General features: G+C 40.8%; 1 long non-coding RNA gene across 1 annotated transcript; it reads right to left on the bottom strand.

The window, feature by feature from the left end:
• Nucleotides 1–31259: 31259 nt before the first annotated feature.
• LOC113643155 lies at nt 31260–32536 on the bottom strand. Its single transcript, XR_003440714.2, has 2 exons — nt 32311–32536; nt 31260–31660 (listed from the first exon to the last, which is right to left on the bottom strand). It is a non-coding gene; the product is annotated as an uncharacterized LOC113643155 (long non-coding RNA).
• Nucleotides 32537–70424: the final 37888 nt, after the last annotated feature.

Below are 70424 nucleotides of genomic sequence, written 5' to 3' on the forward strand. Positions count from 1 at the left end.
GGATCTCGGGGTTCAGGTAAGTTTGCTTCACTTCTCTACACTTAGCACTTCTCCGAACCGGAGGATATCCAGCCGTGAGATCATTCAGGGGTCTAACAATTTTTGAAAAATCCTTCATGAATCTACGGTAATAACCGGCAAATCCTAGAAAGAATTTCAACTCTTTAAGAGTCTGCGGTTTCGGCCAGGTCTTTACGGCTTCTATTTTGTTTGGATCTGTACTAACACCGTGTTGAGACACAATATGACCCAGGTAACGTACGGATGTCTGAAAGAAACTACACTTTTTGGGAGAGAGTTTCAGCCTGTACTCTTTCAAAAGGTTTAGAACTTTTATCAGACGGCGCTCATGTTCTTCAAGAGTATCTGAAAACACAATTAAGTCATCAATGAAAACTAAGACCTCGCTCCTGTTTAGGCTACCCATACAGCGCTCCATAAGCCGCTGAAAAGTACTTGGGGCATTCCTTATGCCCTGAGGCATCCTATTAAATTCCCAAAATCCAATTGGGCATACAAATGCTGTCTTGGCTTTATCCTGCTCATTCATCTCTATCTGATAGTATCCTGACTTCAGATCTAACACAGAGAACCACTTGGAGCCCGTGAGTACCGAAAATGCCTCCTCGAGATTTGGAAGAGCATAGGCATCCTTAATGGTCTGCGCATTCAACTTTCTGAAGTCAATACAAAGACGAACAGAGTTATCTTTCTTTCTCACCACTACAATGGGAGATGCAAAGGGTGATTCAGATTCCCTAATTATTCCGGCATCCAACAACTTCTGTAAATGTTTCCTGACTGCACTAACATCTTGTGGATGTATGGGTCGGGGTCGCTGCTTAAAAGGAGTCTCATTGCTAAGCTTAATATGATTCTTAACTCTGTCTGTATGACCATAATCCATATCATGCAATGAGAAAACTTCAGGCATCGTATTCAGCAAAGCAGTTATTCGACATTTCCATTCTGCCATCAAGGGTGAATCACCATAGTCAATGTTTATCTGTGGTTCATTTGATTGCTCTAGAGCTTTTGAGAAGTCACTTTTCTGAGGAATTTCTGTCACTTTCTGAACCGAGCAAACATTAGCTAGCACAGTTTTAGGAGATATACTAATGTCAGCTTGAGTTTCATTTTTTACCAACAGTGGCACACAAAAGGAGTGTTTGCTAGGTAAAGCATGCAAACTACTGGCTACAACTAACCCACCCGGTAATTTGGACATTTCAGCAGAGTCAATGACCGCTAAATCTTCAATCAGACAATGGTTCAGTTGAACAACCCCATCAAAAACTACAGTATGACCTGCAGGTACAATCTCAGGGTTATTCCCTCTCAGAGTTACATGCCCCAGGATTTCAGCACACCTCTGCTTATGCCTGGCACTCAAAATCTTAAGCACAGCTCGATACCCATTGAAAGCTGGGTTGAGCTCAAGATCTCCCTGGGCATGCACATCATACAATGCATCCAAGGAATTGGTACCTATCAATATCTGCTGCACTCCCTCCAAGTCTGGAACCACTAAAACTAGTGTGTCAATATTTGCTGTGACCCCTAGAAACTCCTTAGGAAATGTTAAGGTAAGTTCCACATACCCTAAACAAGGTACCAACTGCCCATTGGCCCCTTCAACCTCTAACAAGGCGTCTAAAGGCTTTACAGGGAAATCAGATAAGTGTGCAGTGTGAAATGACAAGGGGATTGTGGTTACCTGAGAGCCGGTGTCTAGTAAACAATTCACCCCTATTCCCTCAATGCACAACTGAGCAGTGCACTTTGTCCCAATTAACCCTTTTGGTAACCTCCCTGATACCCTGTCCTTAGAACGATAGTCAAAAGTTCTTCTGCACTGTTTAGGGCATTCAATTTGGGCTCCGATCTCTGTATACAGAGTCGGTTTGGAGTTTAACTGCTGAGGCACAACATGATTCTGTGAATCCCAATGAGCTCGTTTCTCCCTCAACAAACGATGCTTTCTATCAACTTCAAGAGTGTTTGGGTCGTTTTTGCAATGAGCAACGATGTGCCCATCCTCACCGCAATTAAAGCAGCATCCGGGACGAGGTCGAGCAGAGACTACACCACTCAAGTTAGACTGCCCGCGTTTGTTTAACTCTGTCTGCTTAGGCTGTGCCTTTTCAAAGTCTCCACGTGAACCTAACAGCTTTTGGCTTTGACTTTTCTGTGCTCCAGTTATGGCTAATTGAGCTTTTAGCTCAGCAACTTGCTTCCTTAGGCCTGCAAGTTCTGAAACATCTAAGTCACGGTGAGTGTCCTTTTTAGTTATAGCTGACCCTATAGCTTTGACCTGCGCTCTCAACTCAGTTATTTCATCTTTTAGCATAGAAATACCTGCGGTTTCCTGAACATCAGTCTGACCCTGTTTATGGACTCAAGACTTCAAAGGCACTAATTGAGCATGTATTTCCGATATTTGCTTTTTCACCGGATCAACATCAGCATCTGCTCCAGTGCCTACCTCAGTAGTATTAGTAGTCAGCTGGTGCACTGTAGCACATGACTTAAATGAGTGTAAGCCAGGTTTCATCATTCCCAGGCTTTGCATGCGTTCCTCTTTTGAGGCTTGTCTGTCCTCCTCAGTCCTAACAGCCACTACCAACTCAGCAAAGGAAGGCGGTTCGTTCTTTCTTCTCTCGAGATTCAAACTTACTAGTAAATTGCCATCCCAACACCCACGACAGTAAGTAGTAGTTGTGCTCAGCCTCTGAAATTCCTCCCCTCCGCACTGTCGCGCTCAACATGACTTGCAGTCGGTGCAGATAGCCAGAGAGTTTTTCACCTTACCTTCACCGATATGTTTTACAACATCTGCGGCTGGCGGCAAAAGGCTGTCTAGTATTTTTTGAGTGCGAGACAAGTCAGAAATAGATGGGTCATCGAGTAAAAAATCAACACTCACTCTCCAGGTTTCAAAATCAGGTTCGTTAGCTGGCCGAGGACTTTTTCCTGAAAATGACCTCAAACGCATCGGAACATACTGATTAGAAACAGCATCAGTAGCCCGCACAATATGTTCAACTACTACACGCTGAATACTAGGTGGACCTATTACATCCACTGGCAGGGTAGCATGCACTGGCACAGCACCCGGTTCATTGGTCTTGGTCAAATTTTGATATTTACTTTGTTCAGCACTGGACACAGAGGCCCTATCCATCAATGGAGTAGTTGCAGTATGTTCGACTGCTTTTTGGATCTGTGGTAATGACCTACGAGGTTGAGAATCTGCCACAACAAGGTGCACATCACTTTCAATTGGCTTAGATGACGGTTCATTACAAATGCTACCAACATTGAGCTTTCTTAATTCTTGAATCACATCATGAAAAGATCTCCCACTAGCTTTGGCAATTTCTTGAAGTTCATCCAAATACTCTTTTGTGACATCACTTCCAGCCACTTGTGGATAAACACTGCTCAAGGCTTGCACATTGAAAGTGGTGTCTGCTTTAGAAGCGCCCATGATTCGTAAAGGCAACAAAGGTCGCAGCTCGTCCATAGCTGAGCTGTATTGGAACTCAATGATAGCATGTCTATGAAACTCAGAAGTTGGGCTATCTATGAGCAAGGTACGTCGTATGCTACCATAATGCATTAGCCACTGCTCTAAATTATCATCATGTTCAGATAACGTTATACCACCCACTAGAACGGCATTGTTAACATTCACATTTTCTCTTTTCATAATGGTGATCAGTGCACTACGAAACACTAATTTCAGAGATGTCACTGTTGTTGATAAGCACCCAAAGGCTCCTGGCTGGCTCGCCAAGATTTCTTGTAACCCTTCTTCTAACTCCTACAGACACAATGGGTCTGAACTATGGACCATCTTTTTCAGAAGATTTGATTCGACTACTGAGCCCAGGAGCTACGATTATTTCAAAAGGTTAGACTTGAACCTTAGAATTGAACATATAACCCAAAACAAAACAACAAATTCACTGTAAGCTCTCACATGCAAATTTAAAATGTACATCACATTCATCAAATCAATAAACCAGTCTTTTACAAAACAGTTAATCAGTCTTTTACAAAACAGTATTGTATCCCAGTCTTTCCTTTAAGGTGAATTTCCTCCACAAGAAAAATAGGAAAAATGTAACTGTGTGTTTCACTTGCCTACAGTCCGTTTGGCAATGAAAGGGTTAAATCTCACGCATTTACGACTCAATAAAAACTCCTCGTGGCTCGCCAGTCCCAACTCCATCCATTAAAGGGAGAATTTAAACGATTCCAGAAAGCGCTATCGTTACCGTAGCACGCTAGCCTCGTGTACAAACCAGCACCCCAACACGCAGCATTCACAGCGCAGGAGCAATGGAGGCGAAGGATCATGCAACTTCCAATCACAATAACAACAAGAAAAACAAACAAACAAACAAACAAACAAAACAAAACAAAAAAAACCCTGACCTTGAATACACAAGGCCACAAAAGCACTATTAGTTTTCAAAGTCTCTTACATATAAAGCCGATAAGCTTCACATTTCACTCTCAAACCGTAAAGAAAATTAAATAAACTTCTTCACATTGCATATTTAACTTATATACATTTAAACACATTAAATGTAATGAATTTACAAACTTTAACTCACCAAAACCAATGATAAATTCCGTTTTAACTCGTTCAACCGTTACTCTGAAGAGGTTTTAATCTCTACTTCTCTCAACATTGAGTATTAAAGTAATTTATACTCCAAATTTCTCCGGAGTTCTATAATTACGTCTGCTCTCTATCTGTCGCACGTGCACACTACTCGACGCTCTCTCACATGGGCGAGAGAAACCAGGAAGTAAGCAATGCACTAACCAGCATTCAGACACATCATTAGTTGAACGCGACACTAAACTCTCTTCTCATTGGTTGATTCAATGACCATAAAATAACTGTATTTAGGGATTCAATAGGAAAAATAATTATATTTTAATAACTTTTGTAACTGGGGTTACAATTACAGTATAGAGGTCATAGATTGTGGGTAACCAACATTTTTCCACATTGAATTCACCTTATAAGGTGCATATTTCCATCTATATGCCACAGGCTGTTGGGCTAGGGTGTATGATACACCGTCTTGCCACAGTGCTGCTCCATCTCCTAGCAGTAGCTGCTGTGTTTACCTGAGCCAACATCTCTCTCAACATCCACACGTAACAAGGCTCTCATCATCTAAAGTAGTAATAATGTCAGTTATTAAAAAACACAATTGAATCTGTTATAGCAGATATAACAAAATGTACAATACAGTAAACGATCGATTCATATCCAGAATTTGGATGCAGGTTTTGGTCTTCTTACATGATGTTCAAGTTCTTAGTTTTCTATTGCAGAAAATCTGCTCCTCACTGGTATACCAAGCAACTCTTATATAAAAATGAGGACGAGCATCCCAAATGTTTTGCAATTCACTTAACTGTGTTGCTTTGCTTCAAAAGAAAATCAATTTGGTCCCATGATTTAAAAATCATGTTTTAAAGCACAATAAACTCACCTGAATGAATTCAAGAGGCTGAAAATCCTTGATTTACAGGTAACATAACTTCAGACATCAGTGTCCTGTGACCATCCAGACTCTGTTGTAGGTCCTCAAGTGTTTCTGGAGACAATAAATGTTCAATACGACGTAAATTTCTTAGACAACGCTCAAGTGAACAAAGCACTTGATGAATGAATGAATGAATGAGTTTATTTGTACTTAATCAGGGGCAATGCACAGAGAACATTAGTCTTAGAAAGAAGAGATGTCATGTGCCAGGTTATAGCAAATAAAAATGCTAATTTCCACCTGCAGTCCCTAGAGAGATGTTACATTTCAAAAGGTCATGAAATACATAGAGTATCATACATGGAAACATTATTTCACTCACATCAATAAAAACACTAAAAACACTCTCCACTCTCCATAATTTAACAGAAGTTATACAAAAAAAAAAAACTTACTTCACTCACATCATAAAAACACTCTCCATTCATGAAGCTAGCACTCACCCATTCACTTTGTGTACGCAGTCTATTTCATTTTCTAGTAACCGCCATTTCATTTTCTAGCAACCGCCATTTCTTCTGTTACTTGTAAACCGGCTCAAATAAATTACTTCCAAGTATGGAATACTTACTTACCAAGTATGGAATAAAAACACTGTCAATAATAATCGTACGTAATTCAAAGCATTTGTGTGTAAATTTTAATTTTGCGGAGTTGGATCCCAAAATTTACGGCCACGACAGTTTACAGATACGATATTTTGTGTGTTTGTTCAAATACAACTCCAAAATGTACGACTATGACAGTTTACACACACAACGCTTGTTTTCACAACACCTCTTTTTCACACACGAAAACGGTCTGCGAAACAACTGTCAAAAATACGTCATCACGTTTACAGGCATTACTATCCGAGGGAAGATGAATCGATTCCACGAAATGCGCATGCGCCCCGCCCTCTTTTAAACCACTGGCGCCGAACTGGCGGATCAGCAGCCAAGCGCTCACTCATCGTCTCGGGTAAGTTGTTTTTTCCTTCCAAATTCGGACATGTTTATCACTAATAACAGAGAGGAGTAATATTACAGATATAGGTTAACTATAGTAAGTAGGATTAGCTCTCAGAGTAAGGTTACATTAGGTGCTTAAAGAATACAGCTGTCTAGGAGGTCATCACTGCAGTCTGTAGCGTGATGAGATAGGCCTACATAAAAGACACACACACACACACCTCACACCTAGCCATTTCCTGCTGCTCTGGCTGCCCATTTGACTTGGACCTTCTTACTTGTGCTGACTGTCCACTGATATTGGACTGGTTCGCATTTTTTGTTGTCCAACACTTAAGGTGTCGGTCAACATCGACACCAGATTCAGGGCTGAGTGCAAGATGTCACCTAATGGAACCTGATAAACAATAAAATATGACTTTAACACTTAAGCAGTGAACACGTATTGCATGACCTGTGTATTCCAGTGCATGTACACAGCTGTTAGTAAGTTAACACTTAAAATTGCTAATTCTTTTATGTAGGCCTATCTCATCACGCTACAGACTGCAGTGATGACCTCCTAAACAGCTGTATTCTTTAAGCACCTAATGTAACCTTACTCTGAGAGCTAATCTTACTTACTATAGTTAACCTATCTCTGTAATATTACTCCTCTCTGTTATTAGTGATAACTAACCCTTAAACATGTCCGAATTTGGAAGGAAAAACCAACTTACCTGAGACGATGAGCAGTGTTGTAATGTAACGTAGTAAAAACACTTTGTTACTGTACTTAAGTAGAAATGTCACGTATCTGTACTTTATGTCGCTATTTAAATTTATGTCAACTTTCACTTTTACTCCATTCATTTCCTAGATAAAATGTATACTTTTACTCCGTTATATTTCCACTAAGCATCTTCGTTACTACAAAATAGAATCAGAAGAAATGTGTGTGACTGCAATAAGAGAGGTTTGGTGAATCACTACTCCTAGATTGTAAATATCAGATACTTTAAGACTTTTACTTGAGTAGTATTCTAAAAGGTGACTTTCACTTCTACCAATGTCTTTTTCTAGTATGATACTTGTACTTTTACTCAAGTATTGCTTTCTAATACTATAACAGCTTGGCTGCTGATCCGCCATTTCGACAGTGGTTTAAAAGAGGGCGGGGCGTATGCGCATTTCGTGGAATCGATTCATCTTCCCTCGGATAGTAATGTCTGTGAACGTGATGACGTATTTTTGACAGTTGTTTCGCAGACCGTTTTCATGTGTGAAAAAGAGGTGTTGTGAAAACAAGCGTTGTGTGTGTAAACTGTCATAGTCGTACATTTTGGAGTTGTATTTGAACAAACACACAAAATCTCGTATCTGTAAATTGTCGTGGCTGTAAATTTTATGATCCAACTCCGCAAAAATTAAAATTTACACACAAATTCTTTGAATTACGTACGATTATTATTGACAGTGTTTTTATTCCATACCAAGCACCTGAAAGTCATTGAGTCTTGCTCAACCCGTTAACTGTGTTAGCTGTGTAGACTACACAGAGTTATGGCACTTTGTGAACTGTATAGTGCTATTGTAACGAGTTATAAATGTAATAGATTATTTTCTTTTTTTTACACAAAAATCCTTATTATATTACCGTATTATTTTCATTTTCTTTCTTTGGGTATTAAGTATTCATTTTAGTGTTTGCTGTTGGGAGACTTTTGTTTTTACACTCTCGGTGTTACGCGGACGGCACTTTCCCTTTGAGCATGCGCACCTCTTCAGTCTGTATTGCATGTGCCGGAGAGAGGGATACATTGTCACGAGGTGCCCACGAGTGATTAATTTTCTTTATTGACATTAATCCACAGGAGTGTTAATGGGTGGCCAAGGCTGTTAATAAACCTTCTCTGGTGAACTGAGTGAAAGCGTCCTGAGTCTTCTTTGAACACAACGTGGATAAGGGTAGCAGCGGTTAGCCTGAGACCGGCTACACTATTAGTGAACTGCAGAACCTTGATACACTGTTTATTGTCACCAGAGATTTCAGCCATGCAAATCTCAATTTGGTGCACTCTATATTCCATCGGCATTTAGTCTTTGCAATGAGAAGGGCAAACATGCTGGACATTGTTTAGACAGGATCTAATCTGATCTCCAGGATATACTGGGCAAAGCCCTGCCCCCTCCTCATCTGTTCATACTAATTCCAGCAAACAAACCACTTCTCAGATGCTCTAAATTTGTGAAGACAATGAAGCTGGAAGTGTGCTTGCTATCCATGGTGCTGAAGTGGTGCTGCTTCTGGTGGAAGTTGATTTTGATAAAAGCAATTTCAGATTTTTGATATGAACATTTTACCCTTGTGTGGCGGCAGATCCCGCGCAGTCTCTAACCAAAAATCTGCTAGTGGTTCTTACTCAGTCACAGAGCGGTCCCCTGGAAAAGAGTTCAGATGGCATCCATTTTAGGTAGAGGCATCAAACTAGGAGCATATGGATGAATGACACTCACTCCCATTCAGCTGTAGCCCAGATCTTGGCCTTCCTGGACAGGAAGGAGATCCCACCTTGGACCGATCAGAAGGAAAATAGGAGGGTTGGAGCTTGAAAATAAGCTTATTGTTGGATCGTTTTTCTAGCCTGCACTTTTTGGAAAATGAATTGGACTTGTAAATATTATAGATTTTCATCCATAAACCAGTCTACACTACTGAAACATGGACTTTAAGAAAGGCATTGTCTGTAGACTGTTCCTTGTGTAACTTTTCTTAAAACTGTAATTATTAAGCAATACTTTTCTCATTTGGCAAAACATTTAAAAAACAATGAAACTGTAAATTATTCATTTAAATGCTGCAACTTTTTAAGCTGCAACTTTTAAAGCTGAATTACTGTCCAAAGCTTTTCAATTTGTTGACTTCAATCAACACCAGGTTCTCAGGAATGTACCTCTTCAAGTGTTGACAATAATTATGGGGAAAATTTAGAAGATTTATTGCAGCACACACTTGCATCACTCTTCCTTTAAAAGAACTCTGTTTTACATGTTTTCAAGACCACAATAGTTAATGGACTTGCAGAAGTGCAGTTGGTTCACTTGTTTCTGAGAACACCAAGGAATGAATCAAGGAAGTTCGGATGATGGATGATTATTTACATTTACAGCATTTATAAGACACCCTTATCCAGAGCGACTTACATTTTTATACATCTGAGCAATTGAGGGTTATGGACCTTGCTCAGGGGCCCAGAAGTGCCAGCTTGGTGGACGTAGGAATCGAACTCACAACCTTCCAATTGGTAGCCCAACACCTTAACCACTAGGCTACCACATCCCACACATGACATTATATAAGATATTGTAAATAAGACAATCCTCTTTCAGCCCTAACAGAGCATAGTAGACAAACCACAGAAGAGCTAGTGTTTACAGGGACAGTTTTTTTGTAACTGAATCTGTGGAGTATGTTCTTGATACAGCTTGCAAGAAAAAGTTTGTTACATACCCATTTTAAATGTCTTGAGTGACCTTTTGAGTCACAAGAATATATTAGAAAAGGTAATAGAGACACATGTGACTGAAACTGGTCAACAGTTGGGCCTGATTAAAATGTACAGAGAGTACAGGACATAGGAGTCTGGACAGTATTTCACTTCTGACACTGAAGAAAAATGAGCTTGTTCAATCAGTTGATAGGATAAGAAGTGACTGTGTACTAAACTAAATTTCACACTTCACTACTGTAGAAGGATTCACTCCAGACTTTCTTTATGATCTCTGTAAGGGGTTTATGCCAATTGAACTGAGTCTATGTCTGTGTGGGCTTCTAGGTAATATTTTACACTGAATGACCTTAATACTGTACATCTTTTTAGAATTTTCCTTATACATTTTCTGACTAAACTAATAGACCACAGCAAATTTTAAAGATATCCTATGTGGCAACTGTCATGAAAACTGGACTCTTGAGACACATACTGGTACACTGGCAAAGTTTGTGAGGTGTTAATGCACTTAAAAGACATTGGTGACATCCTTGCTTCCACACACTTTTCTGAAGAAGTAATGTCAAAAATAACTGACCACAGGAACCTGCTAAAAGAAGAAGGTAAAACCTAAGCATCCTTATTTAGAACATTACCCATCCTATGTGGATGGGTTCCCCTTTGAGTCGGTTCCTTTCAAGGTTTCTTCCTTGGGTGACACTGGGGGGTGTGATTATAAAAATACAGTCAAAAATTGTTGTATTAATGCAAAAGATCACATGGAGTTCACATCTCCTCTTTAGTCCAACTGGAGCTGGTAGATCTCTAGATGCCTCTAGATGCCCCAGGACTCATAGAGTCGGCCTCATCTCAGTGGAGGTCTAAAAACATCGCATGGAAGACGATCGGAGCTGGTGCAATTTCTGGGTGCCTCGGGATGGGTAGAAAGAGAGAAGCAGTGATTAGAGATGATAAAATTGGGGTTATACAGTATGATCATATTTTCTTGTCCTAGTGAGAACTCTGGCAGCTGCATTTTGGACTAACTGTAGCCTATTTATTAAAGATGTGGGACAACCTGCATTACAATAGTCCAGTCTAGAGGTCATGAATGCATGAACTAGCTTCTCAGCATCAGATACAGACAGGATCAAACTGGTGGCATGCGCGTAGAAGCTGGACTGGTTTGAATATTTCAAAAACTGCTGATCTGGGAATTTCACACACAACAGTCACTGGCGTCTACACAGAATGGTGTGATTCTTTTTGTTTGAGGGTCTGCAGGCTGAAATACAATGATGTTGAGAGCGAGAGCAGAGGGGAATGGTCAAACAATGAGGGTTACCTATGAACTTTTTTCTAGTAACTGCTCATTCCTTGTAAAGTGGATGTGAGTGTATATGAATTTATGGTATGTGAAGCGTTTTGTAAAATTAAATCTATGATTTAAAAACCAAAATGCAAAAAACAAACTTTTTCATTGAACAGGACTCCAGTCAGAACTTCTTTAAAACATGTCAGCTAATTAATAGTACAATTGTTATTATTGTTATGAAAATGCATGTGCCTTGTATTAATATGAAATAGCAACGGTATTTACTAATGACTAATCTTAGCTATTATAGTGCCTGTATAGTATAATTCCATTTGACATTGTGAATGTAGCTATCATTTTGGAGGGTCGGTTTACCTGCGTGACTGATTGTGGCAAAGACACAATATGCACTCAATATGGACTACCCAAAAGCATCAAAGTATATTTTTGAGATAATACAACGAATCATTATGAAGATTGGATAAGTTAATTGTTCAGCAAGGGTGTGTTGAATGAAAAATCGACTTTTGCTGTGAAATCTGGTGTAATATGAAACCTTGAGGCTAAATGTGTAAAGTAAAATCTTAAGATTTTATGTCCCTCAACTCAAGAGCAGGCAGCTACTGTAGGACTATTCAGATTATAAAATAGTCCTACTAAAAAAACTACTAGTCCTAAAATATTTTAGGAGAAAAAAAAATTTTTTTTTCAAGTAGAGTCTTATGGGAAAATACAGTTTGATTCTATTTTTTGCTATGTTCAGAATGTACTAATTTGCCTTTTTGGATGTTCTCAAATTCTGGGAAATTGAAATATTCCAAATTTCTAGTTAGAATACATGTCTAATCTCTGCATTTCTGGGAAGACTATGGGAAATATATATTGCACATGTATTATTTCCAGTAGCTTGCTGTCATGTGCACAAATATTAGAGGTGAGTAAATCAGCAATGAACTAGTAAATTAATAGCCTTGCTGTGGGTACAAAATTGGAAATAATAGTATATTCTGTGTATCATGTTGAATTGCATTAGATTCAACTTTATTGCCATTACATACAGTGTGTACAAGTACAAGGCAACAAAATGCAGTTTGGCATCTAACCAGAAGTGCAATAACCAGCAACTGAAAGATGTACAGTATTTACAATATGAGTAGTTTTTAATATAATAATATACAGGATAATATGCAGATGAATATGCAATGGATATACAGGTACAAACATACAAGATATACAGGATGCATGCAATAGACATGAAATATACACAGTGTTATATATTATATTGACAAATATACAGGTGCTACTGACATAATACACAGAGGTGTCTGGTCACCAGGAGGTGGAGTTCAGTAAGGTGACAGCCATAGGGAAAAAGCTGTTCCTGGATTTGGACTGTTTTTTGTCCAGAGGCTCCTAAAGTGCCTACCAGAGGGAAGAGGGACAATGATAGATTTATGGGCAGAGTGGTAGAAGTCTTTAAGATCTGCAAGCTCAACATAAACAGCGTTTCTTTTGGATGTCCTCAATGGCGGGAAGAAAAAGTTCCTGTGATGCACTGGGTGGTTTTCACCACCCGTTGCAGTGCCTTGAGGTTTGCAGCTGTGCAGTTCCCATTTGCAGCTGTGCAGTTCTGTGACATAGTTGGTCAGAATGCTCTCAATCACACAGTGATAAAAGTTCACCAGGATGGCTGAATACAGGTGATGTCTCTTCAATGTACTCAGGAAGAACAGGCACTGATGAGCTTTCTTGACTAGGCTGGAGGTGTTGGACAGGTCCTTTGAGATGTGGATCCCCAGGAACTCGAAGCTGGAGACACATTCCACAACATTCCTGGCAGGGTGCTCAGAGAATGTGCGGAACAGCTAGCGGATGTCTTTACGGACATCTTCAACATTTCCCTGAGCAGCGCCGTTGTTCCTACGTGCCTCAAAACTACCACCATCGTTCCTGTCCCAAAGAAGTCTACAGTGTCTTGCCTCAATGACTATCGTCCCGTTGCACTCACACCCATAGTTATGAAGTGCTTCGAGAAGCTCGTCATGAGGCACATCAAGACCCAGCTACCACCCTCACTTGACCCCCTACAGTTCGCGTATCGTCCAAACCGCTCCACAGACGATGCCATTACCACAGCCCTCCACTTAGCCCTCACCCATCTGGACAATAAGGACACTTATGTACGAATGCTGTTCATAGACTTTAGTTCAGCATTCAATACAATCATCCCTCAGCACCTGATTGGGAAGCTGAGCCTGCTGGGACTAAACACCTCCCTCTGCAACTGGATCCTGGACTTCCTGACTGGGAGACCTCAGTCAGTCCGGATCGGGAACAGCATCTCTAGCACCACCACACTGAACACTGGAGCTCCTCAAGGCTGCGTGCTCAGTCCACTGCTGTTCACTCTGCTGACTCACGACTGTGCAGCAATGCACAGATCGAATCATATTATTAAGTTCGCCGATGACACGACCGTGGTGGGTCTCATCAACAAGAACGACGAGTCAGCATACAGGGAGGAGGTGCAACAACTAACTGCCTGGTGTAGAGCCAACAACCTTTCTCTGAATGTGGACAAAACTAAAGAGATGGTTGTGGACTTCAGGAGAGCACAGAGCGACCACTCTCCGCTGAACATCGACGGATCATCTGTAGAGATCGTCAAGAGCACCAAATTTCTGGGTGTTCACCTAGCGGAGAACCTCACCTGGTCACTCAACACCAGCGCCATCACCAAGAAAGCCCAGCAGCGTCTCTACTTCCTCCGAAGGCTGAGAAAGGCACATCTCCCTCCCCCAACCCTGACCATGTTCTACAGAGGGACCATTGAGAGCATCCTGAGCAGCTGCATCACTGTCTGGTTTGGGAACTGTACGATCTCGGATCGCAAAACCCTGCAGCGGATAGTGAGGACAGCGGAGAAGATCATTGGGGTCTCTCTTCCCTCTATCATGGACACTTACACCACACGCTGCGTCCGCAAAGGCAACAGCATTGTGGATGACCCCACACACCCCTCACACACACTCTTCACCCTCCTGCCGTCTGGAAAAAAGGTACCGAAGCATTCGGGCCCTCACGACCAGACTGCGTAACAGTTTCTTCCCACATGCCATCAGACTTCTCAATAACCGAACTGTACTATACTGAGCACAACATACACACACATCATCTGTATGGACTGCACAGACCCTCACAAAACACACACACTGTTTTGCACACTTTTCTGCTGTTTTTGCACATATTGGACAATATCTCAGTCATCTGCTGTTTTTTGCACAACTCCATATATAATCCAAAGGACCTGCTGCTAAGAACCTGCTGCTGTTCATTCTTTTACTGCACAAAATACTGTTTGAACATTCAGTATTTACACTGGTCGGTCGGCGCTGTTTCTGTTACTGTGTATTGTCTTTTGTGTATTGCATTTTTTGTACTTTTTGTATTGTCTTGTAACTTAATGTCTGCACTGTTTTTTGTCCTGCACTGTCTTTTGTCCTGCACTGTCTTGCTTGTCTTGTCCTGCACTGTTTGCACCAGGTTGCACAGTTGCACTTTATGTGGCTAAGACTACTTACATGTCCTTAGCCCTGTCTTTGTTTTATGTAGCACCTTGATCCTGGAGAAACGTTGTCTCATTTCACTGTGTACTGCAACAGCTATATATGGTTGAAATGACAATAAAAAGCTTCTTGACTTGACTTGACTTGACTTGACATTCAACTGTCAGCTCTCTCCCTCCTGAAGTCCATGATGAGCTCTTTTGTTTTGCTGGTGTTAAGGAACTGGTTGTCGGCACACCATACGGCCAGATGCTGACTCATCGTTGTTGGTGATGATCAACAATCCATTTGGTGTCATCAGCAAACTTGATTATGGAATTAGATCCATGCGCAGGCATGCAGTCATGAGTAAAGATGGAATTAGAGGAGTAGGCTCAGCACACAGCCCTGTGGTACAGCTATGTTAAGGGTGAGGGTGGCAGAGCTGATGTGGCCTGACCATGATATACTGGAGTCAGAAAGTCCATAATCCATTGACTGAGGGAGGTTTTGATGCCTAGATCCCCAAGTTTGGTGATTAGCTCCGAAGGGATGATGGTATTAAATTCTGAGCTAAAGGCTACAAACAGAATTCATGCATGTGTTATTATTGTCCAGATGTGTGAGCACAGAGTGCAGAGCTGAGGAGACTGCATCCTCTGTGCTCCTACTGCTCCGATAGGCAAACTAATGTGGGTCCAATATGGGTGTAGGCAATTCTTAGGGTGTACCAGGACCAGTCTTCAAAGCACTTCATGATACTGGGCGGTAGTTGTTCAGGCACATCGGGTTGGAGTGTTACTGAACTGGTACAATAAAGGTGGATTTGAAGCATGATGCTAGGGCTTGGGACAGGTTGAAAATGTCTGTAAAAACCACTGCAAGCTGTTCTGCACATGCTCTACGCACATGCCCAGGGATGCCATCTTGTCCGGCAGACTTATGTGAGTTGATCCTGCCCAGTGCATATACTTCAGAGGATGTGAGTGTGAGAGGTTGGAGGGTTTCAGAGGGTCTGGTTTTAGTGTCTCTCTGTGGTTACTGTTGAAGCAAGTATAAAAGTTTATTTAGCTCGTTCAAGAATGAAACACCTGTGGTTGATGGGGTATAGTATAGGATGGAGTTGGGCTTATAGTCACTGATGGCCTGGAGTCACTGTTGGTTGGAAAAGTGTTCCTCTACTTTGCTTGGCCTTTTTAATGCCCCTCCTCAGGTGTTGTAGGCCTGTGCATCACCTGATCTGAAGGCAATGTTACGAGCCGTAACTCCTTGTTAATCCGTGGCTTCTGATTTGGTTATGTGGTGATCTGTTTCTTGGTTGTAACACAGAGAGGCAAACAAATTCCATTTAGTATGTTGAAACCTGGCCTGAAGTACAGATTCTGCCCCCGCTGGTCACACTTTGATGGTCGTCATTGATGGCTTCACGTGAGAACGTAAGTGGTGAGAACTTAGGGGTAAAAAGCACTTTTGTATGTCTTCTAATAATAATAATAATGCATTTTATTTCATGGTGCCTTTCAGAACACCCAAGGTCACCTTACAAGCAGTGTACAGGTCACTGCATTAGACAAAACACATAAACAAACAGCATATAAATATAAAGTGCATATAAGAGAATTCCATAGGCGGGGGGATCTGGCACCCATAGTAGTAAGTTTAATCCGTGGTACCACAAGAGAAACTAAAGAGAAGATCTGAGTGCACGTGAAGGAGTGTAAACCTGGAGAAGTTGAGTAAGGTATTGTGGTGCAAGATTATGAAGTGCCTTATACAGTACGTGAGTAGCAAGATTTTGAATTGAACTCTATATTTTACTGGAAGCCAGTGCAATTGCTGGAGAACCGGAGAAATGTGATCAGTACAAGATGTTCTAGAGAGAACACGAGCTGCAGAATTCTGAACCAGTTGAAGCTTATGCGGCAATTTGGAGGGAATACCTGTAAGAAGAGCATTGAAGTAGTCTATACGTGAGGTGACTAGTGCGTGAATGAGAACTGCGGTATTATTATTTGAAAGAAAGGGACGGAGATGATTAATGTTGCGCAAATGAAAATATGCAATCCGTGTGATATCAATAATTTGAGCTTTAAAAGATAGTGTGGTATCCATGATGACACCCAAACTTTAACCTGAGAGGAAGGACAGATTGCAGTATTGTCAATATGTAAAGAGAAACAATTAGATTTAGACACAACAGATCTAGTGCCAACAAGCAGAGCCTCAGTTTTATTTACCTTCAAAAAGTTCGCTGAGAGCCAGTCTTTAATTTCAGCTAAACAGCCTGACAAAGATGGTGGAGGAAAAGAACCAATGGGTTTGGCAGACAGGTAGAGTTGGGTGTCATCTGCATAGCAGTGAATTAATACCATATTTCTTTAAAATATCACCAAGAGGAAGCATATATATAATGAAAAGAAGTGGGCCCAAGACAGAAACCTGGGGAACACCAGTGGTGACTGTAGATGTTCTTGAACTAAAACCTTTTAATTGAATACGCTGACTGCGTCCAGATTGATATTGAATACTGGAGCATAGTCCATGCTACCGAGTGGTATACTGCAGAAAGGATGACCCACATGTAGTTCATCCGCACCAGTAGCTCAATGATCTTCATAGTTGAACCGCGTGCCAGAAGTACCGCAAAGAACAGTCAATAACTGTCAATAGCAGTCAAATCGGCAACCACAGAGAGCATCAACAGTCATAGGTACGCAGGTAGATCAACCAGCATACAAACCCGCTGAATCCTTAAATCGATTTAAAAACAGTTCATAGATGCATCCATGCATTCATAAGTGCAGGACGATTTTGAATCACTAAAAGTTTTCAAATTTCTTCCCAGAGCAGCTGCAGCTAATAGTGCCAGCGTTCACCCGGAAGTGATCTTAGCAGAATTTTTGCTTCTGTCCCAGGTCGGGGAGGGGGGTCCAGTGATGTTTGTGTTAACATGGTCCAAAGTTTTGTTTCCTTTTGTATTGAAGATGGAGGTGATATTTAGGGAGCACTGTCTTTAGGTGTAAGTGATTAAAATCACCTGCCAGGTGAGAAGTTTCTTGTTTGCTAATGGCTGCTTGAAGTTTGTTCATCGCGATCTTGGGATTACCACCTTGGCAGAAAAATGGTCTACATTTAACCATGAGAAATTTAAGGTTAACTGAGCAGTGTCTACCAACAATGAAAGGGTTTGTACACCAGGCTTTGTTAATAAAAAAAAAGGACAATCCTCCGCCTCTGGTCTTATCGGATTCATCTCCGAACATCACCTGGTATCCTTCACCATCACTCTCCCTATCCTAGCTAAAACTACCTCTCACCCCTTCGCTCTTACAACCTTCTGACCTTCAACCTTCTGTCTCCCCTTCTTCTGTAGCTTCAAGCACTCTTTCTTCTCTTCCTGATCCAGAGTCTTTTTCCTCACTACCCTTCGACTCAGCCACAGATACTTTCCTCTCATCTCTTTCCTCAACTATGGACTTTCTCTGCCCCCTGTCCACTAAACCCAAGAAAACTTATTGTTCTGCTCCTTGGCTTTCAGAAGTACTATACAACAATCAAAGAAAGCTAAGATCATCAGAGAGAAAGTGGAATAAATCAAAACTTGATGCAGATCTTGATTCTTACTGTACACTACTGGCCAAGTTCTCCTCAGATGTGACTTCTGCCAAGACTTCCTTCTACAAGGAAAAGCTTGAAGATTGAGTAGAGACTACCAACTACTGTACTTTCAAGAGAGCAAGGGGAGGTGTTCCCATTGTTGTAAACTTTTTCCAGAGAAGACCAGGAGACTTGGATATCCTTGTGCAGTAGTCTTTATTGTAGATACACGATGAAACGAGTCTGCGAGTCAGAGCGTACTGGCACGGGCGCTGCAGTCATCAAGTCTGACTTAAAGTTGTAATAAATTGTAAATATACCCATTTTAGGGGGCAGTCCCCTCAGATAGCGCCAAAACACTCGGGTGACAATCAAAACATGAAAGAATTCAACAGCCCCCACACCAGATCCTGGAATTTCACCCTTAATACCAATAACATAACAGTCTTGCTCAGACCTTGAATCAAATGGCCACCTTAAACAATGGGACAAATGGCACAAAGGGACAGATGATAACCTGAGTTACCTTGCCCCTTTCCTTTCATATTAATGAGATACAGAAACCACAAGTCTAAAGTAATGTTTGAATTTAACTAGCATTGTAACTTGATTTGGCTTCTACATGATCCACAAAAATATGCTAGAACTAAGTGGAAATAAAACAATGACTTGAAATTATTTTCCCACACCATCCTAAAGAAACCTGCTCTGGATCCATCAGACATCAGTAACTACAGACCGGTATCACTTCTCTCGTTTCTTTCAAAAATTCTTGAACGTATTGTCTATAATCAACTGTCTGTTTATCTCTCACACAACAACCTCCAAGATCCCAACCAGTCTGGCATTAAAGCAGCTCATTCCACAGAGACAGAAAAAGGCGAAGCCCACGGGGACTCTAGACTTTCATATCTGATGGGTTCCAAACTGTATATCACCACAAATTTTATAGATGCCATCATGAATTCACAGACATACTGTGATATACTCAAAGAGAAGATGCTACCATCACTACATGCCCTAGCACACTCTTTCAACATGATAATGACCCAAAATGTGCATGCCAAGCATGTCACCAGACCTCAACCCAATAGAACACTTGTGGGGTGTTCTGAAAAGACAAGGAAAACATAATTCCATAGAGTCCATAGAGTCCATACTTCAAGAATGGAAAAAAATAGATGTACTGTAGTTGTATGTTGTCAACTTGTTCATTCAATGTCTAGAAGAATTGGTGCTGTTCTTAAAAATCAATGAGACCATAGAAAATATTAGATTTACTTAAATTTGTTGTATGGTGTAATCATTTTTGCAACACCTCATTTGAATTAAATGTATTTTTTTTCTTATTTCAAAGATATTGAACACACTTTTATGTTAATAAAATTTAAAACTTATTTTAAAATGTAAAAGTTAATAAAACTGCTTTTGAGAAAATGCTTCCAATTGCTCTTATATTCACTGAAAATGTGATAAAATCTTACTTTTTAAAAAGTAAGATTTAAAGTAAGTTCATCTCAATGAAACTATCAGAAAGAGTAGTAGAAGCTAGGCTAAGAAAAGAAGTGGATATTGGTGAGCAGCAATATGGCTTCATGCCCATAAATAACCCTACTGATGCAGTTTTTGTTCTGAGAATGTTAATGGAGAAGCACAGAGATGGTCAGAAGGAGCTGCACTGCGCTTTTGTGGATTTAGAGAAAGCGCATGACAGGGTCCAAAAGAGGATCTATGGTATTGTATAAGGATATCAGGAGTGGCAGAGAAGTTCAGGATATATATAAGAGGAGTATGACAGCAGTGAGATGTGCTGTAGGTCAGACAGAGGAGTTCAAGGTGGAGGTGGAGCTACATCAAAGATCGGCTTTGAGTCCCTTCTTATTTGCTATGGTGATGGACAGGTTGACAGATGAATTCAGACAGGAATTAGGACTGTGGAAAATGATGTTCACGGATGACATTGTGATCTGTAATGAGAGTAGAGAGCAGGTGAAGGAACACTTGGAAAGTTGGAGGTCTGCTATGGAAAGAGAAGGAATTGACATCAGTCATGGTACGAAATAACGTGTTAAACGAGAGGGAGGGAAGTAGAACAGTGAGGTTGATGGACAAAAAGGCTAGATTGAGATGGTTTGGACATGTGCAAAGGAGGGAGAGTGTTTATATCGATAGATGGATGATGGAGCTGCCAGCTAAAAGGTCAAGAGAAAGGCCAAAGAGGAGATATATGGATGTGTTGAAAGAGGACATGAAGTTAATTGATGCGTACTAGGGTAAATGGTAACAGCTCCACCCTTGGATTGTGTCACTGAAAGTGAGGATGATGAAAAAACGCAGTCTCGACTTATGCATGTGTTGATAACACAAATGGTTAATATGTTGGGCGTGAACCCAAGTAAAACTAAAATTCATGATTTGGGATTTGAAACATTCATTCATACATTTTCTACCGCTTATCCGAACTTCTCGGGTCACGGGGAGCCTGTGCCTATCTCAGGCGTCATCAGGCATCAAGGCAGGGCGGACAAAGATACACCCTGGACGGAGTGCCAACCCATCGCAGGGCACACACACTCTCGGATTAGAAACAGTAACTACTTTTTTTAACTAAGAGGCATTGCATGACTCGCATTAATCGCAGTTGCATTATTTCCAATAGAGTTCAGCTAACCTTTCCAATGAGTTAAAACTGAATTTATTTTGCATCCATTGTGAAGCTGTTTAACCATTTTTGTTTAATTACTGTCAAATTAAATCACAGTTTATGTATTACCCAGGCCAGGGGTCGGCAACCTTAAACACTCAAAGAGCCATTTGGACCTGTTTCCCTCAGAAAAAAAACACAAGGAGCCACAAAACCCTTTTGACATATAAAATGAAGATAACAATTATAAAGTAAAACATATATAGTTTTTTACCTTTATGGAAAGTATGGAAAAACTGCAGCGTGTAAATTTATGAAATCAATGAACTGCTAGCGAGTAAATGAAATTTTATTTCTGCAAGCAAACAAAAATATTTTCAACAGTTTCAACTAACCTTAAGAAAAAAGACGCTGGGTTGAAGGTTACTTTCAAATAAAATGTCCAATGTCTAATTGTGTCCTCTTCGTATTCATGACCAGGGCTCTCAAGTTTTGAAGACAAGCAAGCGTGACATCTCCAACCCCCACGCAACCCCAATTTTTTTCATAGGTTGTTGCGTTAAATCTTTCCCAGATAGTGCTATTTTCTGATTGGCTATTGTGTAGCCTTTTTTGATTGGCTGAAACAGGCTCGACTAAGAACTCCAGGAGACGCGCTTGATTCCTGCCCGGTCCCTTAGAGACAGCCAGAAAACAGAAAAACTTTTTGACTATTTATCATATATTTAATAAGCCACAGCGCACAAAATGTATCAGTCGTGCGGAAAGTTTTTCTGCGTGAGAAATACGATGTGTGGCGGGAGAGCATGAGAAAAGACCCAAATGCGTGACTGTCACTCTCAATGTGTGACACTTGACAGCCCTGCATGACATCAAAATTTTAACTTGCTGGCTGCAGCAAACCAAAACTAAGTCTGCTTCTGTGTCGGATTTCTCAAGTCGGCAATTATGACGCATATTCTGAGCGACAAAAATAACTAACTAAAATAAGTGATGAAAGAGCCACTTGCGGCTCCGGAGCGGCAGGTTGCCGACCCCTGACCTAGCCGACCCCTGACCTAGCCCTTTTGAGATACCACAATGTGTAACTTGTGTGAAAGTGGAATTCATGTCATCATATTGAGAGAAAATAATTGAATGAGAATAGTATTAATTCTTCTCATTTCTGAACTTTCCATGGCTACAGCAAATCATCTGTTTCCACCTAAATCTATCCTGGCCATCCTCTACAGTGTGACCGTTGCCCTGCCTGTGAAATGACAAGATTTGAGGATGACAAGTTCAGTGGAAGAGGCCACATGGACACATTATTATGAACCTTGAGTCTAGCATCTTGTATAAAGAGAGAACTGTTTTACAAACCAACTAACTCACTCTGTTCAGACTTAGGTCGGGACAGACTGACTTCACACTTGCAAGTGTACTGAATAAAAAAGTTTCTGCTACGTTCTTCTCTGCAACTTAGGAAAAGTTTACTTGAACTATTATTTCTGATTAATAGAATAGAATTTCCACCACATTTTCTGGGGGCTCGTCCGGGATAGTTCGTTAATCCACAGGACCACTTGAGAGGCGACGGACTGCTGCAAAAGTCACGTCAAGTTGTTATCAACCTCCTGCCTGACCCAAAGGACAGCAGGACTCAGCGTGGGACTGGGACGACGCTACTAGCCTACGGGGAAAAAGAACCTTGCAGAGAGAAAGAGCGAGCAGACTCCGGAGGGGTTTTCAAACAACAAGTGACGTCCAGTTTTTGTTTGTTTGTTTATTTTTGTTTGTTTCACATTGTAAAAGAGGCTTTTTGTCTGATGATTGACTGTTGGGAAAAAAAAGGGGTTATATACTCAATCTTTCTATCTTCAGACAAATTGCCTTAGAAGTAGGCCAACGGTTCTGGGAACCGGAAAAAGGGAAACTGGGTTTTCGCTCATGTGCTGACGGGCCGTGAGAGCATACTATTGTTAATCATGGGGTCCTGTTGTACTAAGAGTGTGTGTTGTGGTAATAAGAAAGAGAAGGATGAGGAAAATATTTTGCAGAGTCTGGGACTCAGCCAATATGATAAGGGATGTTTGAGAGAGATGTATATGTAGCGCCTATGGTGTTGATCTTATGGAAGTAACTAAGGGACGCTAACATCTACCTAGGTTCGATGAGAGGTAGGTTGGGCCAATTCACAAGAGAAGCCCCGATTGAGTTGAACAACTGACAATTTTATTGCCTTCTTACAACAGTGAAAATAATTGGTACAATAATGTTGAAACAGAAAAAGAATTAAGAGCTCTTTAAAATAATAGAAAATAAATTCCCCTTAAATGTTCAATTGGTTCCGTAAGTGAATGTGGAATATGGGTCCAAAGTTCGGTGAATGTGTATTTAAGTGAACATTAATTTCCTTGTCCTCCAGTGCACTTATTGTAACACTACTGTGTGTGAAGAATAATGCCTTAACTGGCACTCTCGACGTAAATCAGGATTCCTCTGGTGACAAATCAACGGCTGGCCACTCCGTTAAAGATCATCTACCAGTCTCGCAGGCTAGGCTCGCCATCTCGGTTCATCCAGACTTTCTAGTACTCAAAAAAAAAACAATCTGCACAAACGGTACAGACAAAAACAATTCAGTTCTTTTTTCCTTTTCTAACATGAGACCTCATTGACTTCTTTTTCTTTTAAAGTGCATGTTAACAATATTTAGGAATACACTTCAATCTATTAATCAAGTTACATCAACTTACAATATTATTATTTGTAATAATAATATTTCTGGTATTTCTGATTACACATTAATTCTTTTAAACTCCATCATACATTCAAAATTACCCTGTTTAACAAAGGTGTTTTGCATGTAACTAATTTGCATAAGCAATAAGCAAAAAATATGGAATTTAACACAATCATTTACATTAACCATGTACCTTAGATATAATGAACATCTTGCATTCACTCATATTGCATAAATAGCAACTACAAAATAAATAACATTTTTTCATGCTATCCTGAACCATTCTGTTCTACTTACATGCTAGCTGCAGCCTTAGCCACCCCTTAGCATTGTAACACCATGAAGCATAATTAAGTAGATAAATCTTATGTAATTATAAGGGCACATAGTTCGTTTGGATTTTGCTTTACAGATAACCGCAAATACTCCGACTGGTTTTTAGTTTTACGGTAGTTCTCCAATAACATTTTAGCACACATGAAAAGTTGCATCATACTTAGCAAAATGTGCTTCCACTCACCGGAGTTTCAATTGTTTCTATTTGGAATTTTTCCTGGGTTTTCTGCTTTCTGCTGGTTTTAGGATTTTAGAAAATGTTAATTCAGCTGGTGGTAGAATTTTAGAAGGTTTATTTTCTGCTGGCATTCACGAGGAGAAGTAGCAAAAAAAAGAGAAAAATGCTGATAACCATAGGCTCTAATCGAGTCAGTCCCCCAGCTCCCCCTAGGGTTGGGAGCGGAACTACAATATAGTAGCCCTTATTTCTCTATGGGTTACACCCACCCCTCTTTACTCAGCATGAGTCCCTTCATGCCGTTCAGTCTAAACAACCTCAATAGGGGAAATATCATAACCACCAAAGGTGTCAAGTGCTTGATTCAAGCTATTTAGGAGATTCTGTGCAAAGGATATTAATGGTTTCCCTAACTCAGGGTAGGTGAAACGACCTGGTGGTCGCCTTAATCTCCCTGGCCTATGAATAGAACCAGTTGCCTCTCCAATTTCATTTGTTTCTACATGTGCACTTTCTTTTCCTCCATCTGTTTCCATACAAGTTTCTGCATCAAAATCAGTATCTTGTTGAACTTCATCTCTAACTTCCATCACTTCAGAATTCCCAAATCCATATTTATCAGTTGGTTCAAAAACGAAAGTTGGAATTTCTGTGTTTGTGTCATCCGGTAAAGACTTGTTCTCCCCAGCCAGATGTTGTTCATGTTGAATCATAGTTTCCTCCTCCCCAATTGTCTCAGGAGTTGCATCTACAGGTTCTTCCAATGAGACAGGGTGTCCAGTATGATGTTCATTCTGGGGTAGGGAGGGCTGTGATATAGTTGGAGATTCAACTGTCATATTGTCACTCACTTCTGTGGGTTTATTTGGGAGATCATATACTTGAACAAACCTTTTCTCAGGTAACTGGGTGGAATAAAAGGGTAAGTCATCCTCATCCTCAGACTCCACCTCACAATGTTGCGGTTGAGCACTTCTAGTCCTTGGCCGGCAGGCCTTGGGTTCATCCTGCTCAACTTCCTCACCTTGGGATAAGTCGCCGCATGGCAGTAAATGATCCCTATGCAAAGTTCGTACAAGACCATTCCCATTTATGGGTTGTACCTTGTACACAGGTAGGTCTCCCATTTTTTCCAGAACTTTGTACATGGAGGATTCCCACTTATCAGCAAGTTTGTGTTTGTTCCGCAGCCGAAGATTTCTCACCAATACTTGATCACCTTCCGCTAATGTTGACTCCCTTACTGGCTTATCAAAACGACGTTTGTTCCGCTCAGCCACCTTTTGTGAATTCCGTCTGGCGATTTGATAACTTTCCTGTAGTCGCAACTTCAAGGTCTTTACATATTGAGAGTGAGACTTAGGAGCTCCATTCTTAACAGGCAAGCAGAATGCAATATCCACTGGTAGCCTAGGCTGACGCCCGAACATCAATTCATAAGGGCTGAACCCTGTGACCTCACTCTTGGTGCAATTATATGCATGGGTTAGTGGCTTTACATAGTCACGCCAATGACTTTTCTTCTTTTCACTTAAAGTTCCTAACATACCAAGGAGAGTTCGATTGAAGCGCTCAACAGGATTTCCCCTTGGATGGTAGGGACTGGTGCGCACTTTAGTAATTCCAGCTAAAGCACAAAGCTCCTTGATGACTTGTGACTCAAAATCCCTTCCCTGATCACTGAGCAACCGCTGTGGAAACCCATAATGCACCAGATACTGTTCCCAAAGGCATTTTGCAACAGTTGTGGCCTTCTGATCTTTGGTTGGTATGGCAACTGCATATTTGGTGAAATGGTCAGTTATAACCAAGATGTCTTTGGTGTTATGACTGTCTGGCTCTAATGACAAATAGTCCATGCAAACAAGCTCCATTGGACGAGTTGTTTCAATACTCACAAGAGGTGCGGCTTTCTCAGGTGGTGTTTTCCGCCTAACACAACGTCCACAGGACTTGAGTTTTCTCTCCACATCTATAGCCATCTTAGGCCAATAAAACCTTGACCGGACTAAGTCAAGAGTTCTTTCCAAACCCATATGCCCCATATCATCATGAAGACACGTAAGAATGGTGGCCCTTAGTGAACCAGGCACCACAAATTGGTAAGTGATCTCACCCTCAGATTGGCGAGTTCTGTAGAGGAGACCATTTCTCAGCTCAAGTCGTTTCCACTCCTTGAGTATTAACTTGAGTTCTATGGAGTCAGCACCAAGGTTGGGGGTCGGTTTATTCCCAGCTTCCAACAGATCAAGGACGCATCCAATAACTGGATCAGACCTTTGCTGGTGCTGGAGTTCCGCCTCACTGTAGGTAGGTATGGTGCAATAACCAGACAATCCTTCTTCTTCATAACCAACAGGCACTGCATCAGCATGAATAGCAAGGGATTCTACCAATGTAATGGATGGTGCTTTACTCTCAGGGTCTACCAGAAGGTGCCGATTACATAAGGCGCCAATTATGTCACGGGATAAGTGTGTGTGTTGATCAGGAGATGATGACAGATGATGAGATGCGAACTGTTTTATCCGCTCCCGTTCCTCCAGAGAGTTAGAGTCATCGGCTAGAGGTTCATGAGGCCGCCTTGAGAGGCCATCTGCATCCTGATTGCTCTTTCCAGCACGATATTTGATATTAAAATCAAAAGTGGAGAGTGCAGCTAACCAACGATAACTGGCAGCATCCAGTTTGGCTGACTTCAGGAGGTATGTCAATGGGTTGTTATCAGTGACAACTGTGAATGTGTTTCCATAAAGATAGTCTTGAAATTTCTCTACAATAGACCATTTCAAAGCAAGAAATTCCAACTTATGAGCTGGATAACGCTTTTCGCTATGCGAGAGCCCTCTGCTGGCATAGGCAATAACACGCATTTCATCCTCCTGTTCTTGATATAGGACAGCCCCTAACCCTGAAGTACTGGCATCAGTGTGGAGAACATACGGTAATTTTGGATTAGCAAATCCGAGCACAGGTGCAGAAGTAAGCTTTTCAATGATTAACTCAAAAGATTCTTGGCAGGCGGTTGTCCACCGATCAGCAAATGGTTCTTTAAAGTTAAAGTACTTTCCAGAACAAGATGTTGCCTTTTTGCCCTTCCTACAAGGTGGATAGCCTCTGGTAAGGTCATTTAGAGGCTGGACTATCTTTGAATAGTCTTTTACAAAACGGCGATAATATCCTGAAAATCCAAGAAAAGATTTGAGCTCGGTGAGGGTTTGAGGTTGGGGCCAGGTATGGAGGGCACTAACCTTCTCAGGGTCAGTCTCTACCCCCTTTCTGGAAACTATGTGGCCTAAATAACGTACTGAACTTTGAAAGAACCGACATTTTGCTGGGGATAGTTTTAAGCCATGTTCCCTTAACTGCTGGAGAACCTGTAAAAGCCTAGCTTCATGCTCCTCCAGTGTACTTGCAAACACGATGACATCATCTAAAAACACCAGCACTTCCTTCAGATTAAGACTGCCCATACATCTTTCCATTAAACGTTGAAAGGTACTGGGTGCGTTAGTGATGCCCTGCGGCATACGATTAAATTCAAAGAACCCTAAGGGACACACAAACGCGGTCTTAGGCTTATCTCGTTCCTCCATTTCAATCTGGTAATAGCCAGACTTAAGGTCCATTACCGAAAACCATCTGGAACCAGCAAGAGCTGAGAAAGCCTCTTCAAGATTGGGAAGCGCATATGCATCTCGGATTGTTAATGTATTTAACTTACGATAGTCGATGCAGAGGCGTATTTCTCCATTCTTTTTCCGAACCACCACAATTGAAGAGTAGGGGGATTCCGATTCACGTATAACCCCTGCATCTAAAAGGGTTTGCAGGTGTCTCCTTACAGCCTCATAATCATTAGGATGGATAGGCCTAGACTTTTGCTTAAAGGGTGCTTCATCCTTTAGTTTAATATGATGTTTGATTTTAGTTGCATGCCCAAAATCAAGATCATGCTGGGCAAAGACATCTGCATAAGCTCTGAGTTTTTGAGTTACTCTTTCTTTCCACTCATTTGAGAGGGGGGAATCACCAAAATCAAATTCTAGATTTGGCTTAATATGTTCTCTGACTGACTGAGAAGCCATAATACAGCATTCCGTAGCAACAGCTTTTCGGTCGGAAGACGACAAGTTGTCATGTATCTCCTCCGGAGTATGGAGTTCTGCAATGACACAATTTGAAGGAAGTGTTATGTCATGCCCAGATTCGTTTCTAACCCATACAGGCAATTTGTGAGGTTGTTGCTTGGGCAAAACCACAAGGCAGCTCTCTACAAGGATTCCACCAGGTAGAGCTGATAATGTTGGTTGTTCTACAATTGCGCACTCGCCAAATGTACATGCTTTCACATAGCAGTCAAGAGGAATTCTACTTTGAGCAGGTATCACTTGCCTCACTTTGCTCTTAAGAGTCATCAAGCCAACTCTTCCGGTTGAGCTCAGCTCTTTTCTGAGCTTAAGTGTATGAAGAATTTGCCTATAACCGTAGACAGATGATAAGTCATTTGGCTTTTTGCCCTGACAATGTTCTTCATATAAGATGTCCAAGGCATTTGTTCCAATGAGTACTGGCAAGTCACTGCGCACGTCTGGAACTACTAATGCCAAAGTATAAATTTCAGGCTCTGTTTCGATAAAGTTCTTTGGAAATTTAAGGACAAGGGAAACATATCCCAAGTATGGAACGTTTTGACCATTAGCACTTTCAACCTCTAGGCCATCAATAGGTTGAATGGGGTGATTTTGCAATTTGTTGTTATAAAAGGATGATGATACGGTAGTCACTTGGGACCCGCTGTCAAGGAGACAATTACAATTCACTCCTGATACAATGATATTGGCAGTACACTTTTGTCCTACTAGCCCTCTAGGTAGAGCCATCTCGTGCTTCGTTTTTTGAGAATTGATGGATGCTTGAAACGGTGCTTTGATCTTGGGACATTGATTCTTAGTCTCAGTTCCTGAAAGTCCCTTCTCAGGAACTGATGTTAGTTTAAATCATGTTTGTTTTCCTTTCCCAGGCCTTTTGTTTTTGTTTAAACTGATTGCGCTTAATTTCAACCAAATCGTAGTTTGGCTCATTACTGCAAGATGAAGAAATATGGCCATCCTCACCACACTTAAAACAGTAGCCTGGACGAGGCTTCTTTGTGAGCTTTAAGTCACCCGAGCATAAGGTGTTTTCTTCAGTAGAGACCTTAGCTTTAGGCCTTGCTTTCTTAGTAGGGGCCTGGTTGGAGTTAACACTCAGGGATGCTTTCAGAGAGGCCACTTGAGCCTGCAGCTGGGTGAGTTGTTTTTCCAGATTGCGTGTACTGGCAGAGGATGTTGCATCTGCAGCAATTGCTATGTCCATATCATTGGTGACATAATCTTTCATTGTTAGAGGACATGCCTGGGCTTTGGTTTTAGAAAGGCCCAAGTGTTGTTTCATTCGAGAGGACTTAGTTGCTTGCCGGTCCTCCTCAGTACGTAACAAAAGTAAGAGTTCTGAAAAGGAGGGGGGTTTGTGTTTCTTCTGCTCAAGCTGGAGGTTGGTAATTAAACTGTTGTCCCAGCAACCTCTGCAAAATTGTTTAATCAGCTGCCGTTCTAAGTCACTGGCAACAATACCTCCTCTACTAATTACTTTATTCAACACTATCTGCAGTTGTTGCAAGTAGCTAGAAGGTTTTTCACCTGTATTTTGATTGGTATTCAGGAATTTTGCAAAGAGCTCATCCCCATCATCAACAACGCCATATGCTGAGTCAAGCAGACTGATATAATCGCTGGGGGTTGCATTCGGCCCAAGATGCTTTACAACATTAGTAGCGGGTGGAGAGAGGCTTTCCACTATCTTCCTTACAATGTGTCTGGCAGACAAGGTGGCATCTGTAAGGTGGAATTCAACATTGCTACGCCATGCGTCATAATCAGATTCCATGTGCGGGCATGGAATTTTTCCAGAAAAAGGCCTAAGTTTTCCATGGCCATAATAATGGGGAGACAATTCACTGTTCTTGATGACGTGCTCAGCCACTACCTTCTGAACTTCAGGAGTGGTGAGTTGTTCTAGGGGTAAGCAAGGGGAGGCACTGGGAGCTTGTTTTCTATGTAAGGGCGACTTTCCTATGTTCACAATGAATGGAAGTGAATCAGGCTCTTGGTACTGGGCTGAGTCAGAACTTTCGATAGTAATTTGACTTCCATGAATTGGTTCAGCTTGGGCTATGTCGCTAGTACGCTTTTCGCTAGCTACTGTCACATCTGATTTGGTTATATGGTGTATTTTACTGGACCCCTCTATTCTAGCTAGCTCATCTTTCAAAACGTTCTCAAAGTCAGTGCCACTTTGTTTAGCAATATCCCGCAATTCAGCTAAATAAGAATGAGTTAAGTTAGAACCTTTGTCGCCAACATACAGTTCAGACAGTAGCTGAATGTGATGAATAACATTTGGGTTACTGCTCATCCTTTTGCAGGGTAAATCACTGCAAAGAAATTTAATTGGTTCACCTGAGGTGAACTCCACAATGGCTGTGTTTTTAAACTGAGCCTCAGCACTAGTAATGTTAATTACCCTTTGGATAGAACCAAACATTGCTAAGTACTCTAGAACTTCATTGTCTAGCTTATCACCAGTCAAGCCACTCACTAGGACTGAATTTGGCACTTTAACATTTTCTGCTTTGATTGTGTCCATGTTCTATTTTACCTTTTCACAAATTAAATGATTCAAATACACAGTAACCAAATGCAACAAAAGTGTCAGCTTTCACTCAACAAAGAGCTCCACTACAAAAGAGACCTCTCCTGGCTGGCTCGCCAAGTTTTGTGTAGCGCCTATGGTGTTGATCTTATGGAAGTAACTAAGGGACGCTAACATCTACCTAGGTTCGATGAGAGGTAGGTTGGGCCAATTCACAAGAGAAGCCCCGATTGAGTTGAACAACTGACAATTTTATTGCCTTCTTACAACAGTGAAAATAATTGGTACAATAATGTTGAAACAGAAAAAGAATTAAGAGCTCTTTAAAATAATAGAAAATAAATTCCCCTTAAATGTTCAATTGGTTCCGTAAGTGAATGTGGAATATGGGTCCAAAGTTCGGTGAATGTGTATTTAAGTGAACATTAATTTCCTTGTCCTCCAGTGCACTTATTGTAACACTACTGTGTGTGAAGAATAATGCCTTAACTGGCACTCTCGACGTAAATCAGGATTCCTCTGGTGACAAATCAACGGCTGGCCACTCCGTTAAAGATCATCTACCAGTCTCGCAGGCTAGGCTCGCCATCTCGGTTCATCCAGACTTTCTAGTACTCAAAAAAAAAACAATCTGCACAAACGGTACAGACAAAAACAATTCAGTTCTTTTTTCCTTTTCTAACATGAGACCTCATTGACTTCTTTTTCTTTTAAAGTGCATGTTAACAATATTTAGGAATACACTTCAATCTATTAATCAAGTTACATCAACTTACAATATTATTATTTGTAATAATAATATTTCTGGTATTTCTGATTACACATTAATTCTTTTAAACTCCATCATACATTCAAAATTACCCTGTTTAACAAAGGTTTAACATGTAACTAATTTGCATAAGCAATAAGCAAAAAATATGGAATTTAACACAATCATTTACATTAACCATGTACCTTAGATATAATGAACATCTTGCATTCACTCATATTGCATAAATAGCAACTACAAAATAAATAACATTTTTTCATGCTATCCTGAACCATTCTGTTCTACTTACACGCTAGCTGCAGCCTTAGTCACCCCTTAGCATTGTAACACCATGAAGCATAATTAAGTAGATAAATCTTATGTAATTATAAGGGCACATAGTTCGTTTGGATTTTGCTTTACAGATAACCGCAAATACTCCGACTGGTTTTTAGTTTTACGGTAATTCTCCAATAACATTTTAGCACACATGAAAAGTTGCATCATACTTAGCAAAATGTGCTTCCACTCACCGGAGTTTCAATTGTTTCTATTTGGAATTTTTCCTGGGTTTTCTGCTTTCTGCTGGTTTTAGGATTTTAGAAAATGTTAATTCAGCTGGTGGTAGAATTTTAGAAGGTTTATTTTCTGCTGGCATTCACGAGGAGAAGTAGCAAAAAAAAGAGAAAAATGCTGATAACCATAGGCTCTAATCGAGTCAGTCCCCCAGCTCCCCCTAGGGTTGGGAGCGGAACTACAATATAGTAGCCCTTATTTCTCTATGGGTTACATATAGAAAGCATGGTATTCAGAGTTTGATACAAGTAAATATGTGGAAGAATAAGTTTGGGTTCCCCGAAGGGGGTACTCTGTCCACAAAGGAATTAAGGGAAGTGAAACTTAAAATGAGAGATTATGAAAGTAGGAAAAGAAAGAAAGACAAGAAGATAGACTGGACGGCATTTAATCTGTGGATGTCAGAAGCAGAGACTAGGCAAATTAAAAGTAAAAAGAATAAAACACGAGATAATGATACTAAATCTGATTTTTCTGTTTCTCCCGAGACACTCGCGCTGGTGAAGATGAAATCAGATCTGGACTCGTGTCCGTTCCCTCCACCTCCCCCTCCTGAACAAGAACCGCCGCCTCAAGAAGGACCAGTTCAAGCTCCAGCACCAGTCCTGCATCAACCACCCCGGTCTCCACAACGTACCACCTACCCCGACTTAGCAACCTTCGTCCCACCGCCAGCCTACTACAATGACTCATCCGAAAATATGTCCAGTCTGGTCAACATGTTTCAAGAATTTACCAGTCAACTAGTCAATGCTTGGAGCCCAGTTGCATCACATACAAGAGGAAAAGAAGCTGAGGAAAAAAGCGGAGAAAGGAAGAACAAGAGCCACGGAGTCTACAAATGCCCATGGTAGAAGTGGCCGGGCCACAAGGGCAGATTCTGGTGTTCAGAAAATGGACCACCAGCGAAGTTATAGACACGGCGAAAAACCTTCCCCCCATTTTGGGAGGAGGCGAGAAAGTGGCAGATGCTTTACTGCTATTCTGCAGAGAGTTCAGACCCACCTCCCAAGAATTGAGAAGAATTATGTTACAAGTGCTGGGCATACAATTTAGTAAGTTAAATTTTGCATGGGATGATGCAGCTAACAATAACATGCGCCTAGCTAATCATGCCTGTGATCACGCAGACAATGCCCCATACAGAGATTTTGTGACAAGAATTCAGGGAGCTCTAAGGGATGCCTTCCCGATCCGAGGAGACCTCTCACAAATTACCTCTTGTAAGCAACTAGAAGATGAGACGGTAGCCCCGTTTGCAGTAAGATTACAAGAAGTATTCGACCTACACAGTGGACTGGAAAAACCCCCACAACTGGGAGGAAACCCACCAACTGCATATGAAGCACATCTGAAATCAGCATTTGTGATGGGGCTATGCACAGATATCCAAACCATGGTACGTACCAACTGCGTGACCATTGATATCTGCGACCTGGCCACTGCCAAACTACATGCTTTACATGCGGAAAAAATTCTCCGCCAGAAAGAAACCAGAGTTTAGAAGAAGAGAGATACCACATCTCATATGGCACATCTTCAACTGGTAAGAGTTCCGTAGGATGGCAGCAAGAGAGAAGAAGAGGCAGAGGTCGAGGCAGGGGATGAGGCCTAGGAAGAGGACAAGGTGAAAGTGGTTGAAGAAACACGGCTTGCTTTAACTGTGGAAAAGAAGGACATTGGGCGAGAGATTGCCCTGAACCACAGAGAGAAAATCGAAGAGGGGCCACGGCACTATACAATGCTTACAACCCTAACCAGGGGGATTGAGGGGAGGTGAGGGACGAGGGTCCAGGGATGGGTGAGTCTGATCCAAATTGCAATGAAGACACGTTTACATGCCTTACTGATACACCTGACATATCACACACCTCAGGAACATATTGTAAATTCCAGCAAGAAATATATAAGAAAATGCCAATTACAGAATTGCTAATAGGCTCACATAGTCTAACATTTTTGGTGGATTCAGGTGCCACCCACTCTGTCATTAGGACAGCTGAAGCGTCACTCCCTCTTAGCTCCCGCACCCAGGTCTCGGTCGGGGCAGGAGGAACACCACTGATTGAACAATGGTCCAAACCCGTTCACATTACATATAATAACACCCAAGTAAATCATCCATTTTTGATGTCTGATACGTACTGTAAATTTGCTGGGACGCGATCTAATGTGTGCCTTGAACATTGGTTTACATAGCTCTGAAACAGGAGGGGTAGAGATAATCCAAAATCCACCTACTCCTGTCTCACACACTCTGATCCATGACTCGTCACTTTTCCTACACCAATTACAACTCACTGACACGCTGTTATGTCAACGCTTAATCAACTTAGTACACACATCAGCTGAGGCTACACACGCTAATCTGATGGCACCACAAGATTTACATGTAACATTATTTTTTATCAACATCCTGCCTGCCAGTATTATCATCTTGTGAAACTAATGTAATCTTAGGAGAAGTTAGGGTACAGATGAATAGAGCTGCAGTTACAGTGTGTTTGCAGGAAGAGGAACAGAAAGTGTTTGCGGTAGCTGGTTCAGTACCACATGTGTCTCTTATGAAATCAAATTCTGAAAACTGGGAGAACTTAGGATTGTGGATGGCTGGTAGTACGCACAGTACCCCTGATGTAACAATATACTAAGAGAATGTTTTGACACCGGTGAAATATATTGTTTTGAAATTACAATCTGATTTCCAATTGGTTAAAACATTAAGTGATGATGACTCCAGAGAGTTATCCCAAATTCCAAAAGGCCTGTGGGCAACAAGTAACGTCGACATAGGATTAGTGCGTGATTGTGAACCTATGCATATCACGCCAAAATCTGCATATAGACCTAAGATCCCACAATATCCTTTAAAACCAGAAGCCATAAAAGGCATCACCCCTGTTTTTGAAGCACTACAAGAGAAAGGGGTAATTATCCCATGTCCAAATTCTCCAGTAAATACCCCAATTTTTCCTGTTCAAAAGAAAACGGCATCAGGGGAGCCAGCAAAATGGCGTTTTGTACAAGACCTCAGAGCAGTAAATAAAGCGGTTGAGGCCAGGATGCCGAATGTTCCTAACCCATACACAATTTTAGGTCAGATTCCGGGGAACGCTAATTGGTTTTCAGTAATAGACTTAGCAAATGCCTTTTTCAGTGTCCCGGTACACAAAGATAGTCAGTTTTGGTTTGCATTTCAGTGTGCCAAGGTTATTGTGAATCTCCGTCAATTTATAACAATACATTAGCGGAGTCACTCTCCACACTTATCCTTACACCAGGAACAGCCCTCCTGCAATATGTAGATGATTGTCTGATAGCAGCACCAACACTAGAACAATGTAAAACAGACACATTAAAACTCTTGCAACACTTATATGAAAATGGTCACAAGGCATCACTGGAAAAGTTACAATTTGTTAAACAAGAAGTCATGTTTTTGGGACATGTTCTGAAACAAAATAGTAAGACTATTGCTCCGGAGCGAATCAGAGCTGTTTCCCAGATTCCAAGGCCTACCAATAAGAAACAATTGCTTAGCTTCCTTGGCGCCGTAGGTTATTGTCGCTCTTTTATACCTGATTATGCTTGTGTTGCTAAGCCCTTACAGGAAGTTGCCAGGCAAGCAGACAACAGTGGATTTCAGTGGTCAGAGGAAGCTGAGGAGGCGTTTAAAGCCTTGAAGCAGGCATTACAATCAGCCCCAGCACTTGGTCTTCCAAACACCACTAAACCATTCACCCAGGTGGTGCATGAAAAGAATGGTTTCATGTCTTCTGGTCTCTTACAGGAACACGGATCCCAGTTGAAACCAGTGGCTTACTTCTCCTCTCGCCTAGACCCTGCGGTAGCGGGTTTAGCAGTATGCCTGCGGGCAGTAGCGGCGGCAGAGAAAGCGGTGCTTACATCACGAGACATTGTAGGGTACAGCCCTCTCACATTGGCTGTCCCACATGCAGTCACCCTACTGTTGAATGATCAAAAAACATAACACCTCACAGCAGCAAGATGGCTCCGTTATAATGCCACCTTGTTAGAACTGCCAAACATTACTATCAATCGATGTGCCCCAGTTAACATCGCAACTCTCTTGCCGGGCCCAGAGGACGGAGAACCACATGACTGCGTAGCCGCAGTCCAATTAGTCCTGTACACCTAGTCCAGACCTACAGGGCACACCGTTGGTAAAACCCGATCTGATCCTGTATGTTGACGGTTCTGCATCCAGAACTGATATTTCAGGAGTTAATAAAGTGGGGTTTGCAGTAGTCTCAGACTCCCAAACCATAGTCTCTGGACGACTTCCTTCACATTACTCAGCACAAGCCGCAGAACTCATTGCCCTAACTGAAGCATGTAAATATGCACAAGACCAGACAGTCACTATTTACACTGATAGCAGGTACGTTTTCGGGATTGTGCATGATTTTGGAGCTATTTGGCAACAGAGAGGGGTCCTGACTTCCACAGGGACCCCAATAAAACATGCCTAGCTCGTGAGTAACCTCCTTGAGGCTATTCTGCTACCTAAAACAGTAGCAGTCTGCAAATGCGCAGCTCACTCCAGGTCGCATGACCCAATATCAAAAGGTAATGCCCGGGCTGATGAAGCAGCCAAGAGAGCAGGCGACATAGTGAGTATGTTTCAACTATTGAGCAGTACACCTGAGATCTCAGAAGACCCATTTGACTTACCACAGACTCTAACAGATATGCAATCTTTCTCCACCCCACAGGAACACAGACTCTGGAAAGCAGGAGGTGCTTCTTGTGACCAACATGGTATGTGGCGGGCAGCTGATGGCAAACCATGTCTCCCACGTCATTTCTTTCATCACTATGCTAAATTGACACATGGTAAAGACCATGTGTCAAAAGGGGGGATGTATAGTGAAATAATAAAGACCTGGTACACTAAGGGATTCCAAAATTATTCTAAACATTTTTGTGATCGATGTTTAATCTGTAAGAAACATAATGTGGGAAGGGGATTGGAGGTGCATCCAGGCATCCCATTCCAGCCACAAGCACCTTTCCAATACCTACAGACAGAGCCGGATTAAATAAATGGACTACACTAGGCAGGCTGCATTTTTTTGGGCCCCCCTCCATCGATGTTATTTATGAATTGAAATCTGAAACTTACCAAAGTTACTAATAAAAGTTAATTCACATTTTACATAGCCCAGTCTTTAGTTACAAATTGGTTATGTTGTATATTAAACAGTCTATCAGACTATTTTTTGATATTCATTATTTATACGTCATTACACGGCTCTATTAAATGCTATTAAATTACCCTCATCCATTGGGAGTGTCATTTTTAAGGCAAATAATCAATAGGTGTCAGTAAACTATGTAAACAGAGCAAATAAGTTTATTTGCTCTGTTTACATTTAATCAACACATTTAATTAAGATTTTCTGCAAAATGCAATAGCTTACAACATTTATAAATGTTGTAATTAAGATTTTCTGCAAAATACAATAGGTTACAACATTTATAAATGTTGTAATTAAGAACAAGAAGTCAAACATGACCCCTTCACATTCATCAAGACCATTTAGAAACTGTCTAACAATAAATAATAAATATAAGGATGGAGGATTTAAACATTTCCCGCCGCATCTTCCACCGCGTCTTCCGCCGCATTTCCCGCCGCATCTTCCACCGCGTCTTCCGCCGCATTTCTCGCCGCATCTTCCACCGCGTTCACAGCTGTCAGACGGCTGCCCGACAGAAACTTTTGCAAAGCCCCCCGCTGTCTCTTCTTTTGTTCTTCATTTTTTCTTTTTACGTTTTGCCGCACCCGAAAGCATCTTCAAGTCAGCCTACTACTACTCAAAACACATCTGCCTGCTATATTTGTTGTCCCGCTCTGACGTCTGACCGCCGCTGAAGTCTCCTCGGACTTAACTGGCTGGCGCCTCTATATAAATACAGTTTAAATAAACATCATCACTATTTTTATTTAATTAATAAATAATGAAATAAATCGTAGATAGGACATTTGTACATTTAATTTTATTTTTATTTTTATTATAATTTATTTTTTATATATTTATTATATTTTTATTATATTTATATATTTTTTTTGTCCCTCTGTCTGGACCCCATCCCGCCAATCGGGCCCTAGGCACGTGCCTAGTTTGCCTTTGCGTTAATCCGGCTCTGCCTACAGATGGATTTTATTGAACTTACTCCATCAGCAGGCAAAAGGTATTGCCTAGTAATAGTTGACATGTTCTCTAAATGGATAGAGGTTTTCCCGACAGCAAAACAAGATGCTACGGCAGTAGCAAAGGCATTGCTTACAGAAATCATACCTAGCTGGGGAATCCCTGAGCATATCAGTAGTGACAATGGCACACCATTTGTAAATGAGGCACTGACCAGAGTCAGTGAACTCATGGGTTTCCAGTTAAGAACTCATTGTGCTTATCACCCTGAAAGTGGAGGCGCAGTAGAGAAAGAGAATGGTAACCTTAAAAAATAAATTGGCCAAATGCTGTGAAGAAACTGGATTGCCATGTCCCAAGGCACTACCATTGGTATTACATTACATGAGAACACGTACCAGAGTGCGATCTAACCTAAGCCCATTTGAAATTCTTTTTGGCAGGCCTCCAAACACGGGAATAACACCTCCAGGTCCCGCCAGCAGTACTGCATTGACAATGATGTGTGATGATGCTATGATTAAATACTGTGAAAAGCTATGCCGTGCTCTTGCTGTTGTTTCTAAGCAGGTTGTCAAGGAACAGGAGAAAGGCAAGTTCGAGAATAAGCTGAAACCTGGTGAGTGGATTCTGGTCAAGGACTTCCGGAGGAGAAACTGGTCATCCCCAAGGTGGAGAGGACCATTCCAAATCCTACTGGTCACACCGACAGCGTGTAAGGTCGACGGACGAGTGTCCTGGATCCATCAAAGCCACACATGGAAGGTTCCAGCACCACCGATGGACACTTGTGACGTGCATTGGATCACTGAGACACCCAATAGTCTGCTGGGCGGGCCAGGTGTGTAAGTGAATATGGAAACGTATTTTCCCTGAAGCGCCATCACGTAGACTCAAGAAGTTGGGTTAATCTTAGTGACTAGGGGTACGGGAAAAGGGTGTGGCAGGTGCTACAGAGGGAAAATGAGAGTCATCTTGATCCTGTCAGCACTGCTGATCATATGGAGCGACCCAGCCACATCCACATGACAACGAATTCTGGAAATTCGCCAACTGGACGGCCAGGCAACATACTAATGAGTCCTGTTATGTGTGCCACATGTTCCCCACAGCAGCAGCTGGGTCAGCAATGATGCCAAAGCTAGAACCACATTCCCAGGTCCTGCAAGTAGTGGCATCTGTTTGTCTGGCAAGAAAATGTATGATGAAGACTACGAACACAACAGATGATCATGGCAACTACACCGGATATGCAATCGACTACTGTAACCAAACGTGGCATAACCAGTCAGACATAGCAGGGTGTCTGACCAATTTAGAACATGCACTGTCAGGTAACTTGTCTGCCGACCCCCTCCCATGGACTGTCATGACCCCGGGACGGTTTAAATACCCAGTCTGTTTCCAGCAATCTACTGGCCAAATACCGCTGGGGAACATCACCAAGTCTATGTGCACAGAGATTTACTCTGATCAAGATAACACATCAGCTATTCATCCAGGGGAAAAGGCACCATCAGAAGAGATGACTGGTACTGGGTTTGCGGCAAGAAAACTTATCTATATCTCCCGAGGAATTGGACTGGGCTGTGTGCAGTAACACAGTTTAAAAGTAATTTCCTCATCATTACTCAAGACCCCCACGGACAAAGTCACAAACAAATACACACCATCAAGAAAAGATCCATCACTGATGATGAGAATTTTCCACCCTCAGAACATCAGCTGGGCACTAAGTGGAGCAAATTTTGGGGTGCAGCATTCCCACAATATGGCATGACACAAGTGTGGAATAAATTAGAAGTAACCCATTTCCGCCTAGCGACATATGTGAACGCTAAGAACCTGGCTATAGATGGTATTAAGAAAGACCTTACAGCATTACGCCTCACAGCAATTCAGAACCGAATGGTGCTAGACATGATCACCGCAAAAGAAGGAAGTGTCTGTCACATGGTAGGAGATGCCTGCTGTACTTATATTCCTGCCAATGATGCTGATGATGGGCAGATCTCTACAGCCCTGGATGAGATGAAGAAAGTCGCCAAAGAACTGCAGCGGGATGAAGAGGGAGATGTTGGCTGGGGCCTCTGGTATACTTTGTTCGGTCAATGGGCCCCTTACTTGTCCCTAGTAGTTCCAGTAGCAGTGATATTAATACTGGCATGCTTGTTTGGACCCTGCGCGCTTCGTTGTCTACAACGGATGATTAACAGACAATTCATAAACCATCAATTTGACTACCAACTGCTGTTACGAGACCAGGAAGACTACGGGTCAGCCTTTCCACAAGACCCTAAAGACTACATATCAGAACCGAGCGACAAGGAGGACAACTGCATGGTGGGCAAGTGCATAAAGTTGGTAAATATCAGTGGACTATTTTATGTTGTTACTGACCCATTTGGAGACTGTAGGTAAATGAAACCCCACATTTTAGACAAATAGGGGCGCTATTGAGCCACTTAAGAGACACACCTTTGTCTGACCTTTTTGTCCACACTTAACAGCCGACAAATGTGATGTATGTGTCAAATTTCAAGTTAATCTAAGCATGCCAAAAACCTTAAATATGCCTGAAATAAAAGTAAACTTTGACACGATGCCATGGCAACGGTGTTTGAGATATCAAAAATCCGTTCGCAATTTCACGTTAGATTCAATTGCATGAATCCTCTAGGAGGAGCATTTTAAAAGTTCATTGCATGCAAGTGTGAAAAAAATCCACCTTTGTGACTGACACACTTTTTGGGGCCTGTTGGTGGCGCTATACCCGGGACTCACAATAAGCACATCGATGCGATCGGAATCCTTGGCCGAACATACACACCGCGTGTCCTCACAATAAGACATTTTTTGCCTTAGATATTAGACATTTCCTGTTTCTCTGAATTCGCCATAATTTAGTCACCTCGCCATGGCAGCACCGTTCGAGATATCAAGAATCCCTTCGCAATTTAGCAAGCGCAAAGTCTCGGCATCATGTTGACCACTTTTGGTGTCAATCGCATGAATTCAATAGGAAGAGTATTTAAAAGTTCACACATGCAAATGTTGTGACTGACAAACTTCCTGGGGCCTGTTGGTGGCACTATGTCCGAGATTTACAATAGGCACATCAATGCGATCGGAATCCTTGGCCAAACATACACACCGAGTGTCATCCCAATAAGACATTTTTTGCTTTAGATATTAGACATTTCCTGTTTCTCTGAATTCGCCATAACTTCGTCGCCTGGCCATGGCAGCACTATTCAAGATATCAAAAATCCCATTGGAATTTAGCAAGTGCAATGTCTCGGCATCATGTTCACCACATTTGATGTCAATTTGATGACTACTTAAAAGTTCACCGCATGCAATTATGAAATAATCCAAAATGGCCAACTTCCTGTTGGGCGGAGCTCATAGTTTAGAGCGCGAAAGTTGTTCTGGTCGATGAGATCTATATGTGTACCAACTCTCGTACATGTGCGTACATAATTGCCTGATCTGTGCACAAATGTTTGTTTTTTTCATTACAGGGGGCGCTACAGAGCCTCCCTGTCACACCCGTATTCCAGACTTTGCCCAAGCCTAGCGTCGCCCGACTCTGACGTGTGTGCCAAATTTCAAGAGTTTTCCAGCATGTTAAGGGAACCCAATTGGCCAATGTGTGCTAAAAATAAATAGATAGATAGATAGATAGATAGATAGATAGATAGATAGATAGATAGATAGATAGATAGATAGATAGATAGATAGATAGATAGATAGATAAACCCGATAGATAGATAAACCCGATAGATAGATAGATAGATAGATAGATAGATAGATAGATAGATAGATAGATAGATAGATAGATAGATAGATAGATAGATAGATAGATAGATAGATAGATAGATAAACCCGAGCAAAAACAATAGGGCTTCGTAGCATCGGTGCTCGGGCCCTAATAATAAACCCAAGCAAAAACAATAGGGCTTCGCACCATCGGTGCTCGGGCCCTAATTAAAGGCCAGCTGCTGGGAGCAAATCAAACACTGGACCTAAAAACAGATTAAGGATAGACCTTGTCTCAAAAGTATAAAGTGTGAACCATTTAAAAAAAGATCATGGTATTAAGAGGTGCACAAAAGGCTTTTCTTGCATTCCTTTTCATTCAACTTATTACCACTATCCAATAAATATATATGACAAAATATACGACATTAAATGTTACACTGTATCATATAATTGCCCAATGATGAGTGAAGTTATAAATATAGGCTTCACAACAAAACCATATATATCCACCTTATTGGGCGAAATCAGATGAAAGTGTTCGGACATTTCAGAACGCGATCTTTTTGTAACAGGCTCCATTGACTACTCGCAACAATAAGCTCTCCCAAACTCGCTATACAGTAATAGATTCCATGTAATACTCCAATACAACACACGAGGGCGCGCCGCCTGTCGCGCACCATTTTAAACCTTTGAATAAGATAACGAAGCAGTCACGTGGGTGTGTGTGAAACGAAGCTTCGGACGTCATTGGTCACGTGATTTTGCCAGACCGAATCAAGCTTCGATACAAAGCTTCAATGAAAATCGGTTCATTTTTTGACACACGCCTCGGAGCTTCGGTGTCACTGGTACCATGACTACTGTTTGGTGTTTCAGTAGGGGTGTGGGGTCCTTTTTTCTCTGTGTATTTTGGTAGGGAGTTATTGAAGTCCCACTGTATTTCTCTTTTCTTTGCTTTCAGGTAAGAATAGTTACTATTAGAATTTTGTTTATTATTTTGGCCTGGGCCCACTCTGAAGAGACACCATTGTACTGTTGGTTGTATATACTGTTTATCTTTGAAAATATTCCAATACACTTATCTAGAAATTCTATTTTGTGTCTTTTCTTTTGCCAATTTATAAAGATATCAAATCACTGAATCCCGAGCTATGAAGCCATAGACTGGGTTGTAAACAACTGTAACTATCCCTTCAAAATCATCAAAACACAATATACATTTTTTGTTGTTTATGCAGTAACCTGGGTTACACCATGACTCATATTGAAACTTTGTGTGAGCTTTGTGTCGTCTGTCTTAAGTGATTGTTATACATTAGCATAATTAACAGGTGTTGTCCCATCTAGAATCATAGATTTAAATCTCTGTCTGTCATTTTATTTGTTTTGATAGTAATGTGGTTATGCTCTCGTCACCTCTGTGTGCTTTTATCTTCAGTGCCCAAGACTGGCTTTGATCAGAACATCTCTGAGTTTACCATGTTTGCAGGTGGCTGCCTTCTCACAAAGCTATTCATCAGCTTATCTTCCTCTTTTTTGCAAAAGATATGGCTAGTGCATTATCCTCAAATAGCACAAAATATTCCCAGTTTGTTTTCCCCATCCTGTGAATTTCATCACCATGTGTGGTGGAATGTTTAGAAGTCAATGTTAGTTTAATTAACAGAGACTGTGTGACTGTAAAATCCACAGAGCCAAAGTCCAATTAAGAGAAATCTCTTCTGAAAAAACTAGAATGCATTTTTTAATCAATTCATTTATTTTTAGCTATGCACCAAAGACATTTATGTGTGAGATCAAAATACAAACAAGTTGATAGGTCGGTATTAAATCACAGTATATTTACATATAGATGTGTTAAACACATATTAGAACATGTCACATTTAGTGAATAGCAGCCAAATTTTAGAATCAGGAAATTAAAGCTGAAAACAAATTGTGTTTAAATGTGAAATGTGTTTAAAAAACGTTATTACTTTAAAAATGATTACTTAACAATTATTAAGAACCAAGTGCTAATGTGGAAAACTGAAATATAGGTACTGCACCCAGTCACTAGAGGGCCCTAGAGACATTTTGATTTCTGTCTGAATTTAATTTTTTGTGTGCAGTATAAAATGTCCAGTAGTTCAGTTTATACAGTAGGCTCTCTGTACAACAAAAGCTGTGCAACAACATTAAGCTCTTTCATTTAAAAGCACATACATTCAAGAGAGAATGTATGTGCTTTTAAAAGAAAGAGCTTAATGTGACGTTGACACGTTTACGTGTGTGAGTGCGTGCACGAGAGAGATATCTCTCTCTCTCTCACACACACACACACACACAAACAGATGGTGTAAAATACAAATGTAAACATATACTGTATACATGTAGACGTCAACAGATATAGATGTAAATAGATGTAAATTACGTGTTTTGATGTGGAGTACTCCATTAAATGTATAAATATAAGCAGTCTATAATTAGAGTGTCTGGTAATTTAATGTATGTATTTTGTACATAGGCAAAGCTATAGCCTAATTGTGGTGCAGAAAAGAAATGATCACTTAATTAATTCAGATTATTTTGACATAGCCATCCTTGGCTGAGGGCCAAGAGAGAAAGTGGTCATGCTGCCTAGAGCATGAGGGGCATATGCTCTCTTTCTGTCAATCACAGTTCATTTATGCTTAAGAGGGTAGATAGTGTTTTACTCATTGTGTTACGCTGCCCTGTGATGCAGCATGAGCAGCAGTTTGAAAAGTGTGAATAGATTCACTGGATTCACTTGCCTCATAAGAAGCTTGTGTTGGCTGGTTTGTAGCTGTCTGTTGTCTGGGAATTGCCAGGTGTCCAAATTGGTGAAAAAATAATGGGAAAACATTCAGTGTTTATAGCCACCAGCTGTGGAGTAAAAATGTGAGACATTCTCATACTTCTATTTAAAGAATACAATGCTTATAATGAACATTGGGAGAGTTGTTATAAAAGGTTGCCATTGTTTAAGATCTAAACTTTTTACAAGCAAGAAAATAAAAAGGAGCACACATACAAAAATAATATCATAACAGGCATAGAGTAAAATCATCCAATATGAAGAGTGAATGTGAATAAGTGATTTAATAAATATTATACTTTGTGGTGCATCTTTTTTGTGTGTTTGCTATAATACAATTCACTGGTTAAGCACAAAGGCAAGACGACGAACCCTTCTGGCATCATAATAAGTGAATCTAGGTCATGTCTTTAATCCAGACTCCATAAGGCAATGCAGTGGCATTTGTTTCTCAGGGCTAGCATATGGACAAATTCCCACATTCGGAATGGAAAAAATACCTTTTCCAATACCAACAAGCTAGACTGATCATCAGAATTTGGAGATGTGTCCTTTGTTCAGATTTAAATCGGAAAAACACCATCTTAACAGTGAAGCATGGGAGTGGCATCATGTTGTGGGGATGTTTGCAAGAAAATGAACTGCCGCACACCACAAAATAGGTGGCATCATGAGGAAAGATGATTATATAGAAGTACTGAAGTAACACCTCAGTGTCAGCCTTTTCAGCCAATTTCAGAAGAGGCCTGTTCTATTAGGACAATTATTGTCCATCCATAGTTGTATGAAAATGGTTAACAGAAAACAAATTGAAAATATTTGAATGACCAGCACAAAGCCCTGACCTAAATATAGAATTTTATCCCATAGAATATTATGTCAGAGCAAGGAGGTCCACAAACCAAAATTCTGTATCATGAGAAGTTTGTAGAAGGCCACACCAAGTGTTTGATTCAAAGGCATTGTCACCAAATATTAATAAAGTAAATGAATACATCTTACCCAATCTAAATCTGATAAAGACTTTAATACAAATAGCCTTTTAGATACCAGTTTGACCTTGTGAAATAATCTCAATTCATTAATTCAATTCATTCCTTTGACATAGAGAAGTGATATCAACAATTATTTATAGAGATGTACATATATCCAGGTGATAAAAGGTAAATGCAAAATACTATTTTGAAATAGGTTATGCTTAGGTTAAAAGCTTATTTCCTTTTAGATAGTAAAAGACAGAAAAAGGGGGAAGTAAAAAGAAAATTAATTAATGAAGAAAGAAAGATTACTTGAACACAGCCAAGTCAATCTCATCATTCCCAAGTCAATCTCATCATATATTCATCTTTTCAAAGGTGGTTGTCAGAAATGGTCTCTATTATTTGGATGGAAAATTACAAGATCTGATTCCTTAGGAAAATTCAACCATATCTGGGGTCCATTTCTTGCCTACCTGGACAACTTCAAACATGGAATCACCATCTGTACTTAACTCTTTACTAGCCTGATGATGCATACTGAGTTGTACACGTATTGTTTCCCCAGGCAGCTTCCTCCACCCCCTTTATCTTTTTTATTTTCTTTCTTTCAATGTATTTATTCATTTATCTTTTTTTTATTTCCATGGGTGTACATAATGTTAGTTTAATTTGCTGCTTCTTTTAGCATATGTGTATACAAATGTTTTTGTTTTGTCTCATCTCTGTTGTTGCAAAATGCAAAATTAATAATAAAAATAATATTATATGAAAGAAGGATATTATATGAATATTATATGAAAAAAGAGAAAAATAGATCATTACAAGATGATGTGTTTTAAATACACTATGCCGTTAAGGAGAAAAGCAACAAAAAAGATAGGAGAAGGGTTGGAATGGAGCGCTATAAACGAAGTGGGGATAGTATTTTTAGCCTGATTTTTAAATAAGTGCAATTCACAGACGATTTGCAATCACTGACATTGTGTTGATGGCGCTTTATCCACAAATCGCAGTTTGCCCTGATCACGTGGTCACTGGCTAGCATGCCACTTTTCCACTTTACCTCTCTCGTCAGATACAATCCATTTATTCTTTGTGTAATCCTGTGAGATGAATCATTTGTATCATGTGCATGGATGGTGTTTAGAAAGGTGTTTAGTATCGTTTTTTGGCCGCGTTATTTTGCAATCCTAAATACGCAATAACAGCAATACAGAATCACTCAAACAGTAGAAAGACAATTTACGTAAGGTTTTGCGCATCAATTTATCCGCCTGGCATATTGACCCTGGCATCAGAATGTGTTGCCAATTGTTTTTAAAACCAGGCATTTTTTTATTAATTATATTTTTTTCTATTTATTATTATTATTATTATTAGTAGTAGTAGTAGTAGTAGTAGTAGTAGTAGTATTAGTATTAGTATTAATATGGAATCTCCTGTGATAACCTGTTTAATAATATTGCTTATATATTAGAATGTTTTTTGTAACGCACTTCTGGTAACCATGGTAGTTGCACAATGTAATACTGAAAATTTTTGTAAGATTTTCCAAAATATTATAGAACCCGAAGTCGACCATACAATTGTATTGCGCACGTTCATTCGGTTTCAATTCTGTTCACGCATTTTGACAGAAGTCTTTATTTAGCAAATAAAAATTATCTTCGTTACTGAGATTAAATTTGTCTCCAGGGCTTTTTTGGCCATACGATTTAATTTTACGCCTCATTGACTGTGTCCTAAGGACAGATTTCGATACTGAATGCAATTTTCGTATTGCGCTGCGCTGTAAACTGATCGTTAATTTCAGACGCATTGCGAGAGCTTTTTGCGCTTTGTCTCCTATGCGTACATCAAGTACAAAGCTTACAGCTGGATTAGACATGAGTAAAAAAAAGACAATTTATCTAGCTGGACTTTACATCGCTTAGTGTTTGTACCGTTCTGAGAGCGGTGGACAAGGTGAAAGTCAGATAGACAGGTGTGAGACAGATAGAGAAAATAATGAATAGAAATCTTGATCCATCCATTATTTTTTCCTCCCCACCCCCAGTCTCCAATCATGGCTCTATATATCTTGCAGTGCCTTTGAAATGCTTTCGTTTATCTGCAGCATCCAGACCCAGTGTTACCTAGCAACATGGCACGGATCATTAAGTTGGCCATTTCCTTCATCCCATTTTCTCTCTCTCTCTCTCTCTCTCTCTCTCTCTCTCTCTCTCTCTCTCTCTCTCTCTCTCTCTCTCTCTCTCTGTGTGTGTGTGTGTGTGTGTGTGTGTGTGTGTGTGTGTGTGTGTGTGTGTGTGTGTGTGTGTGCGTGCGTGCGTGCGTGTTGGAAGGATGGCCGTCTTGTTTTACTTTATTGCGGTTGCCAGCAATACTATACAATGCGTCGTTATTTAGCAATTAAATTACACAGTGTTCAAGTACAACAAAATGTTACCTTCTGCATGGAAAGTACAGCACAAAAAAGGACGAGGTCCAGATCCTATTTAATGATATTTAAATGAACCACTAAGAATGTGTTCAATTGCAATGTTAGTGCAATGTAACCTAAAAACATAGTATTAATGTAAATATTACATATAACTATATATTTATTAATAGTATTTATATGATATTTATTAAATTCAATTTTCAGGAGAATTTTATTGTCTGGTGGATATTAAAATATATTGTTTTGTATTGTTTTGATATTCAGTTTATTTTACTCTCAATATTTTAGGGACAAACAGGATATAATATAGTGTAATAAACCATACACTCACAGTCCTCTTTTATAGGAACACATGCACAACTGCACATTAATCTAATCAGCCAATCATTTGGTATTAGCACATAAATGGCTGTATGTTTGATGTTTGTCCTGCTGCAGAATAAATTTGGGGCCAATCAGATTGCATAATGGATAAGTATCTCCCTGTATTTCTCAGCACTGAGGACACCATTACTTCTCACCAAATACCCAACCCCATTTAAAGAAAAGCATTCCCAAACTTGCAAGGAACCTCTACCATGCATCACTCTTGCATACAGAGATTTATTATTGTACCACTGTCCAGCCTTTTGGCAAACAACCTGCCTTCTGCTACAGCTTTCTTTGCTGTTCAAAATAGCTTGAAAAGAACATCTGGAAACCCCGTCTGCTTTTAAATATTTGCCTGAAAGAGACGTTGCTGATGCAATATAAATACATTTTGTTTTGTTGCTGTGCACATTCCTGCCACTGTGTATGATATGTGACATGAAACTGTCTTTCACAGCCTCATCTTAGTAGTAGAGTTTGTCTGTTCCTTGCCTAGTTTTAAGCCTTATACACAGCTGTTTTTGTTTCAGTTAATGACTTTATTTCTGCTACAGGTACCTCATGATTTACTATTTAGAAGGTAAATTATACAGTACTAAGTAAAAGGTAGGCCAAAGTCCAAGAATTGTCAAGAATTGTCAGGAATGGCAGACAAGAATCCATATGCAAGACACAGACCAGATTTCAAATGGTCTTTAATACGAGCAGGCTTAAAACGGGGAGGCACTGTGTTGGAACATGTTTAATGTTACGAATTATTTATTTTGTGTTTAACTGGTAATCCATTTAATCATTTAATGTTATCCATGGTACTAATTAACCTGTTCAGTTTATTTTGGTTTAGAGCTCCCTCTAGTGGCAAGTTTGATGTCGCTGTAATTCTATTTCCGGTATTCACGTGAATCAGGAAGTAAAAATGCTCCATGCGGGCATCGGTAATGATGGCTCTCTTTAATCGCCATATATTTGTGTACTCTTTAATCCTGCGACAGCATCGCTTGTAAGTATTTGTATAATTGATGTGGATGTACATTATACTTGCATATGAGTGTTGTTATGGTTTAAGATCTTTTTCTTTTTATAATTTTCCATCCGGCTATTGCATTAGCCACATTGTGCTGAAGCAGCTAAGGCACATTTGATATATGCAGATGAGGAGGAAAGAATAAGGGTGGAGAAAGCCAAATTAGAAGTAAAAATAGATAGAATGGTGTTGGAGAGTGAAGCCGCTGCAGCTGTGGCCGAAGCAGAAGCTTTAGAAGCAGCTGTTGAAACCAGTGTCCATAATAAACAAGATCTTCCACTAGAAGATCTTCCGTTGATGTTAGGCAGCGGACATGTGAATACGTTGAACAGATGAATCTACATGCAGTCACAGAATCAGCGTCAAAAGCAGAATTTCTCCCTCCAGATGAAACCGCACAGCCTCACACAGAGTTATTTGTCAGAAATTCTGTTCATGCTACACGTTTCAAGGTAGAGAGTTGCGACAATGCTGAATTTTATCACATGCAATCAAAGACAGATCCTGCTCAACCATCACAATTCTCACCAGCCATAGATCATCCTTCTGGTAACACTCAAGGCGATAAACAGCACAGAAAGCACACACGTTTCGCCCAAAGCAACACTTCACCTTTCCCAATGTCAATGTCTCGACAAGACAGACATTTCGGACTTTGTCAGATATTTCGCTCGCCGTGAACTCGTGAACACTGGTTTAGTACAGTTCAATAACCAACCGGAGAGCTTCAGAGCTTGGCAGCGCTCCTTTCAGAATGCTGTAAGTGGTTTGAACCTGACCCTAGTGAAGAAATGGACTTGTTAGTCAAATGGTTGGGAAAAGAATCAGCCGAGCACGCTAAACGCATGAGGTCTGTACACATTAATTAACCATTGAAGGGGCTTGACATGATATGGACTAGACTGGAAGAGTGTTATGGTGCTCCAGAAGTTATCGAAAGAGCAATTTTCACTCACTCACTTTCTACCGCTTATCCGAACTTCTCGGGTCAGGGGGAGCCTGTGCCTATCTCAGGCGTCATCGGGCATCGAGGCAGGATACACTCTGGACGGAGTGCCAACCCATCACAGGGCACACACACACTCTCATTCACTCACACAATCACACACTACGGACAATTTTCCAGAGATGCCAATCAACCTACCATGCATGTCTTTGGACAGGGGGAGGAAAACCGGGGAGAACATGCAAACTCTGCACACACAAGGCGGAGGCGGGAATCAAACCCTGACCCTGGGAGGCGAACTGGCTACCCACTAAGCCACCGTGCCCCCCGCAATTTTCAAGCGTATTGAAAATTTTCCAAGAATTTCAAACAAAGAATACTCAAAGCTTCACGAATTGAGTGATCTTCTTATGGAAATAGAATCAGCCAAAGCTGATGGATACCTTCCAGGCCTGTCATATCTGGACACAGCCAGGGGTATCAATCCCATAGTTCAGAAGCTACCATTTAATTTACAAGAAAAGTGGTTGTCACATGGGTCTGGTTATAAAGAGAAGTATCGTGTTTCATTTCCCCCCTTCAAGGTCTTTGTTGACTTTATTAGTCAGCAAGCTAGAATAAGGAATGAGCCAGGGTTCAACCTTTCTATTCAAACAGATTCATTTCAAAAGATGGACAAGACTATCTGGAAGCCAAGCAAATCAAGAGAAGTCTTAGTTAACAAAATAAGTGTATCTTCCCCTGTTCATTTTGACACAGATAAAGACGAACGGAAAGCTGAGGATGCTGAGAGACTTTGTCCTATTCACAAAAGACCTCACCTACTTAGGAAATGTCGATCCTTCTGTGAAAGGCCTTTGGAGGAACGTTTTACATTTTTGAAAGTTAAAAAGAATCTGTTTCAAGTGTTGTTTAGCCACTACACATATAGCCAGGAACTGCAGATTTGCGACTAAATGTTCTGAATGGGGAAGTGAGAATCACATTTCTGCACTACATCCAGGCCCAGCTCCAAAAATTCAAGATGTAGCCCCCTCACCACAGCATGGCGGGGAGGAAGTTTCCAAGCCACCGACAGAAGTGGAAGCTCATTGCACTGAAGTTTGCAAAGATGACCTTAGTAATAAGTCATGTTCAAAAATCAGCTTGGTGAAAGTTTACCCTAAAGACCAGCCTGGAAAAGCACTGACAGTCTACGTGATCCTTGATGAGCAGAGCAATAGGTCTTTAGCTCGTTCTGAATTCTTTGATGCCTTCAAGGAAAACGGACCAGCTTCTCCGTATACCCTTAGAACCTGTTCTGGAGTGACAGAGACTATCGGGCGAAAGGCATCTGGCTACCAAATCGAGTCCGTAGATGGAAAGGTAATCCTCTCCTTACCAAATTTGCTAGAGTGTAACAACATTCCTGAAAATAGAGCAGAAATTCCCTCACCCAGTGCTGTGCTCCATCACTTTCACTTGAAGTCTATAGCTCCATTCATACCAGGGATAGATCCAGATGCTCCTATCATGATTCTTCTGGGTCGTGACATTATCAGAGTTCATAAAGTTCGCAGACAGGTAAACGGCCCTCACGACGCTCCTTATGCACAGAAGCTTGACCTAGGATGGGTGATAGTTGGCAATGTTTGCCTGAATGGCATTCACAAGTCTACTACTGTGAGTATGTTTTTCACCAACACTAAAGAACAACGTCCATCCGTCTTTAATTCTTGCCCTAATGTTTTTCATGTGAAAGAGAGAAACGGTAATGATTGGAGAAATTGCAATGGAATGTGTTCAATGGAGCAATCAGTTTACAATCACAAAGGTGTTCAGTTTGGTCAAGAAGTGTTTAAGGCCACCTGCGATGACGATAAAGTGGCCCCATCCATACATGATCTTGCATTCCTTCACATTATGGAACAAGAATTGGAGAAAGATGAAAGCCACAGCTGGGTAGCACCACTGCCCTTTAAAGCTTCTAGGTGCAGACTCCCCAACAACAGATGTCAAGCTATAAAAAGGTTTTCAACCTTGAGACGAAATCTTGAAAGAAACCCAGAGAAGAAACGACACTTCTTTACCTTTATGGATAAAGTTTTTAGTAACAACCATGCATAAGAAGCTCCCCCTCTCTTGGAAGGAGAGGAGTGCTGGTATTTGCCTCTCTTTGGAGTATATCACCCTAAAAAAAACTGGGAATATAAGAGTTGTCTTTGATTCCAGTGCCTGTTATGAAGATGTCTCGTTAAATTATGTTCTTTCAACTGGGCCAGACCTGACCAATACTCTTCTTGGGGTTCTTATGCGATTTTGCAAGGAAGCTGTGGCCATAACAGCTGACATTGAACAAATGTTCTACTGTTTCCTAGTGAGAGAGGAAGACTGCAATTTCCTAAGGTTCCTGTGGTTCTGTAATAATGATCCATCTGAAGACATCATTGAGTACCGCATGCGGGTTCATGTATTTGGCAACAGTCCATCTCCTGCTGTGGCCACCTATTGTTTCAGGCAGTCCGTTAAGAGTGGTGAGTCTGAGGTCAAGAACTTTGTAAACCGTGACTTCTATGTTGATGATAGCTTGAAGCCTCTTCCTACAGTCAAGGCAGCAGTAGACTTGCTAAAAAAACACACAGAGGACTTTAGCTGGTTCCAACTTACGGCTTCACAAGATAGCTTCAAACAGCAAAGAGGTTCTAAAGGCCTTCCCACCTCAGGATCATGCCAGTGATCTCAAAGATTTGGATCTTGGATCTGATATACTTCCTAGACAGCGAAGTCTAGGATTGAATTGGAGCCTGAAATCTGACACCTTTACCTTTGAAATAGCTACTGATGCAAAACCCTTTACTCGCCGAGGTGTCTTGTCCACCATAAATAGCATCTTTGATCCCCTTGGCTTTGTTGCTCCGGTTACAATCCAGGGCAAATTCATCATGAGAGAGCCTAATAACCAGAATGATGACTGGGACACTCCTCTTCCCAAAGAAATGCAGGAAAAATGGGACATGTGGAGACTTTCACTTATGGATTTAAGTAAGCTCCAGATTCCAAGATGTTACATAAATGTATCACCTTCTCCAGCTACACGAAAGGAGTTGTTTGTCTTCTCTGATGCATCAACAAAAGCAATAGCTGCAGTGGCCTACCTCAGATTGACAGATTCATGTGGAAACAACCATGTCAGCTACATCATGGGTAAGGCAAAACTCAGCCCTGAACAAACAGTTCCCCGTCTTGAGTTGTGTGCTGCAGTTCTAGCAGTGGAACTGGTGGAGTTCATTACTTCAGAAATTGACATACCCTTTGATGACACAACTTACTTTACAGATAGTAAGGTAGTGTTAGGCTACATATATAGTGAGACCCGGCACTTCTATGTATATGTCAGCAACCGTGTCCTCCGGATTCGCAAGTCTTCACATCCAAATCAATGGAAGTATGTTCACACAGCTGAAAACCCAGCAGACATTGCAACAAGGTCTGTAACTGCTGCTCACCAAGACACCAATTGGCTATATGGACCAAAGTTTCTGAAAAACAACACCCGGACCCTACCTGAAGAGAGCACATATAAGCTTGTGGATCCTTCTTTAGATGCAGAGGTATGTCCTCAAGTCTCCACATTGAAGACCACAATGATGAACAAGAATCTTGGAACACAACACTTCTCCAAATTTTCCAATTGGAAGTCTATCACTCATGCCATTGCACGTCTTCTTCATATATCTCGTCAGTTCCATAAAGATTCTACCACAGAAATGTCAAGCTGCAAGGGTTGGCATTACTGTCCCAATGCTCCAACAGTTGAAGAACTCTTGTGTGCTGAAAAAATCATCATCAAGGCGGTCCAACAGGAGACATATGCCCAAGAGTATAAGGACTTGGAAACGGGGAACAAGTTTTCCAAAAAGAGCCTCCTTAAAGGTTTAGACCCGTTCATAGACTCAGATGACCCATTCATACTTACACCTAATGCTCTTCTAACTCAAAATGTCACAATTGCTCCTGCCCCACCTGGGGATTGGGTCAAAAACCTTCATAATCGACAGTGGAGACAGGTGCAACACTTGGCACAAGCTTTCTGGGATAAATGGAAAAAACAGTACCTACCTCTTTTGCAACCAAAAAGAAAGTGGCCTTTTAGTAAGCTTGACCTTGAACTAGGGAGCGTCATACTCTTGAAGGATGAACAACAAGAAAGAAATGAATGGCCTATGGGAGTTGTTACTCAAGTCTTGCCAAGCAAGGACAACAAAATCCGTAAGGTGGAAGTCAAGGTCTTTAATAAGGAAGGCCCAAAGGTATTCATACGACCTATTACTAAGACAATCCTTCTCCTTACTCCTGAGAAACTTAACTAGATCAGTCTAGTTCAGTCTAGATCAGACTCGTGAGTTGTGACGTATTATCCACACCAGACGGGGAGTGTGTTGGAACATGTTTAATGTTACAAATTATTTATTTTGTGTTTAATTGGTAATCCATTTCATTATTTAATGTTATCCATGGTACTAATTAACCTGTTCAGTTTATTTTGGTTTAGAGCTCCCTCTAGTGGCAAGTTGGATTTCGCTGTAATTTTATTTCCGGTATTCACGTGAATCAGGAAGTAAAAATGCTCCATGCGGGCATCGGTAATGATGGCTCTCTTTAATCGCCATATATTTGTGTAATCTTTAATCCTGCGACAGCATCGCTTGTAAGTATTTGTATAATTGATGTGGATGTACATTATACTTGCATATGAGTGTTGTTATGGTTTAAGATCTTTTTCTTTTTATAATTTTCCATCCGGCTATTGCATTAGCCACATTGTGCTTTAGCATCATGTGTATTTAGATATATATATACAGTGGTACCTCGAGATACGAGTTTAATTCGTTCCAGAACCAAGCTCGTAAGTCAATCGGCTCGTATCTCAAACGAATTTCTCCCATTTAAAATAACTGGATTCGATTTAATCCGTTCCGGACCTATGAAAAATCCCCAAACCATTGTAAATTATGAATAAAGATATGTTTTTAAATAACAAATAAACATGTATAATTAACAAATACATAACAAAATATGAAATAAAGAAATAAGAGTTATTTAGCATAATAGTCTTACCTTGGAGACAGACGAGTGCGGCTAACGAAGGTGAACGGCGAGGAGGAGGGAGGGATGCAGGCACTCTAGACACGTACGTAAACGGCGCTTTTTTAGAACTTAAAACTATTTTCGTAACTTTAAAACTAAAACTACACTTTCCTTATTTCAAATGAAAGAAAAAACTTAAAACAATGCACTTAACTTTAAACTTAAACTAAGCTTAACATTTACGTAAATTTAATCATCACTTGTTTTTGCCTTCTTGGCTGCACTTTCTGCACTTTCACTCGCAGCTCTTTTCAATAAAAATGTATCCAAAGAACTTTGCTTTTGCCTGCCTTTCAAAATGCTTCAAAAATGTGACAAACAAGTTTCATTAAAAAGCACTGAAGCATGACCAGTTGCCACTTTTTCTGCTCTCGAAGTTAGATTTGTGTTTTCCGTCACTTCAAAGCAGCGGCGGAACAAGTGCTTCGTGTACAGCTTTTTGAAGTTGGAAATGACCTGCTGATCCATCGGCTGTAGGATTGAAGTCGTATTGGGTGGGAGGTAGAGAACTTTGATAAACTGGAACTCCTCCAGAATATCATCTTCAAGACCAGGTGGGTGGGCCGGAGCATTATCAAGGATGAGCAATGCTTTCATCGTGAGTTTATTTTCTTGCAGATACGTCTTCACTGCAGGGCCAAAGACGAGATTTACCCATTCAGTAAAAAATTGCCGCGTAACCCATGTCCTAGCATTGGCGCGCCACATAACGTGCAATTTTTCTTTCAGTATCTTGTGCGTCTTGAAGGCTTGAGGATTTTCCAAATGATAAACTAGCAGTGGCTTCACTTTACAATCACCGCTAGCATTTGCACATAATGCAAGGGTCAGACGGTCCTTCATGGGTTTATGGCCTGGCATCATCTTCTCCTCTGCTGTGATGTAAGTCCTCCGTGGCATTTTCTTCCAAAATAGACCCATTTCATCGCAGTTGAACACCTGTTGCGGGATGTAGCCTTCCCTCGCAACAAGCGCAGCGAACTTTGCGATGTACGTATCGGCTGCTTTCACGTCCGCACTCGCAGCTTCGCCATGCCTCACCACTGAATGGATGCCAGTTCTCTTCTTAAAATTATCAAACCAGCCATGGCTTGCTTTAAACGTTTCTTCTGATGCCTCTTTAGAAGTTGATGCTTCTTTCTTCACTAAGTCGGCATAAATACTCCGTGCCTTCTCGAAAATTACCGTCTCCGTCACTGTATCTCCTGCCAACTCCTTCTCTTTCACCCACATGAGCAGAAGCTTCTCCATTTCCTCGTGGATATTTGTCCTTAATTAGGAAAGAATTGTGGTTCCTTTTGCTGGTGTAGCACTCTTGATGGCATCCTTCTGCTTCAATATCGTACAAATTGTCGATGTACTATGGTCATAGATCTTGGTGAGTTCAATCACTCGTACGCCACGCTCATGTTTTTCTATTATTTCTTGCTTTAGTTCTATCGACATCATCCTCTTCTTCCTGTCACCATTGTCCTTAGCACTCACTTTCTTCTGCCCCATGATAACACACAAAGTTCAATAATCACGCAAAAATCAAGCAAAAAAGAGTACAGCGCACAAGATACACTTTGATTCAAGCGGGTAACACGTGCGAGTAAGCGAGAGATGCTCTCGGATGATGCTCGTCCCTGCGCACCAACTAGCGGGACGCTCCGGAAACACGGCTCGTATCTCGGATTTGGGCTCGTATCTGGAACGAAAATATGGCCCGAGCTCCGGCTCGTATCTCGAAAAACTCGTATGTTAGGCTGCTCATATCTCGAGGTACCACTGTATATATATCTGGGTATGTAGTGAAACTACTACATACCCAGACCATTAAACCTGTGGATAAATGAACTTATTGTCATCAGAGACGTGTGAGGGAAGGGAGTTTATCTGACTGTCAAGGCACTAACACATGTTGAGGACAGTACAGGCACAGTTCAAAAAACATACTGGAAAAAAAGGCAAACGGGGCAATGTAGAGCAGGCAGAAAACACTGGTAATAAACAGTATAAAAATCCAAAACTGAAAACAAAGCAGTACAGGGCAGGTGGGTACAGCAACTAGGAAAAAAAAGGCAGAATCTGGGACCGGGAACAGGCAGAGACAAAACGAGGTAGAGCAGGAACAGGAACAAACTTTTTTCTTTACACAATTGTAGCTCCCATATCCTTTAAAAGTGGTTATGTAATTGTGAAAGCTGAAAACTGAATGATCTGCTCCAAGCAAGGAGAAATGAAAGTACCAACAGCAAGGAGAAATGAAAGTACCAACACTTGCTACATCTGGCCAGACTGTTCTATATTGGCCTCTTTTCTAGATTGGCTGCAAGTGGCAATATTCACAGAAAATCCACATAGGCACTTATTCAGAATTAGTGAGCAACCTCCAAACAATGAAACTCCAACCAGAAGTAGGGTATCAGAATAGATCAGACAAGTTCTGAGTTCAAAAAGAACTCAGGTACACTGGTATCTGGGGAGAGCTTGACAAAAAGTTTGATGGGTTTTCTGACCCATTATCTTATCTGATGTCATCTTGCTTAGCCACATTATAAATTTGCTTATCATGTTTTGAATTTTTGTGCCAAGTGCCAAGCCCTTTTGGTAATGACCTGGACTGTTCTCACTTTTATTTATTCTTTATTAAACTCTGTTTTCAGCTTCAATGAGTCCATTGTTACGGAAGATTAATGGACATGGATCCACATGCTTGTAACAATGAACAACTAATGGTTGTTGAACAACCAAATTCCACTCTACTTGAAAAATTTGACAGCTCTTGGTTTCTTTATGCAAAATGCTATTCTGTTCACTAATGAACAGGATGGTTAGTTGATTCTGCTGATTGAAACCTGTATGAGCACAAACAAGAATCCTTTGAAGTGTATGACCATGGTGAACACCTTAAAACTGATACTGGAGAAATATTTCTTGGAGAAAAGCAGGGTAAATTATATGGTGCTGGCTTTTGATTTTATGGCCAGTTCTCTATATGGCTCATATACATCAAGTAACAAAATGTGATTGCTTTTGATGGTGTGTAGAAACACCATGTGACAATAGTGAGAACGGATGAGAAAGAGGAGTAAGATCCTCCCCTTTATCAACACAATCAAAAATATTTTTTTTCAGGAACCAATTACCTTCAAGAGACCAAGGGTTATTCCCATCAAGAAGAAAGCCGGTCTGGAACTCTCAGACATCAGCAACTGCAACCAGTATCACCTCACTCTTTTCTTTCTAAAATTCTTGAACATATTGTTTATAATCAACTGTCTATTGCACCAAGATCCCAACCTGTCTGTCTATCTATTACACCAAGATCGCAACCAGTCTAGGTTCAAAACGGTACGTTTCACAGAGACTTCCCCTTTGACTGTCACTGAGAAACTACATACCGCTAGATGAGCCATGCTTTCCTCAATCTTTTCGCAGCATTTGAGAGTCGACCACAAGACTCTTTTTTTTTTTCCCACCCCCAGGAGTCTTGGAACTAATCGAGCAGCATGGGAATGGTTTGGGTCCTACCTGGATGGTCTCTCATATCAGGTAACATAAGCTGGATCAACATCTGCTCTACCAAGAATCTCCACTGGTGTCCCACAAGTTTCAGTATTATCCTCTACTATTCTCCCATTATGCTCACTCTCTTGGCACAGTTCTCCTTCCCTCCCTAAGATACGATGAGTTCTGCTCAAATCTCAACATGTATGGCAGACATATCATCATGGATGATGGCTCATCAGCTGAAACGCTTAATTTCTCACAGAAAGGCAGGGTAAATTATATGGTGCTGACTTTGGACTTTATTGCCATTTCTCTATATGGCTCATACACATATATAAGAAAATGATGAAAAAACAATATACATAAATAGAAACACCATGTGCCAATAGTGAGAATGGATGGGGAAGAGGAGTAGCATCCTCTCCTTCATCCCGTCTACTGGCCAGTCCCACCATCTCTCAGGTTAAGAGATAAGTATACATCAAGACTCATTTCTGTTCTGGTATTAAGGTGGTGGAATGAACTTACCCTAAATGCCTGAAGTCACTGCTAATCTACAGACGGATATGTGCTGTAACAAAATATATGGTTAATACTATAAACTGTAATTTACAGATATGTATGTTCTATGAATATAATATACAAAATAAAGCTGCAAGCAGCGATGGCAGGCCCGCACACGTTTTTTTATCGCTATACGGTGCCTCCCAGAAACCAACGCACGGTGGGTGAAGTGCATGAAGTTGGTAAATATCAGTGGACTATTTTATGTTGTTACTGACCCATTTGGGGACTGTAGGTAAATGAAACCCGACATTTCAGACAAATGGGGGTGCTAGTGGGCCACTTAAGAGACACATGATGATTGACACACGATGCCATGGCAACGGTGTTTGAGATATCAAAAATCCGTTCGCAATTTCACATTAGATTCAATCACATGAATCTCTAGGAGGAGTATTTAAAAGTTCATTGCATGCAACTGTGAAAAAATCCACCTTTGTGACTGACACACTTCCTGGGGCCTGTTGGTGGCGCTATACCCGGGACTCACAATAAGCACATCGATGCGATCGGAATCCTTGGCCGAACAAACACACCGCGTGTCCTCACAATAAGACATTTTTTGCCTTAGATAGAAGACACTTCCTTTTTCTCTGAATGCGCCATAAATTAGTCGCTTCGCCATGGCAGCACCATTCGAAATATCAAAAATCCCTTCGTAATTTATCATCTACAACATCTCAGCATCATGTTCACCACATTTTGATGTCAATCGCATGAATTCCCTAGGAGGACTATTTAAAAGTTCACCGCATGCTCTTATAAAACAATCCAAAATGGCTGACTTCCTGTTAGGCGGAGCTCATAGTTAGAGCGCGAAAGTTGTTCAGGTCGATGAGATCTATATGCTACCAACTCTCGTACATGTGCGTACATAATTGCCTGATCTGTGCACAAATGTTTGTTTTTGCATTACAGGAGGTGCTACAGAGCCCCCCTGCCATGCCCGTATTCCAGCCTTTGCCCGAGCCTAGTGTCGCACGACTCTGACGTGTTTGGCAAATTTCAAGAGTTTTCGAGCATGTTAAGGGACCCCAATTGGCCAATGTGTGCTAAAAAAAAAATAATAATACTAAACCCGAGCAAAAACAATAGGGCTTCGCACCATTCGGTGCTCGGGCCCTAATGAATATATATATATAAACAAAATATATTATTACAATTAACTGAAATATACAGGAGGATATGTAATATGATCATAATATAATATATTGCTGTTATTATGAACAGAAATTAGGTGTGTATATACAATGGTAAGCCAATGGTGAGCAGCAATGCAAAAAAGCAAGTGAGAGCAAGTGTGCAAATGAGCATGATTTTATGTAACGGTCCATTAGTGCAATAACAAATTGTGCGGTGTGTGTGTGTTCCGGGGGGGGATTGGAGGGAGGGTTTGGCAGTACAATGAAGGACAGTAGGATCAGCGAGTGGCAGAGTTCAGTAAAGAGACAGCTCTAGGAAAAAAGCTGTTTTTTAGTTGGCTAGTCCTGGTCCGGAGGCACCTGAAACACCTGCCAGAGGGCAGAAGTGAAAACAGTCTATGGGAAGGATGAGAGGAATCCCTAAGAATGCTGCGGGCTCGATACCATACCAGACTGTGACACAGCTGGTTAGGATGCTTTCTATTGCACAGTGGTAGAAGTTCACCAGGATATCTGAGGAAAGCTGATTTTTCTTTAGTGTCCTCAGGAAAAAGAGGCGCTGGTGAGCCTTCTTGACCAGGCTGGAGGTTTTGGTAGTCCAGGACAGGTCCGCCAGTAACTTGAACCTGGAAACGTGCTCAACGGCCATCCCATTGATGTGGATGTTGTCATGCGTGCCTCCTGACTCTTTCCTGAAGCTCCTTTGTTTTGGAGGTGTTAATATATGGTAGCTGTAATTATCAATAAAATTGGAAAAAGTATTTTAGTATTTATTACATTTTACAATGCCCTCTGGCACTTTACATATTCAGTGGTATTAAATCCAATGGTTTGATTTAAGTTTTTTAACTTCAACTGACTAAATAAAAACCATGTCTGTGTCTGTGTGGCACCATCCGCAATAATATTATGATGATCTTTGGGGGCATCCTCAGCAGTGTAAGAAATAAAATGTTGATGGTGAAGTACTTTGGGTTTATCAAAGTCAAGAAGAACACAGGACAAATCCTACTCAAGAATTTTATATAGTTTTTCCTCTATGTAGTACAAATGGGGTTTCCCTTTAAATGTGTATTGAGCGTAAGAGCTGAATGTCTCTCAAATGGTTGGGTCACACGTTGTTGTCTAGCCAGATGTCTTTAAATGTTAATCATGATCACGTACACTTTGGCTTGATATTGTTACAGTTATCACCCAGAAGGTGCATCTTGGAGTAGAATCTGTAATTTCTTACAGCAGTGAGTATTTTTCTGCTGTCAGGCAGGTTTAGGGAGAGGAGAAAAGTTTAAATTCTGTCACCCCAAATCAGGACATTAATGCTCCTCACACTGTCTGTTTTCCCTGAATTCAAATTTACTACCACCAGGTTACTTTCTCCTATTAAGAGTACATAAGTCATACACATGCATTGCCTCATTGAGAAGTCTTGCTAGTCTTCAAATTTATTTCTGCATATTTTCGTACACCAGTACACACAAATCTGTACTCTATAATACTGTACTATAAATTGCATATACAAGTATAGTGTTCTTTTAAAGCTTTAAAATGAATTGGGATTGTTATTTATTATTTAGTGTTGCATCATCTGTATGCTCTAGTGTGTTCCTTATGATGTTTTTTCTGCCCTAATTTTACTGCCCAGTTACTGTAACCATGGCAACAATCTTGGACTATAGCCCAGTAAAAGCTTCTGTATTGCTTTCCCCAAAATGCTATTCATTCCTTTCTAGCCACCCCATTTTTACAGATGCTATTGCTTAATTGAGTCTAGAGCTGAAGCTAAATATTCAACCATGGCATCATGCTGTCAAAAATATTTATTTATAATGTTTTTAAATAGTACTTTTAATCTTTTTGATAATTTTCTAAAATCATTTTATAGGTTTATTCTTTAATCTTCTTATCTAAACTGCATACATTTTTTTAAATACATTTTTTTCTCAACTTCAGTCCCTTTCCAGCATTTTTACTGTAGGGGTTATGCCAAGACAATATTACACTTTTATACGATCTAGATTACTATCAGTGGAAAGATTAAGGATGTGTGTTTTTGTTTATGTATTAACAGGTATGCACACACAAATATTGATGAATGCTTGAATTTATGTATATTGTAACCACTCACTGCTCTCCCGTGTTGGGACTAAATGGGGGATGGGGTAAATACAGTATCTCTCTGGCATAATGGGGACAGACTCACCCATACAAGCACACACACACTATGCACACACATTGTGTGCCCACAAAGAGCAGCTGCCTAATCAGAATCAACCAGCAACTGCTATCTGTCTATTTATCTGTCATTCTGTCTGTTGGTTTTCTCTCTCTCTCTCTCTCTCTCTCTCTCTCTCTCTCTCTCTCTCTCTCTCTCTCTCTCTCTTTCTCACTCTCACTATCACTCTCTTATATTCCTAATCAGGCCTTCAGTGCTTGTATTCATATTTCCAAGCTTTCGCAATCCCCAGTACTCATTTAGTATACTGGGGAAGATAAAAGGGTGACAAACAGCTGACAGATGTATTGACTGTAACTACCAAGAGGGAAACACAGAATATTTTCAGTAATCATTTTAATGTTCCCTTATTTATAATTGCTGCTTTAACTCAGGAGGTTATAGCTTCTGAAAACATGCATCTTGTCATATGTCACTGAATATCCTCATGCATACAATTGAAGCAAAGCAAGAAGACATTTGCACTTGAAATTTCAATACAAAACAACCACATTTTTAAATTTAGACAGTCTCAGAACATTAAAAGGTCATGAACAGTCATATGGCAAATCCTATGAATGAAAATGGCAAATAAATGTCTTAAGATCAAACAAGCTTAGCTGAAAATAAACATATTTAAAATCAACAGAATTTAGATTAAAATTTATTAAAACAACATATTACATGAGTTGTATTTAAAAGGGTTTTGGTAAAGAACTGTTGGGAGAGACTCATACAATTTGCATACTAGGAAATGGGAATGTTAGACTTTTTCCCTTGCAAATACCAGTGGAGAAATGAGAATGAGAGACAGGGAGCGATTGAAAGAAAGGAAGATCTATTATTGGTGTTCCCTTTCACACTTTTATTGCATTGCAGCTGTAGCTGCTGATAAGAATGGGAGTGTTAATGGGTTATTGTCTATTATTAAGTGCAGCGCATAGGTTATAGATTAGATAACATGGGGTGGGTGGGAGAGAGAAAAATGAGAGGCAGGGGATCGTGAGGGGCAAGAAGAAGGGTTTATGTGCACTGTGAATAAGACTACACCATTTAGAGCAGAATGTGAAGAACATGCGATTTTTTTCACCCCCACCCTGACCCCAGTGTGTGTGTGTGCGCGTGCGTGCGTGCGTGCGTGCGTGTGTGTGTTTATGATTTGCTCACACAGTGGAAGACAAAAGACTGAAAAACCCAAGTCATTACAACCAGTGAAATGCTTGATTCTAAATTACTCCATATTTTTCTTAATTGTCCTGAAGAAAGAAAGAAAGAAAGAAAGAAAGAAAGAAAGAAAGAAAGAAAGAAAGAAAGAAAGAAAGAAAAAGAAAGAAAGAAAAAAAAAAGAACACATTGGAAGACAGGAAAATAAACTCACACACAGACTGGGCATAGCAAAATCAACCATTTGGTTGATTCCTGTAAATGAATGAAACCAGAGGTGTACCAACAGTTGATGACAGCTGTGAAGACAAACCACTAATAACATTCACATGGTGAAGGTATCATTCAAAACTTCAAGATCAGAAACATAAAAACCATACCACTAATATGAGCAGTAAGAGTCAGAAAGCCAGATTGGAATTTACAAAGAAATACTGAGATGAACCTGAATTATATTCAAACAAGCTGATGTAAAGGCCTTAAAGCATTATACAGTATAAATGAACTGAATTGTTATCTGATTCTCAGTTTCCATTATGTGATTTCTATGATCAGATAAAGATCAAGTGTTAGCTTCAACCATCTGTTGCAAAGATTCCAAACAGCCTTTCTGATCATCTGATCACACTGTAATAATCTCTGTCCGTAAGTCAGTAGATACTAAGTAAATTTTCTGAAATGTTTTATTCTTGACAGACTCCAACATTGTTTGAAAACAGGTGAATAAATTAATACTCTTTCTCTGTGATTTCTGAATATAGACAATGTCCATTGTTAAAAGAATTATACAAATAAAATAAAATTGAATTGAATTTACTACTCACTGTTGACTCAGGAACTTGTGTCTCAAGTACATTAAATAAATTAATACATTTACATTTACAGTATTTGGCAGATGCCCTTATCCAGAGCATAAGTGCTTAAATCTCTAACATTGAATCATTAATGCTGGCTCACTAGGTTACACACTTAAGATACCATGGGTTTAAAACATTTGTTCAAAGTTACAATGAAAAAGTGTCAAAGTTTGTGTGGTTTTTCTTTTTAAATGCAAAAGATAAGGAAAGAAGTGTTAGTGTTTCCTGAATAAGTAGGTCTTCAAACGCCGCTTGAAAATAGCAGTGACTCAGCTATCCGGACATCTAGAGGAAGTTAGTTCCACCACCTTGATGCCAGAACAGAGAAGAGTCTTGTAGTATAGTTGTCTCTTACCCAGAGAGTTGGTGGACCCAGTCGAGCAGTGCTGGTAGATCGGAAGGTGCGGGGTGCAGTGCAAGGAGTGATGAGGGCTTTGAGGTAAGAGGGAGCTAATCCATTTTTGGCTTTGTAGGCCAGCATCAGTGTTTTTAATCTGATGCGTGCAGCTACCGGAAGCCAGTGGAGGGATCGCAGCAGTAGGGTGGTATGCGAGAACTTTGGCAGGTTCAAAACAAGCTGTGCAGCTGCATTTTGGATCATTTGCAGAGGGCAGACTGCGTTCATAGGTAGACCTGCCAGCAGTACGTTGCAGTAATCCAGTCTAGAAATGACAAGAGACTGAACAAGTACCTGAGCAGTCTGTGTGGACAGAAATGGCCGAATCCTTCTAATGTTGTAGAGAAGAAACTGACATGAGTGAGTCACATTAGCAACATGAAAGGAAAAGGTCAGTTGATTGTCCATAGTTACCCCAAGGTTGTGAGCTGTGGCTGAAGGGGAGATCAGATCGTTGTGCAAGGATATAGCAAGGTCATGACCTGGGGATGAATCACCGTTGATGAACAGCAGTTCAGTTTTGCTAGGATTGATCTTTAACTGATGAGCAGTCATCCATGATGAAATTTCTGCCAGACATGCTGAGATCCGATCAGAAGCTGTGGTATCTGAGGGTGGGAAAGAGAAGATAAGTTGTGTATCATCAGCATAGCAGTGGTAAGAGAACCCATGTGAGGAAATAACTTCACCAAGAGAGTGCGTATACAGGGAGAAAAGAATTCCTTAATACTCACTTTAGGAAGCTGTGCCATCCTCATGTTACTAACTCTCACTGTGATTTTTGACACTGTAGATCACAATCTATTCTTCTTATGATTAAGAGTACTTGCTACCAACACCCTGGGCTAGAACCTGAGTTTTCAACATAACATCTTTATCTCTCCTTTATTGTCCTTGCATGCCTGTGATTGTTTGATGATTTTGGTGCTGTTACAATGTGTTTGACTAGCAGTTGACTATGTAGTTCTAGATTCTGAGTCAAATCTGAACAGTGTTTAAAAGATAAGCAATCTATATCTCATATGAAAGGGTAGATATACTGTACATGCTTCTGCATGGTCAGGAACAGACTTCATAGTCTTGGATTTCATAGTCTGAACACTAGGGGGACGTTTTGTCTTGTGCCATGTGCTTTTGTTTTTGTTTTGTTTATCACCATGTTTGCCCCGCCCTATTCTTAAACCTTTCCCACCTCTGCAGACCTGTTCCTTGTGTTTCGGTTATTGTTCTCCTTATTATTACCTGTTGTCTTGTGTCTGTTTTGTTTTGTTTTTTGTTTTTTTGCTGAGTCCATGTCTCTTTGTTTGTTGTCTCTTGTTCCTTGTCTTTGGTTTGTTGTTGTTTTCTGTTTCCCTGGTTTGTGTTTCTATGTCCCTAGTGTTAACACCTAGCCAGTGTTATTTTCTTTAAACACTTTTTAATGTTATCCCTGCACCTGGGTCTGTATTTTATCTGTTAAGACACACACTTTCCCTAAAATGCATAAGCCCTTCTTATAACCAGAGCGACACGTTGACATCCCAGTCCTCATCTGAGAAATGTAAGCATGTTGTAACAACATGTCTGAACACAGGCACATTATGCTGCTGTGCACACTTGTATCACTAATGGTTTCATTGCACACTGAGTTTAATCCACACTCTATGCCCATGAAACCTCCAGATCTGCTCCTTTACCATCAAAAAAGTGCTTTATAAGCCATTAATATTATTTTATAATAAATGTGTTATTTGCTTTGGAGAGAAGGCAAGATAGGGGTGATAGGTGTTCATATCTTCTGGTTCCAGTTAGGTCTCTAGCTGCTGCATTCTGATCTAACTGGAGCTTGTTTATGCACCTACTGGAAAATGCAGACAATAAAGCATTACAAAAATCTAACCTAGAGGTAACAAAGGCATGAACTAGTGTTTCTGTATCATGTACTCTTTTATATTATCCCCTAACGAAACTTCACTACTTGTGCTATTGCTAATCCTCTCTAGCACCTGGATGTGCACCTCTAAAACTAAAATCTTCTCCATCAGAGAGTTAACTAACATACACTTCGTATGTAAATTGAACAGCAAGTTTGGCCCTAAGAACAGCAAGGGCCAAACTGTCCCGAGCCTTCAGAGAGGCAAAGCGCGCACATGCCCAGACAATCCACAGCCACTTCCAGGACAGCGGGGACACCTGGCGCATGTGGCAGGGCATACAGGCAATCACAAACTACAAGACAGCTTCACCTGCTTGTGATAGCGACACCTCCCTCCCAGACGCGCTGAACAACTTCTACGCTCGGTTCGAGGTACAGAACAACATCACGCCAAGGAAGACCATCCCCCCCCGACGACCAAGTACTCTCTCTATCCACGGCCGACGTGAGGAGATCTCTATGCATAGTTAACCCATGGAAGGCTGCTGGACCAGACAACATTCCTGGCAGGGTGCTCAGAGAATGTGCAGAACAGCTAGCGGATGTCTTTACAGACATCTTTAACATTTCCCTGAGCAGCGCCGTTGTTCGTACGTGCCTCAAGACTACCACCATTGTCCCCGTTTCAAAGAAGTCTACAGTGTCCTGCCTCAGTGACTATCGTCCCGTAGCACTCACACCCATAGTTATGAAGTGCTTTGAGAAGCTCGTCATGAGGCACATCAAGACCCAGCTACCACCCTCACTGGACCCCCTACAGTTCGCGTATCGTCCAAAACGCTCCACAGATGATGCCAATGCCACAGCCCTCCATTTAGCCCTCAACCATCTGGACAATAAATGTACACTTATGTACGAATGCTGTTCATAGACTTTAGTTCTGCATTCAACACAATCATCCCTCAGGACCTGATTGGGAAGCTGAGCATGCTGGGACTAAACACCTCCCTCTGCAACTGGATCCTGGACTTTCTGACTGGGAGATCTCAGCCAGTCCGGATCGGGAACAGCATCTCCAACACTACCACACTGAACACTGGAGCTCCTCAAGGCTGCTTGCTCAGTCCACTGCTGTTCACTCTGCTGACTCGCGACTTTGCAGCAATGCACAGATAAAACCATATCATCAAGTTTGCCGATGACACGACAGTGGTGGGTCTCATAAGCAAGAACGACGAGTCAGCATACAGAGAGGAGGTGCAACAGCTAACTACCTGGTGTAGAGCCAACAACCTGTCTATGAATGGTTGTTGACTTCAGGAGAGCACAGAGCGACCACTCTCTTCTGAACATCGACGGATCATCGGTAGAGATCATCAAGAGCACCAAATTTCTTGGTGTTCATCTAGAGAACCTCACCTGGTCACTCAAAACCAGCTCCATCACCAAGAAAGCCCAGCAGCGTCTCCACTTCCTACGAAGGCTAAGAAAGGCACATCTCCCTCCCCCCATCCTGGACCAGACAACATTCCTGATAGGGTGCTCAGAGAATGTGCAGAACAGCTAGCGGATGTCTTGTTCTCTGACCATGTTCAACAGAGGGACCACTGAGAGCATTCTGAGCAGCTGCATCACTGTCTGGTCTCGGATCGCAAAACCCTGCAGCGGATAGTGAGGACAGCTGAGAAGATCATTGGAGAAGTTCCCTCTATCATGGACACTTGATACACGCTGCATCCACAAAGCTAACAGACCCCTCACACCCCTCACACACACTCTTCACACTCCTGCTGTTTGGAAAAAGGTACCGAAGCATTCAGGCCTTCACAACCAGACTGTGTAACAGTTTCTTCCCACAAACCATCAGACTCCTTTATAACTGAACTGTACTGAGTACAGCATACACACACATCATCTGTATGGACTGCACAGACCTACACCACATACACACACTTCTAATATACATCTATCAACTTGTTTACATGCTGCTTACATTCTTCAAACTGTTTACATGCTTACATTCATCAAACTGTTTACATGCCTACTGTTTACAAAGTGTTTACACGCTGTTTTGCACTTTTTTTTACTTTTTTGCTCCTTGCACACCCTTTTTTGCTTTTTTGCTCCTTGCACACACATGTACTGCAACAGCTATATATGTTTGAAATGACAATAAAAGCTTCTTGACTTAACTTGACTTGAACTCTTATGACAGAGGAATAATTGCTAAAGGTCCTTCAGCTCACACACTGGACAAGGTAAATATTTTTTTTAAATAAATGCATCAATACTGGTTTGCTAGGTCACTAAAAAAAGTTTAAAAACCTGTTGAAAGGAAAAATAACAGACAGAAAGCAGTTGAGCAGTACTAGAAGATCATGGGAGGGAGGGAGCATGTGATAAGAGCTATGCTGGAGCATCAGTGTTTGTGTAAAATTGTTCACTCCTGCAGGTGGTGTGCGAGAAGGTTGGGAAGGCTGAAAACACGTGATGCAGCTGTATTATGCATTATCAACATAGCAGTGGTAAGAGAATATGTGAGAATATAACTTTGCAGAGAGAATGAATATAGAATGAAAAACTGTAATCTTCCAGGTATTAAACCCTTCCAGGTATTAAATTCCCATGCTTAGAAAGGAAAGAGAGAAGTGATAACAGTCGGTAGTTTCTGATGTCTGAGGAATCCAGAGCAGGTTTCCTCAGGATGGGAATTACCCTCACACTCTTAAAAGTA

The sequence above is a fragment of the Tachysurus fulvidraco genome, chromosome 5 (genome assembly GCF_022655615.1).
Source record: "Tachysurus fulvidraco isolate hzauxx_2018 chromosome 5, HZAU_PFXX_2.0, whole genome shotgun sequence".
NCBI classification, from domain to species: domain Eukaryota; kingdom Metazoa; phylum Chordata; class Actinopteri; order Siluriformes; family Bagridae; genus Tachysurus; species Tachysurus fulvidraco.